Source organism: Talpa occidentalis, unplaced genomic scaffold, assembly GCF_014898055.3.
Source record: "Talpa occidentalis isolate TD23 unplaced genomic scaffold, MPIMG_talOcc4v2.1 talOcc4.12, whole genome shotgun sequence".
NCBI lineage: Eukaryota > Metazoa > Chordata > Mammalia > Eulipotyphla > Talpidae > Talpa > Talpa occidentalis.
Window position 1 is genome coordinate 98,093,248 of NW_023601212.1, and position 71,728 is coordinate 98,164,975.

General features: G+C 48.3%; 1 protein-coding gene across 1 annotated transcript; it reads right to left on the reverse strand.

The window, feature by feature from the left end:
• Window positions 1-31,266: 31,266 nt before the first annotated feature.
• On the reverse strand, window positions 31,267-58,440 carry HAPSTR1 (HUWE1 associated protein modifying stress responses). Its single transcript, XM_037507618.2, has 4 exons — window positions 57,833-58,440; window positions 57,173-57,253; window positions 47,481-47,756; window positions 31,267-35,921 (listed from the first exon to the last, which is right to left on the reverse strand). Exons 1-4 carry the CDS (start codon window positions 58,056-58,058, stop codon window positions 35,677-35,679), a joined length of 828 nt encoding a protein of 275 aa, XP_037363515.1. The 5' UTR covers window positions 58,059-58,440; the 3' UTR covers window positions 31,267-35,676.
• Between the last annotated feature and the right edge of the window lie 13,288 nt (window positions 58,441-71,728).

Here is a 71,728-nt window from a genome sequence, read left to right on the forward strand (position 1 = left end):
CTGTCAAGTGTCTCTAAGCCGGTGTGTTTACCCTGGCCTGGCATTGCTTGGGTGCTGCCTTTCCATTTGTTACAGCCTAACAGTTTCCTGTTCAGAATTCAATCAAGGTATTCGATTTAAGTAATTAATTCTTGTATTGTAAATTAATATCTTGATTTAATTTTAAAATAACTCGGCTTTATATTAAGTGAATAACAGAAGGGGGATCTGGAGCCGGTGAGAGCCGGTGGGATGTGCAAGACTCCACTCTGGGTAACGCGGGAAGCTCGGTTCTTTTTTTAACATTTGGCTCCCCGATTTTCAACTCTGGAAGAGGGGAGCCACGTCCCCCCCAGGACAGGGAGAATCCAGGAGCCGGAGCTGGGCTGGAAGGGCCAGGAGACCGAGGCTGCAGGGCGTGGGGCGTGACCTGCCAGACTCCAAAGAAGTTTCCAGCACCTGGGAGCCCAGCAGCCTGTGGGGTCCCCCCCTTGGTTAGCAAGCGGAACAGACATTGTGTGGATGGAGACGGCGTACTTCAAAGGAAGCCATTTAATGAACAGCGGCTTGAATGGAGCCCATTTTTAATGTCTTTTTTGTTTTCCACCAACCGTCATAGAAATTGCCACAAAGAATGTGTTAATTCTGTTCCCTAGCGGGTCTCCGATATGGCGAAAGATGAATTTTAAATTGTTTGATCAGAATTAGCAACATTAGTCACTGCAAATAGCCTTTTAATTTCCACAGAGTTGCCAAGGGGAGCAAAAATAGAATTGGCGAGGAAGGTTCCAGCAAGCAGATGTGCTGGGGGTAGAGGAGGCCACATGACTCGGCCTCTGGGAGGTCCTGGGGGTCCTCTCCAGGTGCCCGGCAGAATACGAACCCCGCTTCTGCCTTCCTGTGGATGGAAAGGTTCAAGCTCCCAGAAGCTGAAAGTCAAGTGCAATTTCCTGTTTCCTGCAATGAGCTTCCCTCCCCCTCCTGTTCCGGCCAAACCCCTCCTGGGTCCCCAAGATTCTGCCCCAAGCGCCCAACACCAGAGTGACCTTTTAGCTCCTAAAACAGCGACATTCCTCTGCTTAGGACCCTCCAAACACTTCTCTTGGCACTAAAAACTAAGGTCCTTGCCTTGGCCTGCAAGGATCCAACCACCCACCTTCCTCCTGGCTTTCGCCCATGGCCTTCTCCCTGCTTTTCTAGAACACTCCATGGTGGAGCGCCAAGGGCGCCTTGGTGGTGGTGCAGACCTCTGTCCCTAGTCACAGGCAGTGTTGTAGCCAATCAAAATAATACTTTAAAAAGGAAAAGAAGGTACCAGTGAGACCCCCCCAAGATGTAGAACAAAGGTCTGGAGACGGGCATTTCTTAATGGTGACAGGTGCATTTTGAAGACTGTATTATAAAATTATATTCTGTCTATACCAATCTGCTATGTGCGTTATAAATTTAATATACTTTAAAATATATTGTAAAATTAATACCAATCTGCTGTTGAAAAGAAAGGTGTCCGTGCAGTCGGCAAGTCCTACTGAGTGTTCCTCTAAAACCAGTGCCTCTTAACTGTAAATCTTCCTACCCATCTCCTCTACCTACAGCTCAGCGCCAGCCACCCTCCTCATATGCACCCCCCACCCCCTCCCCTGGACTGCAGGACATGTGCCCACTGACTCCTGCTCCCTCTGACCCATATCCAGTAGCCAGAGTGACCTTGTAATGGTAATTACAGGTATGACCCTCTGCCTACTTAAAACCCTATAGTGGGTCCAATTTTATCCTACTTAGCATAAAATCCAAAATCCAGGGGGCCAGGAGGGGGCAAGGAGTTAAGTCTCAGCACTATGAAGCTATCGCCAGCCACTGCAGCACGAGTTCAATCCCCGGCCAGGGAGCTACCTACATGGCGCAGCCGACCTCTCCTGTCTCCCCGCTGCTCCTCTCAGCAGTGGATTTCAGTCGATCTGCCTGCTCTGCTCCCCACTCTTGTCTCTGGTGAATCCTCTCAGTCCCCCACCTCTGACCTACACCCCAGCTCTTGTATGCATAAGTAAATAAATCTTTAAAAAAAATTCGAAATGCAAGCAGGCACTGCATGAATGTTCCCTGTGTCCTTCTTGTGTCCCATTTCCTTCACTTGATGATGGTTGATGGTGGCGGTGGTGGTAGTAGTGATACTGGTGGTGATGATGGTGGTGGTGATGATGGTGGTGATGGTGATGATGATAGTGACGATGATGGTGGTGATGATGGTGGTGATGATAGTAATGATGGTGATGATGGTGGTGATAATGATGGTGATGATGGTGATGATGATGATGATGATGGTGGTGATGGTGGTGATGGTGGTGATGATGATGGTGATGATGTGGTGGTGATGATAGTGATGATGGTGGTGATGATGATGGTGATGATGATGGTGGTGATGGTGGTGATGATGATGGTGATGATGTGGTGGTGATGATAGTTATGATGGTGGTGATAATGATGGTGATGATGGTGATGATGATGGTGGTGATGATGGTGGTGATGGTGATGATGATGGTGGTGATGATGGTGGTGATGGTGGTGATAATGATGGTGATGATGATGATGATGATGATGGTGGTGATGGTGGTGATGATGATGGTGATGATGTGGTGGTGATGATAGTTATGATGGTGGTGATAATGATGGTGATGATGATGGTGGTGATGATGGTGATGATGGTGATGATGATGGTGGTGATGATGGTGGTGATGGTGATGATGATAGTGATGATGATGGTGGTAATGATGATGGCGATGATGGTGGTGGTGATGATAGTGATGATGGTGGTGATAATGATGGTGATGATGGTGATGATGATGGTGATGATGGTGATGATGATGGTGGTGATAATGATGGTGATGATGGTGATGATGATGATGATGATGGTGGTGGTGCTGACGATGATGGTGATGATGATGGTAGTGATGATGATGGTAGTAATGATGGTGGTGATGAGGGTGATGATGGTTATGATGGTGATGATGGTGGTGATGATGATGATGATGGTGATGGTGGTGGTAGTGGTGGTGAAGGCACATAACAAGAGCTGCCTAAATGTAAGCTGTTATTCTCATTATTCAACCCAGCTCTCAGACACAGAGCAGGAGTGTGCTGACTCTCCCAGCTGCTTCTCATTTCAGATAGACCTTTCCCTGCCCTCTCCCTACTGCTCAGCCAAACCTGGGTGGGAAGGGAAAAGGAGCCACCACAGGCCAGACACTCCCTGGGACTTGCCTCCAGTGCCCGGCAAAGAAAACCCTCTGCTGTGAGGTCCACAGCCCTGCGATACCAGCCTGCAAGAGTTAACCCTTCTGTTCCAGCCTCAGCTGAGTCCTGCAAGAGAGAGATGCTGTGAAAATCCCAGGGTTTCACCTCCTTCTGTCTTCTCATTGCTGCCTCTCGCCAGAAATTTATGCTTTTTCACCAGAGACCTGACAGTTACCCAGGCTGGGCCCAGCAAAGAGTTATCGTGTTCAATGTCCTCTAGAAAGTGACTGCAAGACAAGAAAGATATATATAGAGAGAGAATGCACACAGTCTGGGAAAGGGAAGAAATGATTCACAGACCAAAAGAATTGGTGTTTTTTCTCCTCGGTCTCAAGGAAATATTCCCTGCTCTCTGACAGGAAGGGCGAGTGTAGTGAGAAGAACATGGTTTGGGGTTCTGCCTTAATCAGGGGACTTTTTACTCTATTTTTGTTGCTTTGACATCTTGGAGTCCTGCTGAGCTGGCAGGGTCTGCTCCCAGGGTTAGCTGACTCCTAGAGGTTGCACAGTGCTCCCTGGCTAAGCATGTGCAGACTAGCCAACCCAGAGCCCACAACCCAGGCACCCCCTTCATCAGGTTCTAACACTATCCCCTGGCCCAGAGCTCCCCCAGGCCAGAGCCCAGACAACTAAACGCAGCTCTAAGCCTCCAAGGTGCTGAAATTATTCAAACTCGCCAACGCTAGTCTGCCGACCCTGGCTGTGTCCAGCTTCCAGTCTGCTCCCAGACTGGCAGAAAGACCCCAGCCCCACAGTTAGGTCTATGAAGAGGGTGCCCTGGATTTGGTTCTTGGCTCGGGCACAAATGCCCCGTGTACCTGTGAAGAAGTCCTTGACGTCACCTCCCTGGTCTCACTTGTATCGGCCCTGAAGTGAATCATAAAATATGCAGCCGCTTACCTCACAAAGATGCTGCAGGCCTGGGGCAATGTGCAAGATCAATGTCTTTATCAACTGCAATGTGCTACACGAATGAGGGCACCCAGGGGGCCTTGCTAGGAGTCCTCTGCTTTCCTCAGATGCTCCTCAGGGGTGGCAGTTTCAGTCACCCCAAAACTCAACCACCTTTTGTGCACACCCCATCAGACCCACATGTGCTCCCGAAACCATGTGCCCACAGTTGGCATGCATTTCCCTCCAGGACTTATCTCATTCAATTTTATGAATCAGGTCTTTTTGACACCTGGAATATGTATCATCATCCAGTCACCGAAAACAGGCACAAAGCAACCAGCCACAGCTTAGTCACAGGCACCCGGCAGATGTCCAGGAAACAGTGGATTAACTGGACGGATGACACACCTCACAATCATTAGCTTCCTCAGCTTGGCCTGGCAAAATCCACAAAGAGAATTTCTTTTTTTTTTAAAGATTTATTTGTTTATGCATACAAGATTTGGGGTACAGGCCAGAGGTGCGGTGGGTGAGAGGATTTACCAGAGACAGAGTGGGGAACAGAACAGACAGACTGACTGAAATACACTGCTGAGGGGAGCAGCGGGCAAGTCAGGAGAGGTCTGCTGCGCCATATGGGTTGCTCCCTTGCCGGGGATCAAACTCATGCTGCAGTGGCTGAGGACAGCTTCATAGGCTGCGTCTTAACCCCTTGCGCCACCAGGGAGGCCCACAAAGAGAATTTCTTTTTAAAAGAAGAAAATCAGGGCCTCCCTAGTGGTGCTGGGGTTAAGTCTCAGCACTATCAAGCTATCTGCAGCCACTGAAGAACGAGTTCAATTCCCAGCCAGGGAGCTACCCACATGGCACAGCAGACCTTTCCTGTCTCCCCACTGTTCCCCTCAGCAGTATATTTCAGTAGATCTGCCTGTTCCGCTCCCCACTCTGTCTCTGGTGAAACCTCTCACCCCCCACACACACACACCTCTGATCTGCACCCCAGTTCTATGCATCAATAAATAAATCTTTTTTAAAAAGAATAAGAAAATCAGTGCGAGTTCATACTCTTGAAACTTACGAGGACAACACCTGTGTCCCTGTGTCCCTGAACCCCCAAACTAGAAGAGTGCCATCTAGAGCAGCGGCACAGGTTACACACTACACCCTCGCATGCACCTATCCCTGCACACCCAGGTGTGGATAGACAGGTCTGGGAAAAATGACCCTTCATTGGAGGATTGGGAAAAGGTAAGTCTGTTCGACCAATGGTGCTGGGAAAACGAATCAGCCGCACATAGAAAAATGAAAGCAGACCGCTCTCTCACACCCGGCACAAGAATTAACTCAAAATGGATTAGAGATTTGAATGCAAGACCTGAAACCATCAAGTGCCTGGGAGAAAACATAAGCAATTCACCCACATCACCGGCATCCGGATGTCTTCGGGGGCTCAACCACAACAGCAAAGGAAACAAAAGCAAAAATAAACAAACGGGACTACATCAAGCTACAAACTTCTCATTACAATGAACAGACATCCCACCAAGCGAGAGAAAATATTTGCACATCATGCATTCAACAAGGGGTAAATATCAAGATCTACAAAGAGCTCACACAGCTCAATAAAAAGAAACAAGACCCCAATCAAAAAACAGCAGAGGAGTTAAGCAGCCACTTCTCCTAAGAAGCCATGTAAATGCCCTGTGGGCACATGGAAAAAAGGTCCCACATCACTTATCCTCAGGGGAGTGTCAATCAAAGCCACAATAAGATTGTCCCTCGCTCCTGTGAGAATGGCCCACGTCAAAAAGAAAGTCTTCAGGCCTCCCCCGTGGCGCAGCGGTTGAGCGCTGGGTTGCAAAGTTGCCTGCAGCCTCTGCAGCGCCGGTTCGATCCCCGGCTGCTCCCCAGCCGCCAGAGGAGGGTCCCACATGGCGCACAGACCTCTCCTGTTGCCTGCTGCTCTCGGTCCTTCTGCCTGCTCTGCTCCCCGCTCTGGCTCTGGTGAATTCTCTCACCCTCCCGCGCTTCTGACTGTACCCAGTGCTTGTATAAATAAATAAATCTTTAAAAAAAAAAAAAAAGAAAGAAAGAAAGAAAGTCATCTACACCGAGCATGTATGTTGTGCCTCAAAGTTTTTAAAGAAAAAGGAGATGGGCGATACCTCTCAGGCAAGAGGTTCATCCAAAGCCTCGAAGACTCCAGCACATTCCCTGATCTAGAAATATCGATACTTTCACATGCCGAAAGGAGAGAGGCAAAGCCTGCCGATGTGAGTGGCTCAGCAGACCCATGTCCAAAGAAGCCTCATTGTTACAGCCCCAAAATTTGGATTTCTTCATAACTTTTTACAAAGTCCAAGAGGCAAGCTCCCCATCTGAGGGCTGCCGGCCAGAAAGAACATGGGGTACATCTCTTGGCAACACCCAGCCACCAAAGAAACAAGATTGGGGTGGGTGAATGGGGGCGGTGGACAGGGGTGCAGGAGACCCTCTTGTGAGGTGACCAAACAGAGGAGCACATCCTGGGGCAGAGGGAAGGGAGGAGGGGTCTGGCCCTGTGTGGGAAGGCAGCGGGAGCTTGGAGGGGAAGCGAACACGTACCTGTGCTCCTCCCACTACACAGGGGACCTTCTATAATCCAGCCAGCACCTCCTCAACAGTGACTCCTTCCGCTCAGCCTGGCTCCTCTTCCCAACCTGGAGTGTGGAGCAGCATTTTTAATTAACAAGCCGCGTCTCCCTCCCACTGCACATTTATTTAACTGCTTAGCACACCGACCAGGTGCCTTCGGGGAAGGAGGAGAATTTTAAGAAGGTGGGGAGGGGGCAGGGGAAGCTGTTAAAGGGTGTCAGAAGAACAGGTGCAGCCTGTTCGTCACGACGATGCATAAATCTTTGAAATTAACTTCACTGATGGTTCATTTTTCATTAATGTTTTCCTGGCCATAAAATAGTAATGCTCTATTCCCCATGTACCCCTGGGGACGAAGACACATTCTTAGAGAGAGGAGCAGGCCCAACTCTCCACCTTCAGAGAAGGATCCCAGATCGCTTCAGTGAGGGGCAGGCCCATGGGGGAGGAAGGGAGACCGTGGGCCAGGGTGGGGGCATGAGTCTCCTTCCAGCCACCTGCTGGGCCAGATGGCTGAGCGTGTCATCACTCCATCCAGCCCGCGGGTCCTCCCAGCTCAGAGAAAGACAGATCCTTCCCAAAACTGTCCTAATAGGAAATAAAACAAAGGTGAGGGGGGAGTGGCCGACCAGCGCAGTGTGGAGCTCACACGCAATGGTTCAGGTTTGGGTTTTCTGGTTTTTTTTTTTTTAAAGATTTTTTATTTATTTATACAAGAACTGGGGTACAGGTCAGAGGCATGGGAGGGTGAGAGGATTCACCAGAGACAGAGCAGGGAGCAGAACAGGCAGAATGACCGAAATACCCTGCTGAGGGGAGCAGCGGGTGAGGCAGGAGGGGTCTGCCATGCCATGTGGGTATCTCCCTGGCTGGCTGGGAATTGAATCCGCACTGCAGAGGCTGCGGACAGCCTCACAGCGCGGTGCTCAACCCACTCCACCACTGGGGAGGTCCTAGGTTTTCTTTATGTTTGTTTTGGGCAGATCTTAAAAACTGACTTTGCTAGGGCCTCCCCTGGTGTCGCAGCGGTTGAGCACTGGGCTGCGAAGCTGCCCACAGCCCCTGCAGCGCAGGTTCGAACCCCGGCTGCTGGTGAGGGTCCCACATGGCGAGCAGACCTCTCCTGCCACCCACTGCTCCCCTCAGCAGTGTATTTCATCAGTCTGCCTGTTCTGTTCCCCACTCTGGCTCTGGTGAATTCTCTCACCCTCCCACGCTTCTGACTGTATCCAGTGCTTGTATAAATAAATAAATAAATCTTAAAAACAAAACAAAAAACAATATTAAAAAATAAACTGACTTTGCTAGAGTAATTGTTCAGAAAGATTGAACGTAATTGGGAGGATCCAAAGGCAGTCAAGGAACTAGGGTGACAAAGTTCATTCTTTCATTCTTTTGTTTATTAATCTACCATCCAAAAAATACTATCCGAATGCTTGCCATAAGTCAGGTAGAATTTTAGGGGAAGTGAAAAAGGCCAATATAATTTCTGAACATATAGTCTGGCGAAGATTTTAGAGCTGTAAGGTCTTCACAACCTTTGTGAGTATGGGAATGGGGTGAAGAAAGACAGGCATTGATGAGAACGGCATTGGCTCTGTATCAATCAGCTAGTGCTGAGTAACACACTGTCCTCAGAGGCATCATTGTCATCACCCAGTTGGGCAGCTCTGCTTCCAGGGGACAGGACCACAGGACTGGGGGTCACTGTGCCCCACAAGTCTTTCAGGCCTCAGGGACCAGCAGTTGCCTGGCATGTGCTTTTCGTGTCTGGAACAGAGTATAAGGGAACAGCCTTCACTCAAGTCACATCAGCTACAAGCTGCGGCAGTCTTGACTCTTCCTTTCCATCAATGGTCAATAGCTCAACACAAGTCCCATGGCCAAGGCCAATGTCAGTGGGGTGGAGTAGTGTCTCCCACCCACAATGCAAGGGAGAGGGGAGTAAATCCTTGAAGAACAATACATCATGCCCCCCATTATGATGATTCTGTCAACAAACTACCACCGTGTCTGACAGTGGACCCTACATCCCAGGTGTGGAGCAGGTCACACCATCTAGGTTTGTGCAATTACATTCTATGATGTTCATGTGAAGACAAAGTCCCCTCCTAACCAAGTGTCGCTCAGAACATATCCCCTACATGACTGTAATCCAGACCATCACAGGCACCTTGCCCAGGGGTGGTGAGTCAGGGAAGACTCCCTAGATTTTGCTGTCCAGGACTCAAGATCAGAGCCTCAGACACCCGCTGCAGAGTTGCTGGATCAGAATCTGCATTTTAACAAGTTTCCACCATTAACTCATTACAGTCCGAGAAGCACCTTTCAGGAGGGATCGCACCTGGGCAGGGTCTTTAAGCATGAGTAATGGTTAAACAGGTGAGAAGATGCTAAGAGCATTCCAGGGGAAGGAACAGCAAATGCAGAACCTTGGGGGGCAAGATGATGGGAGTTGCTAGGCTGAGATAGTGGGGGAGAAGGTGGGACCAGGACCAGACAGTAAGTCTCACAGGTTGCACCACCTTTCCATTTTAATCCCTGATGCACTTAATTTAATCCATCTTTTTCCTTCTCATCACATTCTGGCAAGTTGTGGGTCATCAGGATCTTCTTTTTGGCTAAGGGATATCCACCTTGGCAGAATTCCCTCCTGCCCTTCAAAAGGAACAAAGAGATAATCTCAGAAACCATGTTCCCTGTTCAAGAACATGTCTGTCCAGCATTAAACATTTCCAAGTCTGGCCCTTTTCTAAAGAGCCCTAGACACCTAGTCTCGTTGCATGCATGTGTGGGCACATGTACACACGCACACACACACACAAACACACACATCCCTTAAGAGTACCAACGCGGTTATGTGAGCATAACTCAGATGTGGGTAAAAGTCCAGATACAACTAAATAGCCATGCCCTCACATCCAGGGAACCCCAGTTATAGTCATTTCCTCTCAATTAGAAAAAAATTAGGAAGAATTTAAATGAAGGAGGAAGATGGAGTTGTTCAACCTTTAAGTGTATGTTCATGTTGCATTTTCACAACTCCAGGCACAAATTTAAACAGTCCATCTTGGAGTGGCAGTGGGGGTTGGGGCTACAGGTAAAATGGAGTCAAAATCCCATTAACTCTGTCTTGTTGCTGAGTTACAACCACGACAGCCTGGGCCAACCTTCCATCAAAATCTCTGATCGTTGACATAGGGAAATTCACTCATTCCAAAATTTCCAAAGAAGAAAGGAAAGTCTTGTTTCTATCAGAGAAAATTTAAATTATAAAACATTCAAAAACATTTCTTTTCTCTTTCAAGTACGTGCCCTGAAGATAAATGACATAGCATCGCCGGGCGGGAGCCGGGTAGACCAGCTGGCTCCACCGTAACCTATTTATCCCTCACTGATCTGCCCACTTCACCATCTTCACGCTCAAAACGAGGTCACAGTCCTTTTTAATATTCAAATGAAATGACTTTGGGAGCACAAATTGGTTCAACCTTTTTGGAGGGCAATTTGATATACCTCCCAAGATTTGAAATATGTTCTACCTTTCAACCCGGGAATTCTATTTCTCAGAATGCATCCCCCAGAAATACTTAAGCGTCAAGAGCTAGGTGTTTGTTAAAATACTTGTGCTGGAAGTATGGAAAAGAAACAGGCATAATTAAAGAACGAATTGAAAGAGGTGAGTATTGATGAGCTTGTTTAAGAAAACCTCCGAGACAATTGTCTCGAGTTAACAAAGTCACCAAACCATACAGCCAGCACAACATTTAAATATTAAAATACACAATTTATATAGTCTATATAACAGCCTATACCTATATCTACGTCTATGTCTTTATCTAAATCCAGATCTATGTCCATGGAGCTATATTCATCTCTAATCTCTAGCTACAGCTGTCTACATCTGTCTACATTATTCCTATCTGTACCTAGTTCTCTGTCCGCATTTAAAAAATAGTCTAAGGAAAATCATCAAAAGACAAGGTAAAAGGGAATCTTCACCTCTGACTAAGCATTTCTGTGTTATTGGAATTTTTTCATATATTTGTGTATGATTGATGCAATTTTTAAAAATCAAATAACCTGAGCCCAGCCAAGCATGCAGGGGAGGAGATCTTTGCTCTGCCCCCAGGTTCTCCCAGCCACGAGGTCACCCAGGGCTGTCATCCTGGCCAATGTCACAGGAGAGCGCACAGGGGGCATGAGTTGGCTGTGGAGGACCCTGCAGGCACAGCGTGTGCACCTGGCACCTTCCTGGGGCACAGAACCTGGAGCGGGTTGGCTAGTGCTTCTGAAAGGAACCCAGCAGTGGGGGAGACATTCAGAGAGCCTGGGGCATTTCTCAGGCCTCTAGCTGGTGCAGAATAGCTGAGGAAGACCCTGCAGCAGCTGCTCAGAGCCTGACTAGAATGAGCCGAGATCCAAGGAGCAGAGAGAAACAAAGATGTGTCAGCCTGGAAGGGGCTGAAACCCAGCCACCACCCCCCAAGCCTTGCAACGCAGAAGTCCCTGTCGAGGCACATAGGGAACCACCCCACTCTCCTCTGGGGTCTTCTAGGCTGTCAAATAATAAATAAGCACCAGACCGGTAAGAGAAAAAGCCAAAGAGAAGTTCAATAACAACGTGGTACCTCCTGCAGACATGGAGAGACCCCAGGACTGAGTGACTCGCCCACGTGGCTTCAGACGCCACCTTAAATAACTTGGCTAAAACAGGACTTTGGGGGCAAAGGGAGGTCAGTTAGGGAGGTGGGGTGGGGAGGCACAGTGGACAAGGGTGTGCAGAGTAGTTCTGCCTTCTTCCTTGAGAAGAGACAGGAGGTGAGGTCTTCCTGGTGCACGCCCTACGGGAGCTTACACCAGCGGGTGCGCCAGGAAGACCTCCCCTCCTGTCTCCCCAGAGTAGTTCTCTCTGAGTCTCAAGGGCTCCCGGATACCTGTCGATGTCACAGGTGACATTGACAGAGACCTTGGGACCAGGGGCACGTGGGCGGTCACCACTGCACCTGCCGCAGCCTCTGACGCATTCTCCTGGCTGTACTTCCAAAGCCGAGCAAATGAGGGTAAAGCCGGAAAAGCCATCCAGCGCTCCAGCATGCCTAAAAGATTAAGAATCATGCCTTCAAACCAAGCCCAAGTGTTCGTTCGGACCCGGCTCCGGCTGGCACAGCTGCCAAGCGGCTGTCCTTGCAGATGAGCTGCCTAATAGCGGGAAGTGCCCGCTAATGGGCCTTCAAATCATTTCATTAAAAGTTCCAGTGATGGCTACAGCCGAATCCCAGCCGTGCTGGGAAGGCCATTAGGTTAATGAAAATACGAGGACAGCTCGCATCTACTCTTAATTAACAAATTAGGCCCCACTGCTGACTCAGCAAAACAGAGAGCTGGCCGATGACCCCAGGGTGGTCAACGCTCCGGAGCCTTTCATCAGGGACCGCCAATCAGAACTGAGCAGGCCCTCAGCGCCTGGCGGATCATCGGGCTGCAAGTGGATAGGGAGAGGCCAACCCGGCTCTTCCGCCACCAAAAAGCCTACGTATTCTAGGGTGGAGTGACCAGGGGCTATTGCTTGGGGGCTCCATAGTTCCTACTAACCAAAGCATCCTGTCTCTAAGCCTTATTCTTACCTCGCTGTCTGCTCACCCTCACAAGCGAGGTATTCCAGCTGATCTTGCTGAGCTGGCCATGACGTCTGCCGTCTGTTCTCAGCAGACACTGGTTTCCCAGCATGTTCCTCCTGCCAGGGCTTTTGCCCTGGTGAGAGGCCCCTGCCTGACCTGCACCTTCAGCTTGACCAGCAGGAACTCCGGGCACCAAGACAACAGCCCGGATGACAAGGAGGGCTGGGCATCCCACAATCGAGCCTCTTTTTCCTCAAAAGGAAAAAGGTGCCCGTGTGGCAGGCAGGAAGCAGCACCCCACTTTCCACTCACCGACACAGAGGGCACCTCTCAGACCCACACAGCAGATCCGCCTAGTTCTTTTTCCTGGTTTCCGGTGTTCCAAAATTCTGAATGTGCCCTAATTTACGCTATCATTCACCTAATGGAATAATTATGTTTCCAATTTTTTCCAGGGCAAACTGCAAAATATCTCTGCACACCTGACCTACAATGCTGGCAATTTTGTTTGTATCATGACAGATTCCTACAGGTCAAGGGAACTGTGTGTTTAAATTTAAAAAGATATGGGACCTCCCTGGTGGCACAAGGGGTTAAGACCTAGCACTGTGAAGCTATCTGCAGCCTGAGTTCGATCCCCAGCCAGGGAGCTACCCACATGGTGCATCAGACCCAGCAGACCTCTCCTGCTGCGCCCACTGCTCCCCTCAGCAGTGTATTTCGTCAGTCTGCCTGTTCTGTTCCCCCCTCTGTCTCTGGTGAATCCTCTCACCCTCTGCACCTCTGGCCTGTACCCCAGCTCTTGTATGCATAAATAAATAAATCTTTTAAAAAATAAAAATAAATTTAAAAACACCACGGCTGACCTTCATCAAGACCAAGCCAAGGAAGACCGCCTTGCCCAGCCCAGCCCAGCCAGACTGTCAGGTAAGAGATCTGTGGCTGAGATCTGTGGTGCTGCTGCCCCAGCCCTCGCCCAGGGGTGTGGGGTACATGAGGGAGTCATTCCCTGGGGAGGCAAAGGAAACATGCAGTGGTCCCCACTCTGGAAACCCCAGGGTTCAGCAGGGGAAAGCAGGGCAGGGGCACTGTTGTGTGCTGGGTGCCACATGTTGTTCCAGACGCTTCCATACATAGGATGCTACATGCTTCTTCCATCGCATCTTTAAACAATTCTGCAAAGGCGGAAAGGCGGTCTGGATTCCACAGACGAGGAACCGGGATAGAGAACGGAGGACACCCCCCCTCCAGGGTCATAACACCGTTCAGTGATGTGATAAAGCTGGGGTTTGCACTTGGGCCTGGGAGCCCCCCAACCCACTTCCCACCGCAGGCGGGTCTCCTGGCCGTACTGTAGTCACCCGTGGGAGCCTCGCTGAGGTCTGAGGGGCTAAAATAGTGTCTGTCACTCCCGGATCCCGGGTGCCCAAGCCCAGTCCAGCCGCCTGCTTCTTTCTGCCTGTCATGCGCTTACTGGGCCTGCTTTGAATTAAAGGACCCTGGGCCTCCCTGGTGGCGCCAGGGGTTAAGCACTGCGCTATGAAGCAGGCCACAGCCTCTGCAGCGCAAGTTCGATCCCCGGCCAGGGAGCAACCCACATGGTGCCGCAGACCTCTCCTGTCTCCCCTCAGCAGTGTGTTTCAGTCCGTCTGCCTGTTCTGCTCCCCACTCTGTCTCTGATGGATCCTCTCACTGCCTCCTCCTCTCACCTCTGCCCTGTACCCCGATTCTTGTGTGCATAATCTTTTTTAAAAAAATTAAAGAAGCCTGGCCTTTCCGCCTGCTCATTCCTCTAGACACACACACATACGAACCAAAAGAGCCGGGAAGGGAACAGGCCGGTCCTCGGGCTGACAGCCACCTGCTCCCGGGATGCTTCTGCTGTCTTATTCTCTCCATTTTATTCCCTCTCCCGGGAGAGCGGACTGATCCCAGCGAGCTCCCGGTGCTGCATCTGCTCGGGGCAGCTCATCCCTGCTCCTTCCTCTGCACAAAATGAGCCAAGGTGCGCCGGGTGGAAAAGACACCCCGAGGTCACCGAGGCATCGCCCCCCTGTCTTGCGGCTCCTGCAGGCGAAGCCACCGAGGAACGCGGTCCGCCAGCGCCCCCTGCTGTCCACCTTGGGGATGGCAGGGAGGCCCAGGCCCCCGGGATTGCAGGGGCTCCCCGGACCTGCCTCGCGGTGTCCGCATGCATCTGCCCGATTAAATGCACCTCTGAGGGCGTCCTTGGTGGCGCAAGGGTTAAGATGCAACCTATGAAGCCACTGCAGCACGAGTTCGAGCCCCGGCCAGGGAGCTACCCACATGGCACAGCAGACCTCTCCTGTCTCCCCGCTGCTCCCCTCAGCAGTGTATTTCATCAGTCTGCCTGTTCTGCTCCCCACTCTGTCTCTGGTGAGTCCTCTCACCCCCAGTACCTCTGTCTGCACCCTAGTTCTTGTATGCATAAATAAATCTTTAAAAAAACAATATATGCTTTATGAATTAACTCTTTAAAACATTAATTGAATTAAATTAAATAAATGCACCTCTGAGATAGAAGAGGTTCACTGTCAGTCATTCGCCAGATGCTCTCTGCAACTACAACAATACAAAGGACATTACACATACTTTGGGGACCCCACAGCTCAGCCAGGGGTTGGTCACCACAGCCTGAGGATTGGGGGTAGGTGGGGGCAGGGGGTGCAAATCTACCCCACTCTTTTGTGCAAACCAAGGCAAGATGTTTTTCACATCTTAAAAGTGTTTTTGCAGGTCAAAAAAAATCAAAACCCAAAGGATATTTTGTGACGTGTGAAAATTATAGGAAATTCTACTTTTAGCTCCAGAAAGCTTAAGGGGCTCAGCACATCTGCTCCGTCGCTACTGTCTGTGGAGCTTTCCTGCTTCCGGGGCAGAGCTGGGCGGGGTTGAGACCCAAAAACCCGCTGCAAAATCTATTCTCTCTGTCCCTTTCCAGAAGGTCTCCTAGGAAAAGAGTTTGAGAGAAAACTGACTTGGGCAGCGCCCACTGTGTCAATATCTGTGCCAGGTGATCTCCACCCTGATCTTGGCAGTCTGCCCAGGTCAGAGGGCGGATGAGGACGGGTCTGTGTGGTTCTGCCCTGGGTCCTGCTTTCTGCTCTACACCACGAGCTGTCAGACCCGCTGTCATTGTTGGGAGGGACCTGCCTTCTGAAAACCAGCATCTGGAGACCAAGGCCCTAGCGTCTGGGGATCCGTGGCTTCTGCAGTCTTGGCCTGTGACAGCCCTGGGCGTGCTCCGTGTATTCTTCCTGTGTCCAGATGTCCTTTCCTGTCCTCTTTGTTCACTGAAGTCCTGCTGGTTTATGACCTGCGGTTTCAGGAGTGCAGTGTTATAGACGGACGGCTGTGTAGACGACACTAGGGCTGCCTGGAAGTCTTGTTCCCACCCATTTCTTATTAGGATGCCAGGCCTATTAAATTAGGGCCCACGCTAATGGCCTCACCTGAGCTTAATTGTCTCTAATATCCCCATATCCAAATGCTGTGGGGGGTCGGGACTCCACATATGACCGGGCTGGGTGAGGAACACACGTCAGCCCCCAACAGTGTTGGGACAAGCCTGGCTCCCCTCCCCTGCAGGTCCCACAAGGAAGGGAGGAGACCGGGCCACTCGGAGGGACAGAGGCCAGGAGACACCTGTGTGTCCTCCCAGCCCGCGGCCACCCAGGCACCAATAAGCAGGATTCGCCACTGCCATCACCAGGCTACCTGAGGAGAGCGGCTGTCAGGGCAGCCCCTGGGACAGTATTTCAGCAGCCATCCCCAGCCCCTCTGCACTCCACGAGTGATCGCCTGGGCCCCAGCTCTTGCTAAAACAGCAGAAGTAGTTCTTTATGAAGGGCTTTTCAAGGCCACCTGTCTGAGCAGCCCGCCTGTGGCCACTCTGCAGGGGGCTGAGCTCCCTCCCACCCCCAGCAATGCTGATTTAATGGACCCCACGACTCTCACTCCAGAGCTGGGCAGAAAACTTCCCCTCTCAGAACACTCTGGCTTCAGATGCCGCCCAGTTGTCTTGCAGCTCTGTCTCTCATCACAGGCAGGAGCCATGTGAAAGTGTCTGCATCTCCCTGCAGGTTCCCGTCACATCCCCAGGCCCCCCAACTTGGTCTCCCCTTCTGTTCCCCCACCCCCAGGAATGGCCAACCCTCTGCCCTGGAGGCCATCCCCGGGCCCTGCGTCCTAATAGGTCACCAAGATACAGGCTTCGGGACTGGGAAGAGATGGGGCCATTGTGAGTTGAGCAGTACCCCCCAAAACTCACATGCACCTGGAAACTCAGAGTGTCAGCTTACGAGACAGCATCTTCCATATGTGCGTGGAATGTCAGGATGAGTCCTGCAGAACCCGGGAACCCTTCAGAGCGGAATTTCCTTTGAGGATTTTAATAAAAAGGGGACCACCCGTGAGCTCTGCCTGCTATCCCCACAGCAGAAGGCCCTGAGCCATGTGCCTTACTTTGTCCCCCCACAAATAACATAAAAAAACCACCCGAAGTTTCAGCTGTCAGAAATTCGATACACCTGTCCGCTGAGGGTTTCGGAGAGAAAGGGATGATGGACACTTGAACGAGGCACATACTGATTTGAAATGGAGAAATCGCTGCAGGCGGCCGGGGACGGGCCTGAGGAGGGCCAGACTGAGGGTTGGGGGGGGCGTGACCCTCATCCTGCACCACTGCAGGCAGGGCATCCTCTCAGGTGTGGGTCCCACCTGGACCTTGAGCTGCCCGAGAAGGCTCAAGCCGCCCCTGACCCTGCCCTGGAATAAACCACTTGGGAAATGAATGAATGTGAGCAAATGACTCTTTCCTATTACAAGTATTAGGTCGTCACTGAGAGTTCGGGGTGCCGTGTCTGTGGCCCAAAACCCGGCCCTGGAAGTTGGATCCTGTTTACATTGATTAGCCTCAGGCCAAACTGATTTCATTGTCTGCTCTGTCCTTTTGCTCACAGTCTTGCTGAGGACCTTACTTACAGTGTGTGAGCGTTTACTGTACGTCCACTTCAAATCCACGTGCTTAGCACTCACCCTTTTGGGAACATGGTCTTCCCCACAGAAGTTAATTCTGAGCACATCAAACACTGTTTTTGCAAACTTCCCAGGCCGGGTCGGTTCATTGTCCGTTGTTGAAGACGAAAAGATTAATTTTGGAGTCTTTGGTAGATGTTTACAGGCCTTTAATGCTGAATCGGGGGACAAACCAGCTTCTTCCTCAGCATTCCCCCGCTGTCTCCACCCCATTCCCATGACGACACCGTATGTCCACTCCCTTCTAGGCCCAGGTGTGCACAGTTACACACGCCCACGCCCCATGTTCTCTGGGCCCTGGTGTACACAATCACAGACGTGCAAGACCACAGGTGTTAGACATAGAAGCTAATGGAGGGAGGGTGTAAAAAGCCGGATTTTTTTAAACATTTATTTTTATTTATTTATGCATACAAGAACTGGGGTGTAGGCCAGAGGTGTGGGGGGTGAGAGGATTCACCAGAGACAGAGTGGGGAGCAGAACAGGCAGATCCACTGAAATATACTGCTGAGGGGAGCAGCGGGGAGGCAGGAGAGGTCTGCTGGGCCATGTGGGTAGCTCCTTGGCTGGGGATCGAACTAATGCTGCAGTGGCTCGTGATAGCTTCATAGTGCTGAGACCTAAGCCCTAAGACCTAAGCCCAGCGCCACCAGGGATGCCCCCCAAGCCTCACTCATGTACCCTACCCACACTCAGCCACCCGTGTTGGTTTCAAAAGTCAACCCTAGAAATCAGGCTTCCTTGGCACTCTCTCTGCGTCCAGACGGGGCCCCCTCCTTGCGGCTTGGCATCCCCGAGAGTCTCACACAAGGAGAGCCCCTTGAGGAAAAAGCAGCTGGAGTTAGTTCCATGCTGCCCTTGTGTCTGCAGAGAATGCTGTGGGATTTTCATTTGTGTCTACAACTCAGGCCGTGGAATTGGACCAGCCTGCTCTGCAGTTTCATCTGGTAGGAGTACATTTTAGTTCACACCTGCAACATGTTACTATGTTCGAAGAGTAATTTTAAAGTTGAAATCAGCTGTCCATTGTTCTGAAACAGATTGTACCAGCTCCCCACCCTTGCGGCCAGATCCTTTCCTTTTTTGAGCTTCCATTCTTGAATCCCATCTGGATTATTTCCCTCACTCTGTTCTCGGAACTTCTCTTGGTTTTTATTTCTTTTTTTTTTTTAAGATTTATTTATTTATGGGCCTCCCCAGTGGCGCAGCGGTTGAGCGCTGGGTTACGAAGCTGCCCGCAGCCTCTGCAGCGCCGGTTCAATCCCCGGCTGCTCCCCGGCCACTGGAGGAGGGTCCCACATGGCGCACAGACCTCTCCTGCCGCCCGCTGCTCCCCTCAGCAGTGTACTTCGGTCCTTCTGCCTGCTCTGCTCCCCGCTCTGGCTCTGGTGAATTCTCTCACCCTCCCGCGCTTCTGACTGTACCCAGTGCTTGCATAAATAAATAAATAAATAAATCTTTAAAAAAAAAAGATTTATTTATTTCTGCATACAAGAACTGGGGTACAGGCCAGAGGTGTGGGGGTGAAAAGATTCACCAGAGGCAGAGCGGGAACAGAACAGGCAGATCCACTGAAATCCACTGCTGAGGGGAGCAGCGGGCGAGTCAGGAGAGGTCTACTGCGCCCTGTGGGTCAGCTCCCTGGCCAGGGATCAAACTTGTGCTGCAGTGGCTGCGGACAGCTTCATAGATTACATCTTAACCCCTTGCGCCACCAGGGAGGCCCATTTTTATTTCTGGACCACCTTTCTCCTGCTGTCACCTCACCTCCATCAAGACACAGTGCAAAGTGGCCAACCACCTGTGCCCTGTGGGTTATAACTTCTTAGATTTATTCCTGCCCAGAGGCTGACATGCTTTAGTAACACCTGAAGAGCTTTCCATGGACAAGGCTGGGTGTCCATCCAGTCGATCAAAAGGATTCCTCTCCACCCCAGCAGGGAAGGGCAGCTGTGGATTAACGAAAAGAAAAGCGAGCAATCGTAAATCAAGAGGAAGAGGGGAGAACCTCCCTGGTGGCCTAAGGGTCAAGCCTCAGCGACATCACCACTGAGTTCAATTCCCCCCCAGGGAGCTACCCACATGGCTTAGCAGACCTCTCCTGTCTCCCCGCTGCTCCCCTCATCTGTGTATTTCAGTAGATCTGCCTGTTCTGCTCCCCACTCTGCCTCTGGAGAATCCTCTCACCCCTGCACCTCTGGCCTGTACCCCAGTTCTTGTATGCATAAATAAATAAAATAAATCTTTTTTTAAAATGAGCCATTCTGAAGGTTACTATTAAAAATAATAAAAAAAATATATGGCATAAATAAAAATAAAAAATATAGTACTTATTGCTTTTCAAAAACTCTATCAAAGTAAAGTAATAGCAGGCATTCCTTTCGCCCCAAATGCTGTATTTATGTTATTAAGTTTTTATGGGTTTTATTAAATGTTTAAATGTTGGTCTTTCACACATTAATAAAAAACCTAGGGGCCTCCCCGGTGGCGCAGCAGTTGAGCGCTGGGTTGCGAAGCTGCCCGCAGCCTCTGTAGCGCCGGTTCGATCCCCGGCTGCCAGGCGAGGGTCCCACATGGTGCGCAGACCTCTCCTGCCGCCCGCTGCTCCCCTCAGCAGTGTACTTCGTCAGTCTGCCTGCTCTGCTCCCTGCTCTGGCTCTGGTGAATTCTCTCACCCTCCTGCACTTCTGACTGTACCCAGTGCTTGCGTAAATAAATAAATAAATATTTTTTTAAAAAAAAAACCCTAGTTACAGTTCTTTTTCTTCCATTTTTCTATCCTTGTTCTTTCTCCCTTGGGATTCCTTGGGAATCAAGACTTGCAAGCTGAAGACTGGCGGGACTTTACAGAATCAGTGAACTTGAGAGCCGAAAGGAAACTTAGGACATAAACTTAGACATGAACTGGACACAAGGCACACTGGCAAATAGGCCACCCCAGATGACCAAGCCGGAGTGAGGCCGGCACCGCTGGCTCCCAGAAAATGTTCCAACAGGTTTTTAAAACTGGAGGCAGCCAGGGAGAAGAACATGACTAAGTTGTTTTGAAAGGCTCAATTCCAAATGTGGAACAATTGAGCTATGTGTTTGTAAACATAGTTATTCCAAAGAATGTGCGACTTATCTTCCAATTAAAATACCATGCAGACTTGTCAGGCTGAGCTTTATCATCCCCAGCTAGATGACAGGAGAACAGAAGAGTTCAAATGAAATCATCTCTAGCTGAATTGGTTGTCTAGGATGACACTGTTTTTCTCTTGTCCTGGTTTGGAACAAAACAAAGTCAGAACTTAACGTGGTGATCACGTGGTGGTTTATCCGTGATGCCGGAAACTTAGGTAATGTGATAATAGAATGTGACTTCAATTAAAAAATAAACCTAAGCACAATAAAAAAGAAAATGTTAACAACACAATCTTGATCACTGTTCTTTTCAGAAGATCTCTGTTCCTCTTCATTTTGCTGTGAACCTAAAAATAGAGTCAAGCAGGGCCTCCCTGGTGGCGTAAGGGGTTAAGTCTCAGCAATATCAAGCAATTACCAGCCACTGCAGCACGAGTTTGATGGCCGGCCAGGGAGCTGACCCACATGGCGCAGCAGACTTCTTCAGTCTCCCCACTGCTCCCCTCAGCAGTATATTTCCATAGATCCATCTGTTCTGCTCCCCATTCTGTCTCGGTGGATCCTCTCACCCCCCGCACCTCTGGCCTACACCCCAGTTCTTGTATGCATAAATAAAAATAAATCTTTAGAAAAAAATAGAGTCAAAGAACCACCTGAAATGTGTCAATGTAACTGGGGGATGGATGAATGAGTGAATGAACAAATGAATGATCATTTGAGGGTTGACAGTCAAAGATCCCTTGAAAGCTCCCACCCCATGGAGTTACGTGAAGAGTCACTGGTCTGGGACAGCAGCTCAGTCAGAATCCCCCGGGCACTGTGCTAAAACTCCGGTATCGGCTGAGCCTGTGTGGGCGCCTCTTTTTCCCCTTCTCTTTTTTCCTAGTAAACCTGCTCTACTAAAATGCAAAACAAATAAATAAAAAACAAAACTGGCATTCAGCACCCCGCTTCCCCATCCCCTCCAGGTCTGATCCAGGGCTGGGATGGGATGGGCCTTGGATCTTTATTATTCAGCCTCAATTACTGCTGCTGAAGCAACTTCTGGAAGGCACTTCAAGAAAGGCAGCCCCAAAGGTTTCCTTGATCCACATGTTGCCTGTGGCATCTAGAAAGTCTATCTGAGGTTGAAGCTCTTCCAGAAAACAGGCAGCCATCCCAGAGGGCAGTGCAGGGAGAAGAGGCCTTCTCAGAGCCGGCGTCAGGGTGAGGGGCTGCGAGCCCTGTCTTGTTAGCGGGGAGCCTCTAGATGGCAGTGCCCGGCCAGAGACAGAGCCAGCCAGCCCGGGAGCCGCAGGGGAGGCAGGGGAAGAGGGCTGATGCTAGCCCCAGGCTGCTGGCCAGAGCAGGCCCAAGCCCAGGGGCCTTCCCACCAGCTCACGCGCTGTCGGCAGCCTGGCAGGGCGGTCACGCAACGAATGAATGAATGAATGAATGAGTGAATACATGAATGAATGAATGAATGAGGATTTGAGGATTTGAAATGATCCGTAACAATGACAGCAGCTAGCGCTCGTTGGAAATATACTGCCCACCACTGTGCTAGTCAAATTAAGACCATACCGTATACAATCAGCCAATGCCCCTTCCCCCAGGATAGTCCCATGACCCCGGCATACGCCTGGAAACAGTAAGGAGACCTATAAAACCGTTTTCTCCCAGACATACATACCTATGGTACAGTTTAATTTCTAAATGAGGCACAGTAAGAGGTTAATAACACAGAGCAATCAAACAATGTACTATGAAAAGTTATGTGAGTGCTGGGGCTCTCTCGGCACCTTACTGTGCTAGCATTTTGGGACCGCAGCTGACCGCAGGTAACTGACACCACAGAAAGCAAAACCACGAGGGAGACTGTCTGCATATTTCTCACTGCATTACGAGCATTTCCCCATTTCTCGAAAGTCTTCAAGAGCATGCTTGACCCAGGTGGCCTAATTTTCCAGCCAACGAAACTGGTACGTTTAACTCAATCCCCTCACACCTCATTCTGCCCTAGAGGCTATTCTAGAATCTGTTTCCACACTCTGATTACTCTCTTCTTGGTATTACTGCTTGGAAAAGGAATAAAGATCATTTTTAAACATCTTGGTATGTTGAGCCAGCTGATATTTGGTTTTCAAAGATTTATTTTATTTATTTATGCATGAAAGAACTGGGGCATAGGCCAGAAGCGCAGGGGTGAGAGGATTCACCAGAGACAGTGAGGAGCAGAACAGGCAGACTGACTGAAATCCACTGCTGAGGGGAGCAGCGGGCAAGTCAGGAGCGGTCTGCTGCACCATGTGGGTAGCTCCCTGGTCAGAGATCTGACTCCTGCTGCAGAGACCTTCACAGTGTTGACACTTAACCCCTTGCGCCACCAGGGAGGCCCTGGCCAGCTGATTTTTGAAAGGCACTACTGATTAGTGTCTGGTTACTGTTTAAAAACTGTTCCTTTTTTTTTTTTTAAGATTTATTTATTTATGTATACAAGAGCTGGGGCACAGGCCAAAGGTATGGGACGTGAGAGGGTTCACCAGATACAGAGTGGGGAGCAGAACAGGCAGATTGACTGAAATCCACTGCTGAGGGGAGCAGCGGGCAAGTCAGGAGAGATCTGCTGCACCATGTGGGTAGCTCTCTGGCCAGGGATCAAACCTATGCCACAGAGGCTGCAGATAGCTTCATAGGTTGCATCTTAACTGGTTGCGCCACCCAGGAGGCCCTTAAACCTGTTCTTAAATCACAGTATCTCCAAAATTTAAATTTCAAAAAGTAAGGTTGAATTTTCATTCGTGTATTGATTTGGCAATTTGTCTTTCTGCTTCAGAAAGCTCCAGGTGGATGTCTTCTGTTTAGCTCCCCTTTTTGCCAAGTTTCTTTCTTATTGACATATGATTCTCCCCCCTCTACATCCCTGGCCCCTGGATCCCACTGTGTGTCCTCAACATCTTCATCCATTTTGTTAAGAAAAAGAAACCACCCCAGCTGTTGTGAATAAATAAATCTTTAAAAATAAATAAATCTTCATAATTTCCTGAGCGATTCTCAGATGCTAATTCTTTCAGCTGAACTTAAATACTTCTTACCTGTCTTCCCAAAATTCCTTTGCACTTTTATTAGAATTATAAATTCAATTTTAGTTTGGAAATGAGTCCTTGGTGGTGGCAATATAAATTGACCTTTTGGGAAGAGAACACCACAGCATCTATCAAATGTTTAAATGTACAACATATATATATTGTTGACCCAGAACTTCTACCTCTTGGTATCTACAAATCTCACACATATGCACAAAAGATGTTTTAAAAGTCCCTGCAGAACTTTGCAGTACCCTACACAGAAGTAAACTAAATGACATCACAGAGATGCAAGAATAAATTAAGGCTGAGCCAAGCTGAAAACACTAGAAGCTGGTCTGCTGTGCAAAGAAGGCAGGTCCCCGATGCAATGTTAGAAAAGCAAACCGCTGGCAAAAGGCAGCTCTGGTCCCTAGACTGCCCGCCTGTGCCTATGCAGGCATCTCTTTCAGCAAACGCATCCCTTTGGGGGGCAGCTCCTTCTACCCGCTTTTGTCTGTGCAAGCATCTTCTCTTCCTTTCCTTGTTTTTCTAAATAAACTTGCCCTTTTGGATATAAAAAGAAAGGAAAGCAAACTACTAAGCAACTGTCTATAGCAGAATTCCTTTTTTTTTTTTTTTTAATATATCGTGTGCCTGGTTTGGAGCAGGATGAACAAACTTTCTATAAAGCAGCAAGAGAGGGGCTCCCTGGTGGTGCAAGGGGTTAAAAGCACCACACTATGGAGCAATCAGCAGCCTCTGCAGCACGAGTTCAATCCCCGGCCGGCCAGGGAGCTACCCACATGGTGCGGCAGACCTCTCCTGTCTCCCCACTACTCCCCTCAGCAGTGCATTTCAGTCGATCTGCCTGTTCTGCTCCCCACTCTGTCTCTGGTGGATCCTCTCAGCCCCCGCATCTCTGGCCTGTACCCCAGCTATTGTATGCATAAATAAATACATCTTTTTATTAAAAAAAAAAAAATCAAGAGAGCCAGGACTTTGAACGCGTGGCCTCAGCTTTGCCATCTGTGGAGAAAGCGGCCCTAGCAACATATAAAACAAGACGGGATTCTGAAAATCAAACTTTTTCACGAAATCAGGCAGCGGGCTGAACGCGACCGCCGGCTCCGGGCCCCGAACTCACGACGCCGAAGGGAAGGGCGGGGACGCGTCTGCGAAGAGGCTGCGGCTTGGGGCACAATGGCGCATGCGCACTCCCTGACGGGCGCACGGACCTGGCACGGCGCTCAGGACGCGAGCGGGAAAATAAAAGAAACCTCCACGGCCGCAGGAGCCAGGAAGGCCTGCAGGGGGCGCTGCCACGCTCCGCCGCTCGTCACGAATCCCTCAGAACTGTCCATCACCCAAAACAGGAAGCAACGTCATGACGCCGTCACAGGAACAGCCGCCCCCACGCTCCCAAACAGGAAGTGCAACCACGGATGCATAGTTCCGTGTTGCCCAGCAACAAGCAGCCAATGGAAACACCGCAGGTCAGCCAATGAGCAGCCACGGTCATCTGAACTCTTACTTTCCTCCAATGAGCTTTCACTTTGCTCTTACTCGTGACTTCCTGGGCCCACCCCCCCCTATAAAAGCCTCTCATCCCGAGCAGCCCCTCTGCCTGCCCCGGGACGTGACGCCCGTGGGGTGGGTGTTTTGATAAAGTTAATCTTTTAATAGTCTTCAGATTTACTCAGTCACACGTTTTGCGTTTTAACAGCAACTGCTATTCAAAGGGCTTTTAAAATATTAAGTCACAAGATTCATTAAAGCGTCGTAATGACTCCAAGTGGAAACTCATTTTACGGATTTTACTCATTTTACTCATTTTACTGATGGGGAAGCGGAGCAGAGAAGTCGAGGGGTTTGGTCGAATTCACACATTCATCAGGATCCAAAGCTTGCAGCCTCTTCCCAGATACTGTAGGTCAGCATGATTTATTTTAGTCCTGCTGTGTTCTGTTTCTTTAAATAGTGTTATTTAATATTCCAAACCCGCAAGTATAATTTAAAAAAAAAAACTCTAATTCTATACTAAAGAAAAAAGGATTGAGTGGGAAGAGCAGCTCTTTTCTCTCTTTATGCTGAGACCATGAAACACCACCATTTAGCTGGAGTGCATAAAAAGCAAAGTTAAACAAACTGATCCCAAGCATCACACTCCCCAAGTTCCATGGAAACGAGGCATGATGGGGTGGGGCCAAAAAAGTCACACAAGTTCAATCCCCCACTGGCCAGGGAGCAACCCACATGTCGCGACAGACCTCTCCTGTCTCGCCTGCTGCTCCCCTCAGCGGTGTATTCAGTCTGCCTGTTCTGCTCCCAACTCTGTCTCTGGTGAATCCTCTCACCCCAGCTCTTGTATGCATAAAATAAATAAATCTTTAAAGAAAAAAAAAAAGAAAGAAAGAAAGTCACACGGTAGACAGCCTGGACTTTAGAGAGGGAAAATCCAAAGCTTGAGTCCCTGCTGGGCATCCAGACAAGTCACTCAACCTTTCTGAACCACAGCTTCTCCACGGGCAGATGGCACCTGCCTTCAGGGTTTCAGTCACTGTGCAACGGGATATGCATGTAAAGCACCCTAGAGGCAGCTGAGGAATGGGATGATCAGGATGCCTCCTGCAGTCCTCTCACAGCGGGCATGACATAAATTCTTGAGGACTGGCGGACTTCCTGTCCTTCTCATCCCCACCCTCTGGCATGTCGAGAAGTCAGAGCCTGCTTTGCCCACAGTCACGGGTTCATCTTTCGCCAAAAAAAGGATTGCAGCACACTGGGGTGCTCCTAAGGAACCACCAGCATCCCATGTAGTACAGTCTGGGATTGGGAATTAATAGGCCAGTCAGGGAGCAGGGTAACCCTGAGAATAAATATATGTGGGTTGTGGCTCACGGGTTCCCTACTCTCCCAACGCAGAACCTCAAATCCAAGACTGATAAGAGGGCCCATTTTTGAGGAGGGCAAAGTGAGGCCCAGGAAGCTGCTTCTAAAGGGCACCCACCAGTCTCTAGGGTCCGGACTCAGGAAAGGCCAAAGGCATCCCACCGACAGGAATTTGAGAGGGGATTCCAGTTTCACTCAAGCTTCTGACCCTGCCAGATCTGAGCAACACCCCAATAAACAGGATCCCATGGGGTTTTCATCATCAGCCCAAAACTTTGTTACCTAGTTTGATAGAAGAGGCATGTCAGGCCCAGACCAGGCATCCAGTTCAGTGAGGTGAGAGTAAGGTCCTGGCAGCCCAGGGTCCTTCCAAAATGGTCCAGCAACTGGCCTTGGCATCAGGGAAGTGGACAGCAGAGTTCCTTCAGCAAAGGGGACTTCCGGTCCCCCAGCAGACTCCCTGGGTTCAAATCCTGACTCTAGGACTTCTGGGCTAATTCATCAGCACCCCACTAGCCCAGGGACTCCAGCCCAAGGCAAGCCCGGCCTGATGGGACTGTCCCTTTAAGGCTCTGGTAGGCGGGACCAGCCGTTTGCAAGGAACTGACTCAGAGAGGTTTCTCCCTCTTCCAAATTCCAGGCCCAAGCAGGAAGTGAGTCACCACAGGAGAATGCAGGGCTCCCAGCCTTGAGGGGGAGGGGTGCCGGAGGCCCCCCTGAGGACCCCCAGAGGGCAGCAGGCCTGTGGGATTCAGGGCTCTGTGGGTGGGGGAACGAGATTTCAGCATCCGCTTGTGTCACTGACTAAAGGAAGGTCTCAACCTGGATCCAGGTTCATCCTGGGTCACAGGTCCCATGAGCAGGGCGGGGAGGGGGTGGGGGCAGGCAGGTAGTTGAGCTCACGCTAAGATACAATCGGATCATGATTTGTAGGTTCACAACACTGCGGGGTAGTTGTCTTTGTCATCCCTGCTTCACAGATGAGGAAACTGAGGCTCAGGTTAAGGCCTGCTGCCCACCCAGGGTCCAACTGTTATAGGGCAGCCCCGATACAAAACGGGGTGCCTGACTGTAGGTCCTAACCTGTGCGCTTAAAAGGACTTATCAATGCTCTACTGCAGGCACACGCGAAAGGTTAATAAAAGGTGTATTTACAAGGGAAGGGGAAATGAGGAAATGGACAGCTCAGGGAGAAAAATGGGAGACAAAGTTTTAAACGAGTCCTACCCGATCCGTCGATCAGGAACCCCAAAATGGCACTCTGAGAGCTGGCCGCCAGCCAGGAGCGGTGTAACCAGGAGGTGAGCGACAGCGAGCCCCCCAAGGCCCACGTGTTTGGTTTTTACATCCAACCTGGCTGCCCAACTCCACCCTCAGGCCCCAGCCACCCTCCCTTGGTGGTGACGGGATTTGTCTTTCCCAATGTCCTGATGGCTTTCGTCTGGAGTGGGGGTGGGGTCCACAAAGCCCAACACTACCACCCACTCCCCTGCTCCCCAGCTCAAAGAGGAAGGCTGGTAAGTAGCGTCCAGAGAGGGCCGCAGCCAGACCCCAGACCTCTGGGCCGCACCCCGGCTGGGCAGCCGCTCGCCTTTCAGTGCCTCAGTCTTCTCACCGTGAAACGGGTCCCCTCGTTCCTTCAGCAAGCGTGGCCGGTGTCCACTCAGCGACAGGCGCAGAGGGGTGAACACGCAGGTAGACCCGGACCTCCAGGAGAGGCAGAGCAGAGACCAAAACCGGTAAAATCATCACTGACACAATGAGAAACTGAGGCAGAGTCGAATCAGGCAGGGAGGCTCAGATGATTTGGGAGGAGAACCGAAAATAAAGGGATAGCCTTTTCCCAAAGCGGACACGTGGGGCAGACATAAAACCCAGACTGCAGAGTCCGTGTGAGAGGGGGCTGCGAGCTAAGGCCACCTCAGGAAGCGTCCACTGGGGCGGTCCCCGAGGCCCGCAGGGCCACACGCAGGGCCCAGCTGGGTGACAGCAGGCATGGCCCGGGTCTGGTAGGCCCAAGTCTCAGTAGCCACCGACACCCTGCCTTCCCCGGCCTCCCCGCCTCTGGCCAGCTCCCTGTGTTTAGGGGACATCAGGTGCCATCTGGCTCCGCAGCACTGTGAAGCACACAGTGGTCATTGGGATGCTAGTGCAGATCTGGGGGGGGAAGGCTTGTGAAGGGGGGCCAGGAGCCCACCTGCTGTACGTGGGTTGGTTAAGTGTGAGGTAGAGGCAGCACATCCCCAGGGCTGTCCTGGCCCTTGCACCCAGAGGCCCAAGCGCTGGGTCTCCACTCAAGTAAAGGGAGGGAAGCCCAAGGGGCGCGGCCTCAGGTGAGCACGCAGGCCCCGCAGATCTGTCCAGGATGGAAGGGAGAGCTCCAGCCTTCGCCTGGATAGTTAGGGGTGCAGGTGACCCCTTTTCTGTTATTTTCAGGAATATATGGGCACATGTATAGCGATCGTGTTGAAAGGACCCCAGTGACTCCGGAGGCCGGGAGACTCAGGGCCTGAGGGCCGCGTGGGCTGTGCCGCCCCGTTATGGCGGGAATGCAGCTGCGGGGCTGCGGGGCCGGGCTCCTGCCCACAGCGCTCGCCCACTGCTGCGCCTTGGTCCAGCCCCTCTCAGCCCGACTCCAGCTCCGCCGTCCACGAGGACGGGCAGGGGACTGCTGGGGAGACTTCACCTTGACCTCCTCTGCCCGCCCCACGCGCGTGTGTCATCAAGGAAGTGTTAAAATGCAAGAGGGGCGCCGGGGAGGAGGGCTTAGGAGCCATCATTTTGTTTTATGCAATTTACATGTTTTTAAACACCCTGTCCCCACGTGACCTGTGAGCTCAGCCTGTGGAGGTGGGGAGTCCAGGAATCTGTATGGTAAACCTCTCCCAAGGTGACACAGCAGCCAGGCGCGGGGCTCTTGGGTCACTGCTGGTGGAGCTGACTCACTGCACCCGAGGGCCTGCGGGTGCCAGCTTCCTCCAGCCGAGCCCAGCAAAACACCCTGCCCCCAGGAACGTCCAGTCCAGACTTCCTCAAAGCCCGAGGGACTGAAGGCCAAAGGGCGGGAAGCGCAGGGGAGGGAGGAGTCCTCCAGAGGCAGCTGCCCTTGGCCTCAGGGCTGGCCTGAGGTGCCCAGTCCAGTGCCAGTGGCCCCTGCTTAGTAAGCAGAGGATCTGGAAGGAGGCCCAGGCAACACGCCCTCGGGCACAGCTCTCCCTGGAGCTGAGTTCCTCCCCACCGCTGGGCCCGTCCAGTCTGCCTGGGGTACAGCCGGAGGAAGAGAGAAGGGGAAGCTGGGGCTGGAGCTAGTGTGAAACCCAGGAGCGAGCCCTCACTCAGAGGGCCGACTCCCTGCCCCGATGGCCCATGACCGCCTTGACTGCCCAGCAGCCGGGGCGACCGCACCGTCACCTCCACACGCACCCACCAACCCGCAGTCCCCCCCAACATACCCAGGTTCTTGACGATCGGTGAGTGCCCTGCCCCAGAGGAAGAAAATGGGGGTTCTTGGTGAAAACCTAGAAAATGTCACGCCGTCTTTCATCTACGACTCCTTCAAGGAGTGCCCAAGTACCTACCCGTGCGGGCGCTGACGGATCCGGGCTCCAGCTGGTGGGGAAGCAAAGCAGCAGGCCGTTGGGTGTTGAGCGCAGTAGCAGGAACCCCAGGAGCGGAATGCGCCGCGCCCCAAGGCAAGAAGAGCTCTCTACTCAGGGGTGTCTCCACTCTCGGGCTGGATGGAGAGCTGCTTCTTACTGTGGCTCACAGTCCACACGCTGGAGAAACACTGAGGCAAGCCGTGACCGCACAACTGAACCAGACGAGACAGTGAGCCGGTGAGCACGCAGTGGCCCAAGAAGCGCCACATGGGGACTTCCTGGTCGTGACAAACCTCGGGAGACACCTGAAGTCACGCTGCCATAGTGGTCGAGATGCACCTTGGAGGAAGAGGTGGCGGGAAGCGATCACCTCATCCAGGGAACTAGAGGACGGTTAGGCAGGTGCTTCCCTCGCCCAGGGAATCCTGACCCAGGCACCATCACCCCTCGGGAGCAGGTGTCCATAGTTTGAGAGTCTTTCCTCAAAGGCTAAGTGGCACAGACTTCGGTGGATTTGGAGGCTCCTGGATTGCCGGAGGCAACCAGTAGTGGCAGGTAGCCCCAGAGACACCCCCAAATCCTATCAGGCTGCAAACCTCTGTTGTCAGCCTGCCGAGACCTCCTCGTTGCAGAGGCTGAAGGAACCTTGCCAAGGCAGCCCCGCAATGGCGGGTCCCAAAAGACTCCCAGCAGTGCAGAGGCCGCACCCTCCAGACCCGAACCGAGTGCGGTGTGCTGAGCGGCTGCAAGCAGGCGGCCCCACACTCTCTCGGCTTGGGTTCCCAAGGTGTGGCTCCCCCACCTGAGGATTGGGTATTACCGAGTGAGGTCACCGGTACATGCTGGCCGGTGCCCCTCCCTGGCAGGCGTTCAACCCGGTCCACAGGCAGAGTCACGCCCGTGGGGACGAGCCCGGGCCCTGGGAGCCAAGCACCTTGGGCACAGGTGGCCCCATGTGGCTGGTGCCTACCCCTGGGGTTTCCAGCTGCCCCAGATGATGGTGAGAGGCTCCCACGCTGACGGCCATGACCAAGTGCCTCACCCGGCACCAACTCCCCAGCAGCCGCCCGACAGCCAGCACATTTTAATGGCTACATACATAACAAAAGTATATAGAAAACTTCAAAATCTTTCGTTCTGACCTTTGCGGAGGGTGGAGGACAAGTTAAAAGGGCCTTTATGTGGTCTGACATTTTAATCATCGTTGCAAAAATTAGAAGTATTGTTTTCAATGGCATGTTAAAAAATCAACCACATTCGAGTTCTCAAGGGCTGCACGGGTTGGGGGTGGTGCGGGGGGGATTATGATGCAGATGGTAAATGTCGCCAAGGAATTCAAGCCACTAAGTTTTGCATGGGCTTCTTTCTATTGTACCTGTGTCACCGATGATGAGACAGCCCAGAGAGGTGAACTGATCCAGACGCCCACACCCAGCAAATGGAGCAAGTGTTCAAATCCAGCAAAGATTCTTCCTTCGTAGGAGGGGGCAAAAATTAAAGGCAAACCTTCAGACCACTTTTGCCTGCAAGTAGCCCGGACACTGGCAATGGCGAAGACGCGGGAGCCAAGGCACTGGTGCCGGTGAAGCCCCAACACCACCTGGCAGGGTACCTTGCTAAGACCAGTCAGTATCCCAAAGTCCTGTGAACCGCCAATGGTACCAGCTGAAATTTATCCTCTAGAAACTTAGATAGTCCGAGCTACCGCTAATTAAAAAGGGGGGGGGTCCCTATAAAGGGCCACACACACAGTGGGAGGCCCATTAGGTCATAAAATAGCTCCCTATTCTGTAGGACGAGCTACCTACATTAGAAACTGCTATGCAGCTGGACTGTTACTGGCTTAAAACGTTTTCTTTAAAGCTGTTTAACTCAATACAAATAAAATGAGGGGCCATCAGGAACTTGGGGGAATCATCACGAGCCCCATTTATGCCGAGGGCTACAAAATTTGTATTGACTCTTAAAACCACCAGCACGAAACCTCACAGAGAACACGCAGGAGAACATCTGGAGCTCACACATCAAGTACAGACCCCGGGAAAGGAGGCCTGGACACACAGGTCTGCCCCGCTCCCCAAACGCTGTCCCCACTGGGCCACCACACCCTGCGCAGACACTCCAGTGTGGAACCTGGAAGCCAGCTGCTGGATAAGGTAATCAAGTTGATCAAAGCTGTAACAGCTTTCCAGGAGGCGGGAGCAGGTGCTAGAAACATCTGATCAAAATAAACTTCTGTAATTCAACAGTTGAATTTTGTTTGACTGTAAACAGGTTTCCTCTGGCAGAAGCCTCCATTCCAGTCACTTCATTCCAAGAGTCCAAAAGCTATCCCTGAAGAGTCCCAACCTCAAACTAAGTATCTATGTAACTGATCTAATGGATGAAGTGGCAGGTTGTGACACGCTGAGATAAAATGCAATGAGATAGATCTGTAGTCATTAGACCTCTTGAAAAATCCAGGTATTAATCATGTCAGAAGCTTAACGATTCACTCATTGTTTTTCTAAAATTAACAGGACTGCCAATGTCCCCAACAAGGCCCCGTTTCCAAAGCACCTCTTGGTCTCTTGGGCCTTCCCAGCGCGAAGGCTGGCCGAAGCCTCAAGGTCAGACCTCAACCGGCCTTCCTCTCCAGCCAGAGAGGAAGCCAGTTCAGCTTTCATTGCCATGGGGAAACCTTAAGGCCCAAAGCCACGCTGACTCAAGAAGCTTGGTGAGTTCCAACAGGCACCGGCCTGTGGAAGCCTAGTTCTCAGGAGCCTGAACTTCATTTGACTGCATCAAAAAGTGGTTCAGATGTGATGACCAAAATAAAACTGCAGACGAGCCCCATCTTTTTTTGTTTTGTTTTGCTTTAATGATTTATTCATTGAATGACTTAGGGTGTGTGCTACTCCAGTTGGGTAAACCACAGTGAAGAATCTGACTGCAGGTCTTTAGATTCAGCCAAATGCTTTCCATTACCTTTGCTCCATAAACACTACACCTAGGTTTTTAATGCTTCAGCCATACTCAGAATACTGCAGTGTGAAGATGACTCAAACCACGAGTGTCAACCCAGGGTGACAGGAACAGAACTAATGAGCAGTGAGGTCTGAAAGAATCAGAGACTCTAGCTTAGGATGAAGAGAGAGGTTCTGCCTCCCCCCAAAGTAAACTAAGTTTTCAAATTCAGCCTACACTGTTCTCAAGAGACCGGAAAAAGTTATTTTAAAAGTGCCACACAAATATGCAGTTTTCCACGATTGGCACAAAAAAAGGCTTCAACTATCTAGCAGTCAGAACTATGCGTTCCTCAGAGACCCGCTTCCCTGTCTCCTAGGTCACAGGGTCACTCTGTGCTCAGGTGGCAGATGAGAGCTCAATGGAGCAAAGAAGGGGGAAGAAGTTATGATTAAGTGACAAACAGCATTTAAGACTAAATGCAATGGAAAAAAGTAACAAATGCTAAAGTTTTTAAAAAGTTTAATGGAGCCAATAAGGCATATAAATCGTGTTCTGGCAGACATTAAGACCTGCTTTCTCTTACCAAAAAAATGGCACATTTTTTATCAAAATTTGACAATCAAGAGTAAAGGGTACTGAGATTAAGCTTCAGAGCACCAACTAAAACAAAAACAACCCAAAAATTGTTATTCAACCTGGGAAGAGGAACTGGAACCAAGGCATAAAGGGGAGATTAAATATGTGTTCCTCAATCTCAAAACCCTTTAGGAAGAGTCTGGCCACTCGTGAGCAAGGCATCACCCGCCAGATCCCAACTCCAGAATCTAAATTTACAACAAGAGAAAACAAAGCTAACCCAAATGCAGTTCTGGTATATTCCAAAAGGAAGCTTGAAAGTTTTCATAATACATAGGCTTGTCCGTTTCAGGTAAAATGACAGGTTGCTATAATTCTTCCTGCTATTATATTTCAAACAATAAAGAAAAAAGGTTCCACTTTTGCAAAAATTTAGAACTACCTCAGTTTGATTCCTAGTTTTAGTATGGTATTGAGACTTCTTAAATAAGAGCTATATCTATAATGAATACAGAACTTCGGTTCACACCACAGTTTCTAACATTCTGTTCACATCCACCCAGTCGATGAATATTATGGTTAACTTAGCAAAGTTTTAACAAAGTGCTGTAATTACTGGAAAAACCCTTACACTGGTTTGCAATGGTCTTTGAAGGATAAGAACAGGAAGTTAACTGATACTGGACTACAAGTTTGCAAGGAAACATTTTCACTGTCCTACTTGATATATAGGATATGGTAGAATAAATTACAGTACCTGGCAGGCTGACATCAGTTCATCTAAAAAAAACTATCATTCAGTTCAAGATATTAAAAATTAAGAAGAAACATGCTCTCAAACACTGTAGCTACAAGAGGCCTTCTATCTCACTCAAGAGAGGACCCTATTATTGAGAACCTTTATTTAGGTCTACCTAACATTTAGAGAACCTCCATGTGATCCCAGCTTTTCCAGAGTGAGATTCCAAACTGCACTTTTTAGAAGAGGGACTGGAGAGCTGGGATTTGCTATTTAAATTGTGATCACACCATCAGCAAATAAAAGACCCTTTTATCTCCCACCCACTCCAAAGGGGTCTTTCAGGAATAATGTAAACTGTAAGAAAGACTAGAATCCCTCTCCCTCCCTCTAACACTGAGCCAAAAAGGAAGCCCATGCTCATGGTGCAGACCTCTCGGGGAGGCAGCTAGCAGTCTACGTGTTTACGTTTACCACAAGGACAGTGTCCTGCATGGGAAGTAGTACTTGCCTTAAAACTGAGTATTCGAAGCCTACAGGGTTCATCTGGGGGCAATTTAATAATATTGCTACTTTTAGAGCACTAACACACACAAAGTGACTCTGATTAAGTTTTGTGTATTGATTCAGTATTAAGTATTAATTGCATGACCATCATAGCACCTCTTTACATTACACAATCACCAGAATTAGAAACTGCTTTGAAAACTAAAAACCGGGCAGTCCAATAATCAGATGTTGCACGCTGCTACCGTATAGAACCAGGTGCATGGTACAGTGCTGCTGGAAAATGGAAGCCTGCAGATTGGATGAGGAAGCCAAATCGTGTGTTTTAGAGAATTTTAGGAACCTGGCAATACTGTTGAAGCAAAATACTCAACACAGCAGGAAATGGACCCCAAAAATAAAAAAAGGTGGGGGGAGGGGGCATTCTATAACCAAATAAACATCTGATATTTCCTTTCCCTTTGAGAATAAATACAGTTAAGGTCACTTTTAGCCTTGGAACGGATATGTTTGCCTATGATGATCCTGCTAACGCCTACACGGTTTCTGATGTCCTCTGCTAGGGTTATAGTTTGAAGAAAGCCATAGTTACAAGAGGCATCTACTGTAAATACCTAGAACTTCCTTTTATGGCAACCACTATAGAATTATTCACTTGTGTTAAACAGTGAACAAGGGAAGATGGCCTCATGTTTCCTTTGCAATAATAGTATATGTTGAGGATCAAGTGGCTTTCAAGCAGCATGGTGGGTGTGAAAATGTTTGCGGTTTAGATCATTCTGTTGCGTTTATGGGTTGGTGAGTCTGTAATGACATCGCCACACTGGGCTGAGGTACGCTTTCTAGTTCCACCATTGTCCAAGTGGAGTGCCATTTCTTCTGATATGAAAGTGTTCAAATCGACATCATGGAGTCCATTTCTCCTTCGACTAGCATTCGATCCACTGCTTACATGTGTAGGAGAGCCTGGGGTACTCGAACGCACGCTTATACTAGCCATTGCACCACTAAGACCTAGGAAGAAGAAAAAAGGTTTTAGAGTTGCTCGATTATTTAACCCTCTTGAAAGCAACCCACTTTATTTCCAATGTTGTCACAGTGTCCAAGGATGTCTGCCTATTTTCTTGGTCGGGGTCACCAGGGAACAGTTAAGTTTTATTTGAAGAAACCAATCTCTTGGCTTTGATACAAGATGTGATACTGGTCATTACCAGTTATTGGGAACTTGTTATGTGGCACACACTGTCTACCCAGGCCACAAATCCATCAAGGAATCCTCCCAGCTACTCTCCCGGGTGGGTACTGGACACCGTTTACAGCTGTGCAGGAAGGAGTGCTTGCTTTACACACAACGCTTTGGTTATCCAAAAATCACCGTTCCAGAAGATCCCTCTAGTGTATGACTATGCATGCAGGAGAGCAAGCAATCGTTTCCAGGCCTGAGAGGCCTTGTTCCACTGTGGTGACTTTAAAATTTATCCTCAAAAACTGCACACTGTGCTAAAAAACTACGCTGAGGCAATCAATGTGAAGTGGGTCTGCCCTGGACAAATCAGACTCTGCGGTCACCCAAGGTCTGACCTCTACTTGGTGGACACCCCTCAGGAGAATGATCTGCCATCCTTTGGAGAAGGAGAGGGAGCAGTGGTATGAAGCTCCTGCTACTTTGCTTCCAAAGTCGCCAATCCAGACTATCTTTAGCACTCCTCAGTGCAGACACTCACTACTTGAACAGTTAGGAGGTGGGAGACATGTCCCAAGCCTAAGTGTTCAGGATGAACCTATGGAAGGCATGAGTGGGGCCAGAACACAAACCACTGAGTTTAATTTGAAAAACTAACACCACTGACTACTGTTTTTCTTTCTCAGACTCTCTCCTCACACAGGGTCTGAGTCATCACTAGACTAAGTTTACATAACATGATCTAGTGTGATCAATGTCTCCAAAGAACAGGGCTTAGTTCTTATAACAAGCTTAGAGGTTGGTTTGGTAGGAAGGAGTCCCTTCTAATTTTATATTCTGTAAATGAGATTTAAATTTGAACATTAAGTTGAAAAAGAAGTCTGCTTCCTACCACATCAAATCCAGTAATTCCCTCTGACACTGTTCTCTACAAACATTCTGAACATGTTTAAACCCAAGGCCTCAACCACCTCCCATCTGTGATGATGGTTTGCAGCCCACACTTCACTTCCAAACTGCTCTAAGACACCATCAGCCCCCCTTGCTGCTCTCCCTGGAGATGCATCCTCCCTCTCCCCAAAGGTGGCCAGAGGAAATCTGATCGAGTCTCCCCAGTCCCCCTTAGCTCTAAACCTTTCCAATGCTAGTGGCCTATAAAAAAATAAAACTAATAGCGGAGTACTTTCTGTATCAGATACTATCTTATAAGAACTTTTTAATTTAATCATCAAAATAACCCTACGACATCTATATTATTTCCATCTTACAGATAAAAACCACAGGTATAAGGTTAGGGAAGCCACGGGATGTCACATACTCAGTAAGCCAGAGCTGGGACTCAGACTCAAGCGGACACTATATTCCTATTCCATTCCTCAGCTCTCCTTAAAGTCTACACAATTTTACCAAAAAGTGGTTGGTACCTCGAATGTGCTGCCTGCCCTCTTCACTCCCACCCTAGGACTGACTCATGTACCAGCTAACATCCAATGGTTTGCAGTTCCCTAAGATGGCCAGGCCTGTGCTTCCCTCCCTTCTAGGATCTGCCCTGGCTGGCTTCCTCCAGCACCTTCTTCCCTCTGGGGGGCTGCTTTCCAGGTCCTCCCACCTCTCTCCTTTTCAGTCTCTGCTGGCTCCTCTTCCCTCCTGCTTGCATCTCTCCACTCCTTCCTGTTCCCAGCCTGCCAGCTCCTTCCTCAGGCACCTCTGGGGGTTTGCTCTTCTGCCCCCGACAGGTGGATGTCACCCAGGGATAGCCTTGACCCTTTAGCTGAAGCCTGGGCACCAGTTTCCAAACCAGTGCCACAGGAGCAAATGTTTCTCCTGAGCTCAAGGACCAAGCCACGTTTCTACCTGCCTGTTGGACATCTCAAACTGACCACTACACCAAGGAGCTGCCCTGCTCTTCCCCAGCTCACATGGGCACATTAAGGGTACATGAGCAAAAGGCAAAGGAATGTCTTGGGCTAATTCTACATAGCACAATAATCCTCCCTCTTCCTATACAGTCTCTCTTCATCTCTAAGGAACATGACACCATACCTGGCATATCCATAACACTCACTGAACTCTTAAACAAAAAGGCTTCAAAGTCCTACCCCTCATTGTGAAACCCAGTGAAATTCAGAGCTGTTGGTATTCTGCCATCCCGCCAACACCAAGAAATAGACCTCAGTGGTTCTCTTCACTTCTTTGCCATCAAGGTTAAAGTCAGTTGTCCCCAAACTGTTATTAGCTTTTTTTTCAAGTTCTCCACCAAGACTGTAAATCCTTGAGGGGAGAACTGTGCCTTTCTTCCTAATCTCGGGGATCCGATCTGTACTGTTAACACATATTGAACAATGGGTGTTAAGGGTCATTAAACAATGACCCTTTCATAACGGTTTCAGAGCAGCAAAATTTGGACCTTCAGCAATAAACTGGGCAGCTTGAACAATTAAACTCAGGATCCCCTTTGTCATTTGACACTACCTTGAGAACTCCACAAAGCCCACCTCAGTGCCCCTCTTGTTAAGGTAGATGTCAGGTACTCAACACCTGAGGACAAATACCCAAGGCTACGAAGTTCTCCATCACAAGTGAAGAGCAACTGAAGCAAATGTTTCTCTCCATGAGAGAGTGAAGTTATCAATTTGGTCAATTTGAATTCAACAGTAACTTCTAGGAAATCACAATCTTTTCTCTATTGGGTGTATGGCTTGGAGATAGCTTGACAGGCAAAAATCACAATGTGCAACATTATCTATTTATTATCTACTCTCAAGCAGTGAAAATCCTTTCCCAAGTTTAATCTAATCATTCCCCTGAAAGACGTCCACAGGTGTCAAAGAAAATTAGGATTAACCACCCAAAAAATGTATGTATTTTAAACAGCCCAACTTTTATTTTATAAACCAATGACAGCTACTGGAAGATGCTTTAGGAAACCTTAGCTAGGCCACATGAACAATCAAGTTACAGAGAATCTAAACATGCTTCAGAACTAAAATAACAAAGTTGTATGGCCCACGGGCATACAACTTAGTGTCTACCAAAAACACACTTTTTTCAAAGGGGCCGTGGGAAAAGCAATTAACAAGATCAGGGTAAGACTTAGGATTAGACAGGAAAGTCTCAGTTGCTTGATACAAGATAAACTCATCCGTGTTCAAGTTTCTGCATCCATTTTACATGATTAGTGCACCAGTGGGGGTGGGGAAATTAGAATGATTTAATTACAATTTGGAAAGACAGCTCATGCTGGAGCCAAACAAGGTTACAGTCCAGGTTGTAAGAATCCAGGTGACATGGCAGTTGTTAAAGGTAGCACATAACTATATTTGCATACCAAGTTCACGCTTCAGGTAAGAACTCCTGTTTTCAGAATTAATGACAGGTAATCCCAGTGGCCGGCACAGAGGCAGGTCACAGAGGCACAGAAAGAGCAAGTGCGGAGCCCAGTTCCTCCCCCTTTCAGGGCCAGCAGTCTGGGGCTGGAGGTGGCAGCTAAACTCCCTACTGTTCCCCCAAAAACAAGACCTGTGAAAGCAGGGGGCTAGCACAGAAGTGTGGAGGCAGACTGCCACTACAGGTGACCCACTCAGCATGGTGCAGATCTGCTCGGGGTTCTCACGCCAGCAGAAAAGAGGGGACTTGAAATCCCACAACTGAACAAAGTGATTGCCATCCTGACTAGGAAATCTAAGAAACTGGCATGCTTGCATCTGAAATGAACTGCTCCATCTGGAAGGAAAGCACTCCCTTTTTGCAAGTGGTGTCCTGAAGTTCCAAGCCAAGCAAGTTCATGTGTACAATGTTGTGTTTTAAATGTAGCAGAAAAGGAACTAAACCATTGAAAAGGGAAATCTACTAGGAAGATTTTGGTAATTTGAAGTAGATACCACTCCCCACCCCAATCTGTAAATTGTAATACTGAGTTTTTATTGAAGTAAAGCACACTAAATCAAACCAATTACAGATACATGTGTCACACCAAGGAAACATTTTCAAGTTATGCTGACAACCCAAAATGCTTTCAATTGTTCAAAGACAGTTTTAATGCCATGGGAAAAATGCTCACGACGTTAAAATGAAAAAAGCAAGATACAGTACCATATATGCAGTATGATCTCAACTAGGAAATAATTTTAATATTATACATTGAAAAAAAGACGGGAAGAAAATGCACCAAACATGTAACTGCAGTTATCTCTGTATAGTGGGATAACAAAAGGTTCAATGTTTTGCTTTGAGGAAATTTTCAAATTTTCCCAGAAATTAGTATGTATAAGTCAGAAAACGAGTGAAAAAAAATTAAAGGCCAAATGTTAAAACTGCTTCTTGACTACCAACTGATTATGAGGCCTGGATACATAGCCTCCTCTTACACCTCAATGAAAAAAATGTCCATCAAAATTTTATTGCAAATTCAAGACAATTTTGTATCTTGAGTTCAGTCTTACCCCAGAAGCTAACATCTAGTCTTAATATACAGAAAATGCCAACTTTTCATCAAAAAATTTAATGCTATCTTAATTGCCTTAATTGTTCTGTTCTCAGAGGCTGGTTGGGACAAAGGGCATTAATTATAAAATTCCAGCCGGTCAGAGGAACTTTAAGTAAAGAAGATTCTTTGAAACAATGAATTTTAAGCAATTAAGAAATAAGATTGCTTTGGTGCATTAATCTCTTACATCTTAATATCCAAGTAAGTTTTTAAACATTGCTGTCAACAGTTCTGGTGGTTTTTCAGAAAGATGCAGACTGCCACATTCAACAAGCAGGGTAGATCCAATGTGCTAAGACTGTGGGCAGGAGGAGAAAATGGATCTTGAAAGTGGATAGATCTGAATGCCCCACAGGTCAATTCCAATGAGTCCTCTGCAACAGAAAATCTTAAGGAGTTCCTTTTATTTTACACCATCAACTTAAAAATTCACAACCTAAATATGTGTTAGCTGTCAAAAATCTGTTTCTAAGTATTGCGCTATTGTTGAGCAAGGGGGGAAGAGAGTGACAGGAAAGGGGGAGAGACACAGAACCAAACACAAATATTTTAATTTCTTCTTAAATGTACTGTATTTCAATTCTCTAGGAAATTTTACCAGGAAGATTAGTTCTCACCAAAATAATTTCTCTTTTTTTCCTCTATGCCCTCTAGCACATACAGGCCAAAAAATGTTTTAACAAAAGACACAAAACTGTGCTTAAAGGAGAAAGAAAATTCTCTTGGTTTAGACTATTTTCATAAAATCTAGAAGATACCTGGTTTCACGCAGCTGATTGTGACAAACTAAGAATTTGCCTTACATTTTTTTCTATATATTTCTGAATAGCATTTTCAAACAACTGTGTTATTCTTATAAGGACTTACACCCAGTTTCTCCAGATCCAAGGATCCTATCAAGCAATAATAATTTAAGAGAATACAAACCTCCACATAGCCCAAAGAGTTTGTAAAAAAAATAAAAATAAACCAAAAGTGAAGCCTATGAACTGCCAAGGCAAAGAAACTACCTCAGTCTGACTGCTTGGGGTACAGATTTCAAACTGTCAAAAGCACTTAATTCTAGTAGGGTAGAAACTCTTGGGGAGTATCTTATTCATCTTTTTTATCACCTGTCCCTAGCACCAGCCTCTAATAAATGGTGTGCATCATACTTACTACGTTCAATAAACGTGGGAAATAGGAAAGGCTATAGAATGACCCCTTATACTTTTGTTTTAACCTGCAAATCTGAGCATTTACCATACCACCTTCACAAAAACAGAAGGGTCTTAAACCAAGACTTCAGATTTCAACTTACTAAGCAGCTCCTTTTTTTAAACTCACAAAGCACTTCTTTAATGAAAAAATTGTTTCTTCCGGGACTCCCTGGTGGCACAGGAGTTAAAATCTCAGTGCTATCAACTATCCGCAGCCACTGCGACTTGAGTTCGATCCCAGCCAGGGAGCTGACCCACATGGTGCAGCAGACCTGTCTCCCCCCGCCGCTCCCCTCAGCAGTGTATCTCAGTAGATCCACCTGTTCTGCTCTCCACTCTGTCTCTGATGAATTCTCTCACCCCCAGCACCTCTGCATAATTTTAAAAAAATTATTTCTTCCCTTTGTTTTTGAAATTCTCCAGTGACAGTAAAGTTTAGACTGCCTGAGTTGCCCATGTCCCTTTTAGCACTTAGCTAAGCAAATGCTGAAACACACTCTTTTAAGCACACCTTAATCAAAGTAACAAAATTGGCCATGGCACGTCACACTATCTTAAAATTAAATGCCAATGGCAGCAATGATTCCCACCTAGCCTACCAATAGCAGGCCAAGACCATCACCAGAATCACTTTTCAACTAATGACAAGTGTCTCTGACTTTTACGCAACAGTCGGAACCAGAGCCAGAAATCTGCAAAGACCATGCATGAGACAACCTGAGTGAGACTTGAAATAATTAGGAAATGAGTGAAATTCACTGGTTTCCTCTGTCATGTGGGTTGTTTCCATCCATGAATGCTTACCCCATTCTTACTCTGGACACTTTTGTCCCTGATCTCCATGATGACAAAGATAACTCAGAACGAAACCAGATTTCAATCCAAGTTTCTCCAGGTACATCATTAACTTGGGCAAGCCAAAGGGGAATTCTTCATTCAGTACAAGAAAACTGACTTCACTAGTCGACATCAACATGACACAAGCTCAAGATCTAAGTGAGAAACAGAAGGAATGATGAGCTCTAAATGAGCCCTCCCTCTGCAGCGACACCTGTGATGTAAAAGGCCACCCTCACTGACAGAGACCAAGGGCCACAGAGCAGCAGACCACCAGGCGCATGTGCCTTAACGCAATCCGGAGACTAACAGGACTTGCAGGACCTACAACCAAGCAGAAGTCATCCTCCTCTCTAGGCACACACACGTCCAGAGTTATTGTGGTAGCGTTAAGAACTCTGCTTAGCTTCTCATTTAATGTTCTCACCTTACAAGCACCCTAAATCACTTTCACAAAGGTCATACACAGAGAATGCTACTACCTATGTATAAAGCCTGAACACTCTTCTGCTGCAAGTGAGCCAGAAATATAGCAGGTCACAACCCCTTCATTTTCAAGTCTAATTACCCAGCTCCATAGGGGGAGGGAGAGGCAGAGCCCCAGAAAGAGACACAACTCCTTCTTCCTGGTGTCTTTAGATACTAGAGATCTTTCCCATCCCACCTGCAACTGGGGTAGGCCTGGATATGGCTAAATACACAAATACAGAGGGCACAATAGTTAGGATAAATTCTGAAGCCTGACAGATCTGGAATATTTATTCCACTTCTTACCAACCTATTGCTGCTCAGTCAAGTAAGCCTGTCTTTGTCAATGAAAAGGCAACGCCAAGGATAAGTTAAGATTAAATGAGAAGTCCTCAGGCAGGGTGCTGGCACAGTTAACACCAAAAGGACAGCAGGAATGGTGTCTGGTCTAAGAGCTAACTCCTAATGGGAGTCAGTTTTGAAGCACACCTACATCCTACCCTCCCTAGTCATTGGGGACCTGTAGTCCTTAGCTCCTTCCCAAGGTTCTCTGGCCCCACTTAGCAGACCTCTCACCCCTTGTTAAGCACAGAACACATCTTTGCGAGGTTTGTTAAATAAAGAAGCTGTTAAGGCAAGACTCCTGCTCTAATGTAGCCCAGGTCTACTGCAAGGAAGAGCTATGGAAACAAACGGAGCTGGGAGAACAGATGTTCTCTTCAGAGAAAGCTTTTGAGAGCAGTGCAGCGGTTTCATCACAGAAGAGAGATTTGTTTCATCTTAAAGGATGAATAGGCAGAGGGGAAAGCTTGTGTAAGGGCACAGATGTACTCAGATTAAAGGTATAGTTAAGCTCCCAACCCAGGGTGGAGACCCGATCCTAGGAATCTTGCATTGCCATGCTGAGTTCTTACTTCCCCTTACAGGCTACAGGGAAGCAAACATGTTTCATATGTTGGTGAAGTGATAAGATCAAAAAGATCTTGTCAGTGATCAAAAGATCTCCAGTGGTTTCAGGAATGAGAATGGTGAATGGGTCAATCAGGACTGAGAAGCAAGAGCAGGAAAATTATTATTCCACAAGCCAAGGACTCGCCTCCTCTTCCAAATCATTCTCTGCACTGTGAAATGTTCCTTTCTACCCCCAGAACAGGGTATACATGCCACATTCATGACATTAAAACAAGCCACCCAAGTATGTGCTGGCTCAACAAAAAAGGGAGGGAGCACCATACACACGTTCACACAGACTACCCAGGACCTGTGGTACAGATGTCTGCCGAGCGGGTAGGAGACAAAGACACACATTTGCTGCTAACAGGACTGGAAGGATGAGTCCACCTTGGCACTCTGTATGAGACAAACGCCAATGGAACACCCAGGTGACCACATACTCCCTCCGGGGACAACAGGGGACACACGTCTGGCAGTCAGGAAAGGTTCTAAACTAGAAGCAGAGATTCTGGAAAGTGGTGGTAGCTAAGGCTAGAACCCTGGAAAACATAAAGTCAGTTAAAGAACCTGGAGAAAAATCAGAGATGCCAATGAAGCATAGGGGGAGAAACAAGAAAACGAAAACACTCTGGAAAAGAAAGGATGCCTAACACAAGGATAAGCAAAGCCCAGAATGCTCCAGACCATCTGAAATAGTCTGTTTATATAAAATCAAGAATCGTGATTAATTCGACTCAAGTAAATTTTCAAAAATGTTCTTATTTTAAGACAAAGATAAAAGAACAAAAACCAATTCTGCACATCCTTACATATTTGATCCAGGTGACCAGATACAATGGCACACAGCAAATGAGCAACATTATGTTGCATACAAAAGCCAAGTAAAAGCACTGGATCATATACTTTAAGCCTCAATAACCATTAGTTGATAGTTTTGACTAAAACTGAGTTCTTAATCCAAGGCTGATGAAGGCACTGACAATGGGTCTCATTCCTTGTCACAATCTCACTATAAGAAATAGTCTACCAGTATCTGCCATTTTCCTTCAAATAAAGGGTACAATGGGAGCATCTGGTACAAGTGAGTATTTAGGGGTAGGTAAAGAAAAAAACTATGGGGAATTATTGTCCTTATAAAGGAATAAGACATGGGAGATAATGCGAAATATGACCTCCTACACACTTTTTGCTTAAAAAAACCTAATATACCAAGTCTTTTCCTATCTCCATACCCCTGAATTTTATAAATTTAGACTCTCCAATGTAGAATAATTCAACTTCACTTTTTTTAGTAGATTGTGTATCTGGCTAAGCAAGTTATATGCAAAATTCAAGACTGACAATTATCTACCCTAATTAAGATGTTTCCAAATATATTTTCCATCTGAACAATTTTCACTTCAATTACAGACTCTTCAGTAAGGCAGATCGCAAGGACACCTGTTATACTGTCAGTCACTGAACTGCATCATGACTTAGATAACAATGAGCTATCACTAGAAATCATTCCAATTACTTTAAATGCTCAAATCAGACTAGCATCTTCCCCTCAAAACACTGATAATCTCTATTAAAAAAAACCACTAGAGTACAAAACTCAGCATAATTTATGTTGCTGTATGTTCTTTCAAGGGGTCCTAGTACTTCACCACACTTAGTACACATCTGGTGTAAGAACCCTAGAATAAAAGTACATCGAGTCTCTATATATTCCGGGATCAGCACTACTATAAGTTTATTGAAGGGAAAGATGACTTTTCTAAGACGGCTTTACAATTAAAGTTTTTAAAACAATAAAATCAAAATTATAAATAGCCCCTTCCTAAAACTACTGAAATTTAAATCACAGGCAAAACAAATTTTTTAGAAAAATTGGAATTGGAAAATAATAGTATGGGGGGGACAGGGGAAGGACCAGCAGGCAGACCTAGCTTGCCCTTTTTGTATTATATACAACTGCATTAAGATTCTCTAACAAGAGTGGCTTTTATGTTTCTTAGAACTATCTTCTAAAGTACGATATAGCATAAATAATACAGAAAGACAACACTAGCGAGAAGCATGGAGTGACTCATAAATCCACCTGATCAAGAAAATCGTAATGATGAAAGGAGACAGCTACATTAAACACTACCATGCACTAAAATTAATCTGACAAACTATGTACACTTCTAGCAATTGTTTTCCCAAACTTAATGGTAAAAGATGTGAAACTCTGTAATTCGACAGGAACTGTTCAACCTCTTCTCTTCCTTTGTCTGAGTTTCAAAGGTTCTGATGGAATAACTACTCCACTGTATTGAACAGCAAGCAGTCTTCAGAACTGCATCCATACCATCATGGACTTTCTTGCAGTAAATATGTTTTTAACTTGTCATAAACTCACAATCAGGAGGAAGGAAAACTTTTCCCAACCTCATGCTCTGATAAATAACAAGTTTTGCTAAAGAGATCAAGAATCTCCGTAAGCATTAACGCTTCAATGATACAGAAGTCTTTTAACACAGACCATTATTTTTAGAGTACCAGGTACTCTGTTTTAGATGACCTACACTATGGCCCAGAAATGTTAACTTTTAACAGGACCCATGACCTAACTCACTAATGACTTCTGTCTGCTCAGCCACTTGCACAACCCATGTTTTTTTCTCTTGATTTCAGCCAAGTCTTATCATTTTGTCATTGATTTCTACAGTAGTATTGTTATAAATTAGAGTACCTCTCCCAGGAATACTTTGAAGTCAGTATTGAGAGCAACAGCAGTATTATTGACTATATACCCGAGGCTTTTCCAGTAATACTTAAACCCCTTAGCCAAGAATGCCCTTTTACAGCAGGTCTGGCCAGAGGAGATGGTGATGGACCTGTCCTCTCTTTTGACTATCAAAGCAAAGACCTATGGGAAAACAGACATAAGGAAAGCCAATTACTCTTATATCTGTCCACTCCCACTTGGGTCACCAACTCCAGCCCTCTACAGGCACACTCAGTAACTTCAGAGTGTCAAAGGGAGTTTCCATGAAAGTAGTCCAACCATCTATACTTGCCTGTCGCTGACTATGTCTTCCAGGCAAATATAATCGTAACAGAATTCATAAGACGTCCTCTTTGACTCAGAAAAGAAAACATGTACAATTTAAGTTTAAAGCAATTAAATTCTACAACGCTGCAAAAGATTCCGTTATTTTATAACACCAATGGACTCTTAACCTTCTAAAAACATTTTTTTAGAATGGACTAGCTAACATTCAAAAATTGCCCTAAAGAGCTAAGCTTACATTCTATTTAAACATTTCTAGGAGCAAGTGGTTACTATAATAGACAAAAACAAAACAAAACAAAACAAAATCAGACAGTATTATCTGGACCTAAACCTAAATGTGCAAATGGGTCCACAGGCACACTCTTAACCATTTTTCCAAAGAAATATGTTTAAACGGCTTTACCATGCAGAGCTATGGCTTCCCGGAAGGGTTGCAAATCAGTCTCTACAGATGAGCTAGTTTCCGTTGAAGTAGCTCGGTTAGGGGACACTACAGTCAGTCTTGGGGGAGCTCTAGAGTTTCGTGGTGGAGGAACTTTCCCACACAGGAAGCTGATCAAATCTTCTCTACGAATAGTTCTTCTGCGCTTTTTAACCCAAGCCAACACATCCTTATTGCGCCGCTGGTAGCCAATCTGAATTCCAATATCAAAACTTCGTTGATGGGTATCCACGCTTTCTGTTAGAAAAAGAAAGAAAAACATACATGATCAGCAGAGCCATGTTGCATTAGCTTCTAGAAAAAGCGATTTACAGTTAGCCAAAATGAGCATCATGAAGTTCTCTATGTCCATCTACCGGTAATCTACTAAAATGAATTGTAGTTGATGCACGATTGGGATGTGCTACATGACATTTATTCTTAATGAACTGAAAGTTAACACATCACAGAGTCCTACAGTTTCTGCCTTGTTCTTTAAAAAAAAAAAAAATCACCTGATTTGTTTACATTTTTTGGGCACAGAAGAACTGGGGTGTAGGCCTGAGATGGGGGGTTCAGGGGGTGAGAGAATTCACCAGAGACAGAGTGGGGAGCAGAACAGGCAAATTCAATGAAATACAGTGCTAAGGGAGCAGTAGACAGAGGTCTGCTATGCCGTATATGGGTTGGTGGGGGGAGGGACTGAACTCAGGCCACATCAGTGACATGCTGAGACTTAACCCCTAGGCCACCAGGGAGGCCCCTTTGAAAAATAATTAAACACATAGCAGGACTACTTGTTAGCCAAAATACCATTTTTAAATGTTATTCCCTCAAAATTCTTGCTTAATTCTGAATTAGCTTGTTTAGTAACACCAACAATGGATAAATTATTACATGCTTATTAGTACTATACTAAGCCTCACCTGCGGAAAAAGGTAACATGACTTCCTCCAGAGAAGTACTATTGTACCCTTACTACAAATGGAGAAAACAGGTTTTGAGCTCGGAGTAAATCTACCACCGTCACAGGATATACACAGAACTGGAATTTTGCTCCAGTCTCTAGTTCTTTACCATTAAGCTATACTGCTCTTGCGATACACAAGTTACTCAGAGCGAATTCCTATGAACTGTAAGCAGGAGCATCACACCATCCAACAGATGACTGAATTAGGCATGTAACTCAGGCCATGCTCAGCTACATTTTACCAGGTCATTTTGGAGATGCATTCCTACTGACAAGTTCACACCAAGAATCTGGAACATGCTGAAGGCAGTAGCAAACACTTTAGAAACAAGGGAAAATTAATTAATTACTGAGAACACTAAAACCAAACAGCACAGTAGAAGCCAGAAGAGTTTCATTCATTTCCCTGGGTATATGTTCATTCTGCTTTTATTTCCCAATAGCTTTCATAACCCGTTAACCATTCCCCAAAGACCCTGGCTTAACAATCTCTCAGAACCTGCAAATACTACCTGCTATATTTACTGAAATGATTCCTGTTCTTTCATAGTTATATCTAGTTGAAGAAAGTATTTTGGTGTCTTAAATCACAGCAATTTATTTTTAGGTGAGCTGCCATGCTAGTGGAAAAATCACCAGTAAGTCTCTAATGACATAAAAGATGGTTTCTTTGTCCCTGGACCTTCTGCTAAGCAGTAACTCTTGTGTATCACAAAGAATCACTCCTCTATTACTTTTCTTGGTCCCAATTTTAATTGTCTGCTACAACTAAAGTACACTGTAAAAGAACAATAATCAAACAATGAAGTGTTGTGTCCCAGAAAGAAAAACAATAATCAAGACATCACAGAAGCTCCAGAGTTGAATGACTCTGCATTATTTAAAAAAAAAGACGGCAAGAGGGTAGCACATGCAGAACTTTCTAAGGGGCCCACTCCTTAGCAGGTGATCAATCTTTATTGCTAAAAAAGAAAAAAAAATTAAAGAAATCCATGGGCACATCCTTAAAAATGCTTTAAAATAAAAGACCAGGACTAGTCAATATTTCTGTGAAAACCCATGATACACCATACACTGTTAGGTGCATCCATCACAACTTTGAGGAAACAGATTAATCTAATTTTAAAAAACAGCTCAGGAATGAATTTCTCCAGTGTCCTACTACTAGAATGAAAATGAATCTGTGTCTTCAGATTTCTCATTTCATCATAAAGCCAAGCAGGAACTCTATCTTAAAGGTAAACAGCATATAAGAAAATCTATAACCTCCCCATCCCCATCCCTTAGTCTTGCTAAGAGATGGCACCTGGACAAATGGTGAAGCTAAATAAGACACAAAGCTTGAGAGCCAAAGGAAGGGGCCACATGAGTAGTTTAAAAAAAACAAACACAGGGGCCTCCCTCATGGCGCAAGGGGTTAAGACGCAGCACTATGAAGCTATTCGCAGTCACTTCAGCATGAGGCCAAGGGGAGGTGACCCACATGGCACAGCAGACCTCTCCTGACTTGCCCGCTGCTCCCCTCAGCAGTGTATTTCAGTCAGTCTGCCTGTTCTGTTCCCCACTCTGTCTCTGGAGAATCCTCTCACCCCCCACCCACCTCTGGCCTATACCCCAGTTCTTGTATGCATAATTAAATAAATCTTTAAAAAACTAAAAAATACAAACACAAAACTTAACAATCCTGTGAAAAAAAGAGCTTGATAAAATTTTGGTTTGCTTTGATTGAGGACACAAAGTCCCAAAAGTCAGATCTGCAAGGGGCTAATACTGCAGTGTCTCAGATTTGAAGAAGCTGAAAACTCAAGAGTCACTGGTTTAAATGGAAGATAATTAAGTGATAAAGTGTGAATCGTTTAAAATTTATGCCCACTAGCCAATCACTCCACCTCAAAAATTCTAAGTCTCAACATCAGAAGCAACCTATAGCACACTAAAAATAAAGCATTGTGAAACACCAACTTTTTTTTCTATTTTTTTTTAAGATTTATTTATATATGCATACAAGAACTAGGGTACAGGCCAGAGGTGTGGGGGGTGTGAGGATTCACCAGAGACAGAGTGGGGAACAAACCAGACAGACGGACCGAAGTACACTGCTGAGGGGAGCAGTGGGTGAGCCAGGAGAGGTCTGCTGCGCCATGTGGGTTGCTCCCTGGCCAGCTGGGGATCGAACTTGTGCTGCAGCGGCTGCGGATAGCTTCATAAGTTGTGTCTCAACCCCTTGCGCCACCAGGGAAGCCCTGAAACACCAACTTTTACAGACTAGAAGAGTAGTAAATCTGATCCAATAATTCAGGTACATGCTTCTGCCCTACCTGGGCATAATCTGGTTTTATAACCGTTAATAACATATTCTGAAAACCTAATCCAGATACTTTACTATCCTCTTAATCCAATCTCAGTTATTTCCTAAACAGAAAATTTCATGTTGATGCATTTAAAATACAGTCCTTATAGTTAGCTCTTCAAATAGCTACTCGATTGAAAATAAAACCCCAATACCATACCTTAAACTAAGCAGGATACCTGAATGTTTACTGGAAAGTATTAGGCATCCCTACACTACATTTTAATGCAACCCCAGATTAGTCTCCTGTAAGATAATCAATTATACACACAAGGATGGCCTCCTGAAGGCTCTAAACCAAAGACTGCTCTGAAAATACCTGAACCCTGACCACTAGACGTACAGAGCACAGAAACTGTAGGACCAGTCTTATGTCCAATGCTATTCTACAGAAGCCAAAGGCACCATGAAAAAGGGTCCTCAGTTTGAAGGTGAAGCCAACCCCAAGGACATCAAAATGGCAATCTAACATTGCATCACAAATACATTCATTTTCTTATTCAAGAAACAAATGGATTCACACAAAGTTCATGCAAAGTCACAGTAGACAGCCCGTATTTCATCTTTTTAAAAATGTTTTTTTATATAAACAGCTTAAGTTGTAGAGATTGAAAATGATATTCGAGGTTTCAGTTATCTGTCTAATCCTCCCACCACTGGCAGGGGCAGCTGGCAGAGAACCACACTGATTTCTGAGATGAAAATCAAACAGAACCTTCATACATAAGACAGATTACATTAATCAGACTTTGCTCTTTATACTTTTTTGATGCTCATGAACCTTTCATACCTTAGCTAGATAGAACAGAGCCAAATTTTATAAACAAGGAACTGGAACTAAGTCTCAGAGGGCCTTGCCCAAAGTTGGCTAAGTGGCAGAGTTCCTTCCACAATGCAATTATTCCTCAACAAAGAGAAGCCAACTCTCACTCTTCTTAGAGAGCTACAAACCTTAAGGGCACTGATAGATCAAACCAACACTTCCAAGAAAAAGCAATTACTATAAAATATTTGAACTTCAGAATTAAATCTGCACTACCCAATCAGTGGGGGGGAGGATTATAAATGCTTCATAGAAACAAAGATCTGAGTCACTGCCAAAAGAAAACTATTTTCCAATTGTTGTGAGGAAATAACTCTCATGTATTCACTAATGAAGCAATATCCAACATCACCATTAACTCCTAGCTATTTACTATTTACCCAATCTTCATCTAACACAAAACAAAAGCCAGGAACCAGAGAAGAATCAGAGAGCACAGCTGCCTGTCCTTGTCCTAGCCAATGCTTGTCCTCCCTTTCCTAAAAGAACTCAGAAGTTTTGTTTGGACAGATCTGGGGGAAAGCGGCCTCCACATCTGCCCCAGGGGACGATGAGGTGGTTTAATCCTAAATGAATCTGCATAACCCCAAACCCGGCTGTGATACTGACTGAGTAAGCATGTGACCCAATTCTGGCTGAGATCCTGGAGAAGTCATTTGCTGGTAGCTCCTAAGAAAGAAGTTTTTGGGTTCTTAAGACGCTTCAGTGAGTAACCCTAAAATACAAGCTGCCAACAGAAAGAAACCCGCCGAGAAGGAAAGCATATACACGCGTTGAGTACAGAGGGGAGAGTGACAGGGCAGCTGGGCCACTGTCAAGTCAATACCATCCCCTCTGCCTTCAAGCTACAGGAGTCAATCCACGTCCTTACCACTGAAGCCAGACTTGTGCCATAAGATATGTACAGTCGCAGCATCACTTTACAGAGACATGATCGGTAAGAATTACCTTCCTTGAGGGCCTCCCCGGTGGCGCAGCGGTTGAGCGCTGGGTTGCGAAGCTGCCCGCAGCCTCTGCGACGCCGGTTCGATCCCCGGCTGCTCCCCGGCCAACAGAGGAGGGTCCCACATGGCGCGCAGACCTCTCCTGCCGCCCGCTGCTCCCCTCAGCAGTGTACTTCGGTCCTTCTGCCTGCTCTGCTCCCTGCTCTGGCTCTGGTGAATTCTCTCACCCTCCCGCGCTTCTGACTATACCCAGTGCATGTATGAACAAAACAAACAAACAAACAAACAAATAAATAAATAAACATGCCTCTATAAAAAAAAAAAAAAAAAAAAAAAAAAAAAGAATTACCTTCCTTGAGAATTTAAATAGAATCTGCAAGTGGTATTAGGGATGAGAGATTCCTGCTCCTATTTATAGCAAGTTTAGGAATAAAATTTAAGATGCAGAGTTTCTAACCATAATCCATCATAAACAAAGTCTCAAAACTCAGTAATAGTGTTCAGCAGCAAGGAAACCAACTGCAGAAATTCAAATTCTAAGGAACTGAAATTCCAATACCTATCTCCAGACTATGCTTTCTCTGACCATGTTTTTCATCAATCACTCTCCATTTGACCCACAAATATTTAGTATGTTCATTTTCAGTTCAGAGGTCCATGACCACACTGAAGGCAACATATTATACAGGGAGGCATCAAGATGTTTCAAAAAGAGACTTAGAAGATACAATAGTATTTTCTTACCAGTCAATTCTATTTATATTTACCCTTTACACTAACAAAGCTTGCTCCAACAAAAGAAAAAGGTAAGACAAAAATAATCTCAAACTTCATCATAATCAACACTGCCCATGAACAAAAACATCCAAAAAACAAGCTGATCACCAGTGCACAGTCACTACACGTCCAGCTAGACCAAGAGCCTGCACCCTAAATGGTAGGCACCAAGTCCCTTTCTTTTTGATAAAACAAAGCAGTGACAGAATATTGTTCAGTCCTGAGACAGGTATAGGAGCACAACTAAGTAGTAAGAGTCTAAAATGTGAACTAAACAATCTAGCAGTAAACAACCCTGACCTCTGCAAGTACAATTAGTGTACAGAATCACCTTGGAGCAAACACTGCTCAAGGAGAGAACCAAAAACATCTTAGTAAAGAGCAAGAAAAAAGTTCTCAACATGGTAGAACTCAAGACACAACGAAAGTTTCAGATGCAGTTTCAAAATGTGGAGGGCAAAGAAATGGAGCTTAGCATAAAACAGGCAGCAAAGGAGAAAAACCCTATAAAGCAGCTAAGAAAGAATTGCAGAAGTGATGAGAAATGACTCTACCAGGTGTTACCAAGTACTGGCTTATGAAGAACAAGGTGAGTTTTGAGCACACCCCCCGCCTCAAGCTCACCAAGGGGTCCCCAGAACTAGAGAACAACCACAGTAGCTCCAAGTAGAAGAAATGTACAGTTAGGTAAGAAAATTTTCTTAATGTTTCCTAATGAGGAGCCAAGGGTCAGTTTTAAACAGGTCGGGGGGAGGAGGTGCTTTAAGCAGCAAACAGATAAGGGCTTGGCTAAGTATTCCCCAGGTAAACATCAACCTGAGCTAGAGTAGTACAACCTAAATTAACTTTTCACTCCCTTCTTTAGCTGCAGGTATCAAAAATGTACTGAGCAAGGAACACAACCAACACTACCCTCTTTGGATTTACCAAATCAAGGTAAAAACAATCAGCAAGCAAAATTTTTCTTTCCCTTTCCAAAAGTGGATGCCAGTCTGGTCCCACCACATGGGCCAGAAGAACACTGCACTCAATTTCATCAGATTCTCCCGAGAACCATCCCAACGCTCCTCCACACCCTTCCAGACACATTCCAACCACACCAACTAAGTTCATGTTTTCCAATGCCGACTATCCATCAAAAATGGGCCTCTGCTACATTTTTACCACATTTCCCACTCACTGTGTGCTCAATTTTTCAGTTATGAAGGAGCTGCCCCGTGTCCCCAGGCTGCAGAATCAATCACTTACTTTGCCAGATAAGTGCTTAATCATGTAAAATATAAGAGCACCACCCATTTAAAAGGATTCCCACCCAGAACTTCCCCCCTGTACTGTATTCAAATACTTAGTCAGTACTGTGAACACTTACTCTGATATAAATGTACCACTACTTAATGCTGCTTGCACTTGGTGACACTACCTAGCTAATTTTACTGGTTCTATTTAAGGTACCCGATTATTCCTCCATCTGCATTTGTGTTCTCTGAAGACCACACCCTGAAGAGGAAGAAAGCCAGGATCAGCAGAGCTTTAAAAGCTGCCCTTTCCTTGAATAAGGTAACAGTGTGTCTACTAAATGCCACAAACCACAATTTAGAATTCCCAACAGGAAAAAAGGAATGTATTTTCATTTTACAGAAACAGGATACAAAATAAAACTTAACCAGTCCGACAATTCAGCATTTCCAATAATGCAAGAACCTCATGATGCTCACTTAAAAAGTAATGTCATTAAGTTTCTCTCATTAAGAAAACTAGTAAAAAAAAATTCAGAAGCCATTTTAAATAGTCAAGTTAGGGACTGTTTCAGATTTTAGTTTCTGCATTTATCTTCTTACAGGAAGAGCTAGCACTAAAGAAAACCACCAATTTTAGTCCCAAAAGGGTTCATTTTAGGAGTCTACAACAGCACCAAAAAAATAAAAAGTCAGGAGACATTCATATTTGTCTATGGCCTGGACAAAGAGCCACAGATATACATACATGTTATTAAAAATATGCCACCTTCCCCTTTAAGCAAAAAGTAACCGCAAGGAGGAATAGTGAAAACTGTGGTACTCCCAACACAACAGGATCTATTCAGCATAAAAAGGGACACTGAGCTATTTATTACTGCAATGCGAATTCAATGGATTGTCTCAGAAACATTATGCTAAGCAGGAGCCACACAGGTAAGATTACCTACTGTAAGGTTGAAGACATTATGAGAAGTGGAAATCAGACACAAAGCTGCATACTTCAAGGTACTATTTACGATGTTACTGGAAGGGAAAAACCATGTATGCATTACAGCAAGCAGTTTAGAGCAGTGGCTGCCAGGCTCTGAGATGGGGACGAGGCAGAGACATACGCTATTTCACAACGTTACTTGTGGTTCAAACTCTATACATCTTAAAAAGGGTGATTTTACTGCATGTAAAGTATAATCCAAAAATCTGAACTTTTTAAAAAATGAAGATAACTTCAAAATGCCCTTTCTGAATGAAACCAAGAACCATTCCAGAGAAAGCTCAAGACTCTCGATTAGTAAAAGATGGTAAAGTAATTTACTCAGCAGACAAAATAGAAAGAACTCAAAAACTACTAAAAAAAAAACCAAAGTTAACCACTGGGGCACCACTTAATTAAGTTTCCCTTTGCTCAGTAAGCCTGGACTATTAGTTCCTCATTCCCTAAAATAAACATTCTATTCATCAGTTTCGGTTTATGGTCTCAAATTACTGTCTAAAAAAATGTACCGTCTACCCAAGAAACCTCACAATGAGGGGTATTTTTCTATAGAAACCTGCCACCTTTGCACATTCTTCAACAAAAGCAGGAATCTGAGAATCAAGCCTCTCCACAGCCTGTTTGTCAACCTATTTCAATAGTTTCCAAATGCACAAAATTCCTTTACTGTTATCAATGTTTAGAAGCTTGAAAGCATTTAATTACATTTTTAAATGAGTTTTTTGCGGTCAAATTCAAATCCTTTTTCCATAAAACCTCACCAAAATCAAACCAAACTTCCAAATCTTCAAAGTCAGTATGATATAAAACCTACTAAACGCACTGTTACTACGAAAGCACAACGGGCAAGGTTTACTTACACACATTCATGTCATCAGGAGAAAAACATCACCTTCAAACACAAATCAACTCAAACCCTCCTGCCAGGCTGCCTGTCAACAATTTACAATCAGATACAGAGTATTTTTGAAGAGAAACAGTTGATAATGTTTCCAGGACAGAGTAGCATGTTAATAGGTGCAGATAATTCCCATTAGTTGTCAGTGCACTTAAAATGTGAAGTCATCAGGCTCGGAATCGCCTAACTGGATCTTTTCCACGAGGCGATTATAAGTGTCTTCCCACCTCTCCGTGCCACAAAGTCATCAGCTCTTTTTTTCCCTAGGAGACTTTTTCCAGGGAGCAGTCCCTCTCACCCATGTTCCAGCTCAGAGCTTCTAAACCTGGCACCACAGGCATGGGGGTGGGGGGGTTATACTGGGAGGGGGGCGCTGTCTGTGCAGGCAGGATACCCAACAAGCAGCCCCCTCTCAGTGATGACATCCAAAAACGCCCCAAACACAGTCAAATGTACCGAGGGGTGAGGGGCTCCAAATCGCCCCGGCTGACAAGTCATCTCGCTAGAACCCCTCCGGAATTCTCCAGTGGCGAGGCACTCGGGGTCAGTGGCCGGATTTCCAGGCAGCCAACAGCCGGGCAGTCTGGGTCCAGGCGCGGGTGGTCCAGACACTCGGGCCGCGGGCCTCCCCCGCCGCAGGCCGCCCGTCCCCGCAAGCGGCAATGCAGCAAGGTTATCTTTACCTTTGTAGAGGTTGGTGACGGCGGTGGCTGCGTTTTGGAAGGGAACCCAGAGAGAGAGTCCTGGCTGCTGACACACTCGGTCTGAAAGGGGAGGGAGGGGGGAGAGAGAAGCCGACACAAAGAGAGCGAGAGAGACACAGAGAGAGAGAGAAAGAGAGAGAGCAACGTTATTTGGGCGTCAATCACTCCAGAACGGCCATATTAGGTTTCGCCATTTTGTTCAAGGGTTTCGGGAGCCCACACTTGAGTGGGCGGGAGGCAGGAAGGGGGTCCCGCAGGGGTGGAAGGGGGCGCCCCCCGGCTCCAGGGCCCGGCCGCGGCGTGGGGAGGCGCCCCCGCTCTGTCCCCGCCCCGGGCCGGCCCCGGGCACAATAGGGCCGCCCCGCCGTCTCCCTTCGCCATTTTGTGACGGGGGCCCCTCCCCGGCCCGCCCCGGCCCGGCCCGGCGGGGGCCCGGGAAGCAGGGGCGCCGGGCCGAGCCGCGGCCGAGCCCCCCTGCGCGGCCCCCGGGGGGCCCCCCGCGCCGGGCCCGCACCGGGCCCCGGGCGCCCTCCCGCGCCGCCATCTTGTGGGGAGGGGGCGGCGGGGCGGCGCCGGGGCCCCGGGGCTGGAAGCCGAGCGCCCGGCCCGGCGGCGGCGCAAGATGGCGGCGGCGCTCACCTTTGTAGAGCTGGGCCACGGCGGTGGCCGAGTTCTGGAAGAGGTGCCACAGCTTCTGCTGCTTGTGCTCGGGCTGCGCGGCGGCCGCCGCCTCCTCCTGCAGCTCGGGGGGCAGCTGCTCGTCCTGCTCGGCCTCGGCCAGGCACTGCCGCTCCCACTTGGAGAACCAGTGCTCCGGCCCGTGCTCCTGGATCTCGGCCTCGCCCTCCTCCTTCCGCTCCTCCATGCCCCGCGGCCTCCCGCGGCCTCGCCGCCGCCGCCGCCGCGTCCTCCTCAGGCGGGGCCCCCGCGGGAGCGTCGTCGTCGAGCGGCCCGGCGGCGGGGCCCAGCGGCCGGCGGCGGCTCCTCGCGGCGGCCCGGGCCTCCGACACCCCGACGGCCGGCGGGCCCCGCCCCGCTCCCCCGCGCCGCCCGGGCCGACCCCCGCCCCGGGCCTGCCCGCCCCGGGCCTCGCCGACGCTCGCCGCCGCCGCCGCCCCTCGCCTCGCCGGCCCGCGCCCGTCTACCGCCCCGCCATGGCGCGGCGGCCGCCCCCGGGCCGCTGCCGCTGGTCGCCGAGCCCCGCGCTCCGCCCGGCCTGCGCCGCCGAGCCCACCCCGAAGACTGAGGAACGTCGTCGTCGCCGCCGCCGTCGACGCCTCTGCGGCTGCTGGTCCCCGCCCTCCCCCGCCCACATGCTGACTGGAAGCACCGCCCCCCGCCCCGCTCCCCGGCCCGGTTGGGGCGCGCCCGTTCCGGGGGCGCCCATTGGTCCGACCTGACCGGTTCCGCGTGCCGGCCTCCGAACGCCGCGAGGTGATTGGCTCCGCGGCCTGTCGGGCTGACGTAACCAATGGGCGGGGGGAAGGGAACGACTGTCAGGCCCGACGGGGACCGAGAAGGGGAGGAGCTGGCTGGGGTAGCGTCCGAGCCGACGGGGGGGGGGGCGCAGAAGGGGGGAGGAAACGTCAAGAGGCGCACATGCGCACTGCGGGCCGGTCCCGAGCCGCGGGGCGGGGCCTGGCGTCACGTGACCCGGACCGAGGCCCGCACCCCGCGGGGGCTTTTCCGGCGTTCCCAGCCCCCTGGGGGTGCGAACTCCAGGCTGTGGGCGCGCGGCGGGGCTGAGGGGGGCAGGGGGGCGGCGGGGCGCGTGTCCAGGGCCGCTCGCCACGGGTCGGCGCGCGCCCCGGCGGGGCCCCGGCGCGGACGCTCCAGGCCGGCAGCGCGGGGCGTCCGCGGCCCCCGGAGGGCAGCGAGGGGAGCGCCGGCCCGTCCGCCCTCGCGCCGCGGCCTCCCCGGGACGCCCCCCGCCCCGGCCCCGCCCGCCCGCCCGGCCCCCCGCCCGGCCCCCGCGGCTCCGGAGCCGGCGGCGCGGTCGCGGGCCTCCCGGCGGGGGCTGCGCGCGCGGGGGGCGTCCCCGGGGCTCGGCCTCCGGGAGGGGCGGCCGCGTCGACGGCGAGGACCGCGCAGCGCGAAGCCGCCGCCGGGCTTCCTCGCTGGCGGCCGCCTCGGGCCCGGGGGCGGCGGGGGCGCGGCTCCGGCTCCTGCCTGCGGGCGGCGGGGTCCCAGCGCCGCCTCTGCCCGGACCGGCCTCCCCGGCCCTGCTCCGTCTGCAGCTCGCGCCGCGCCCAGCCCCGCCGCGCCGCCCAGGCCCCCGGCCTTGCGCTCCCGGGACCCCAGGGTCCCCCAGCCTCGGGCCCTCGCCAGCAGGGCGTCCCGCGCTGGAAAGCCGCCCTCCCCGAGGGGCCTGTGCAGACGCCCCGCACCCCCAGAACCTCTGGCAGGCCGAACCTCGCTCAAGGGGCGCCCCCCTCACGCTGGTCGCCTGGGGGTTTTGGCCACAGCCGTCACCCAGCCGAAATGATCTCCTGTTCATCGCCTCTCGCCAAAACTAAGTTCTGCAGGACAGACAGGATCTTGGCAGTGCGGTTCCCAGTTGACTCTTATAAGGGGGTTTCGGGAGAAAGGGGGCGGGAGCCGAGGCTGGAAGGACACTCTCCGCAAAAGAAGAGCGAACACAAGCAGAGAGGGGACCCGCGGGGACCCCCGCTCTTCAGTCAACCAGAGTGGCGGGAGCCTCTGTCCCTTCAGTCTCAGAAGCACACCGCCTATTATGTGCAAATCCTGCAAAACACAATTTCTTTTTTTTTTTTAAAGTAATTTTTATTTTTTTTAAGATTTGTTTATTTATTTATTTATACAAGCACTGGGTACAGACAGAAGTGCGGGAGGGTGAGAGAATTCACCAGAGCCAGAGCGGGGAGCAGAGCAGGCAGAAGGACCGAAGGACACTGCTGAGGGGAGCAGCGGGCGGCAGGAGAGGTCTGCTCGCCATGCGGGACCCTCCTCCGGTGGCCGGGGAGCAGCTGGGGATCGAACCGGCGCTGCAGAGGCTGCGGGCAGCTTCGCAACCCAGTGCTCAACCGCTGCGCCACGGGGGAGGCCCCAAAACACAATTTCTTAATTCTATAAAATAAAAAATTCCAGTCATGACTGTGATAGAAAAGTATCTGAAAATCTTCAGTTATCTACAAAAAAAAAAAGTTCAATGGGTGCATTTGAACGTGTTTTCTGTAATAGATCTCTCCACGACGTACCTACCAAGGTCTGGAGTCTTAATGGCTCAAGCTGTCTCTGGGAGATGACTCTGGAGACCTGTCCAGTGGCAGATTTTTTTTTTTTTTTAATTCTAAACCGTCCTTTATAAAGCCTAAGATACACATTACACTTCACCAGAAGCAGCAAGTGCCAAATACCTCTAAGACAGAAAAGGTGCTTCCCTGAGGTGGGGATCAGGGTGGGCTTCCTGGGAAAGGAAGGATTTTAGCACAGACAAGACAACTTATTGGAAAGAAGCAGCCCCTGAGTAGGAAGGAACACATGCATTCAAAGGCATTGAGGCGGAAATGGTTAAAGGGCCCAGAATGATCTGCTTTGACTTGGACCGAATTTTCTTTCTTGTGATGAGACAGTGCCATGTAATTTGGCTTTCAAAATAGTTGTACACCACCATGGTTCCCAGCTGAGTGATCCTGGGCAAATTACACAGTCTCTCTGAGCAGTATAAATGGAGATGTGACAGAAACTCACAGGGTTTGCTCTCAAGATCAAATGAGAGTTATATAAGAACTCAGTAGCCAACCAGCACACAAAATCACTCAAGGGTTTAGATTAGCCTCTAACCTTGGAACTGGAAGCCTATATGAGCCACACTACGCTATCTCTCAGCTGAAATCTAGAAACTTCTCATCCATTTCAGCAGAGCTCAATGGTGCAAGAAAATGTGGTTTAATGTCTACGTTCATTTTTAACCTTCTTGCAGGCTTTCAAACACATGTAAGCACTTTTTAACATCAAAGATATACTATGCAGTTTCCATTTTATAAGTTTAGGACCGGTGATGCTCCATCAAGTGCACCCTCAGTCAACTCCTGCCTTTCACTTCGGTTGCAGTGACTTCTGTAAGTCGGGTGTTGCACATACAGGTTTTGGCAGAAGAAAAAAACACAAACTGCTCATTTTCTTGCCTTTAGGAAAGCACAAAAGTCACACCTTTGACAGCCCACATCTTTTCATGTGCTTATCGGTGGTTTATTTGCAGAAACGTCCTATACCTTTTTTTAATTATGTTGTCTTTATTACTGAGTTGTCAGATTTCTTTATATATTCCACATATCAGTTCCTTTTTTGAAAAGATTTATTTATGCATACAAGAACTGGGGTACAGGCCAGAGGTGCAGGGGGGTGAGAGGATTCACCAGAGATAGAACAGGGAACAGAACAGGCAGATTGACTGCTGAGGGGAGCAGCAGGAGAGTCAGGAAAGGTCTGCTGAGTCAGGAGAGGTCTGCTGTGCCATGTGGGTAGCTCCCTGGCCCTCTCGGGATCGAATTTGTGCTGCAGTGGCTGCAGACAGCTTCATAGTTTGCATCTTAACCCCTTGCGCCACCAGGAAGCCTTACATATCAGTTCCTTATCACATTTGTCACTGGCAAATATTTTTCCCATTCTGAGAGTTATCTTTTCATTTTATTGATGGTGTCAATAGAAGCACAGTTTTTCATCTCGTACAGCAATTGACCTATTCGTTATTTATATTCACATGTTTTAAGTGAGCTAAAATTCAAAAACACCTGTAATATAACATTTTGCCTGCATTTAAATTTTTTTTGTCACAAAAATACTCGTAGCATCACCCCCACAAAATAACAACAGGAGAACACCTATGGAAAAGCACTGCTGAAATCTAATATTGTTGCAATCTGCAGAGTGATTAGGATGTATTGAGTGCTAGTTAAGGACCAAGTACAGAGCTAAGTGAAGTAAATCAGTGGTTTTCAATTAAGGGTGATTCTAAACAGCACTCCCCCCCGCCCCCAACATTTGGTGGTCATAACTCAGGGGAGGGGCTTGCTACTGCTTGCAGTGGTAGAGACCAGGATGCTGTTAACACTCTACATTGTATGGGACAACAAAGGGGTATGTGGCCCAAACTTCAGCAGTGCTGAGTTCGAGAAACCCTGATCTATATCCATCAGTTATCCCCAGACAAGGAGACTGCGACATTCAGAAGTTCAACAACTCGTGTAAAACCACACAACTTGTAGGTGGGAGAACCAGGGCTGAAGCTGAGGTCGTCTGTCTCCAGAATCCCCACCCATTTTGGAAACAAGAACAGGAAGGGAGGTGAGTCGGTGAGGTCTCTTGGAGAAGGACAAATGCAAGTCTTGTTGCCAAGAAGCCTCAGGTGCCCATTCCACAGTCTAATCTTTCAACATGGATGGTGAAAAGAACAATGGGGCTTAGCCAATGTGAAGCTGAGCAGGATGTTTCTTCTGGAAACTCTCCAAAAACAAGGCACCATAATAACCTAGAAGTGGCTCCAGAATGTGAAAATTGTCACTCCTCAGAATTACATGGGGATTCTTAGAAATGCAGGTCCCTGTGCCGGAATCAAGTTGTGAAATATAATCTCAGATATGAGGTCTGGAATCTGTATTTTCAAAACTCTTCTGATTTACCACGGACAGTATTCATGTAATTACTGCCTTAGGAGGACTCAGACTGCTTACAGGCATATTGGAATCAAGGATGACATTTTCCCCTTGCACGGACCATCCTCTTGATTATTTTAATCAGAAATGAGAAGCTTCTGGATCTACAGACAACCAAGAATAGCTCTCTCCATTTCTTTCCTCTCTCCATTTATTTCCTCTCCCATTTATTTCCTCTCCGATACTATTTAGCAATATCCAGTGAATTTGTTACCTCTGCCCATGTAACAAATAATCCAAACTTAGGGGTATAAACAACAAAGATTTCAAAACAATTAAGTGTGTTTCTGACATGGGGGTCTTTCATGAGGTAGCCACCGAGGTGGTATCTAGGGCTGCCCTTATCCGAAGGTTTGAGTGGGGCTGGATGCACAACTTCCAAGGTGGTACCTCAGGTCTGGCAAGTTGATGCTGGTGGTTAGTGAGAAGCCCTAAACTCTTCCAAACTGCATGAGTGTCCTCAAGATATCCAGCTGCCTTCCCCAGAGTGAGCTGAGCATGAACACCAGACAGAAGTTAACCTTTTAAAAAAAAAAAAAAGATTTATTTATTTATGCATACAAGAGCTGGGGCACAGGCCAGAGGTGCGGGATGGGTGAGAAGATCCACCAGACAGAGTGGGGAACAGAACAGGCAGACTGACTGAAGTACACTGCTGAGGGGAGCAGCAGGCGAGACAGCAGAGGTCTGCCTCACCATGTGGGTTGCTCCCTGGCTGGCCGGGGATCGAACTTGTGCTGCAGAGGCTGCAGATAGCTTCATAGTGCGGTGCTTAACCCCTTGCACCACCAGGGAGGCCCAAAAGTTATCCTTTTTATGACCTAGCCCTAGAAGTCATATAGCACCATCCTGCCACATTCTATTCCTTAGAAACAAAATACTGAGTCTGACCTGCATTCAAGGGAGAGGAATTAGGCTCCAGCTTTTGCAGAGAAGAGTGCCATAGAATTGGAGGACAGGGCCTCCAACTGGAGGACAGTGCTGTGGTTGAGCGCAGCACTGTGAAGCTGTCCTCAGCCTCTGCAGTGCTGGTTCAATCCCCACAGGCCTCAGAGCAGCCCACATGGCAAGCAGAACTCTCCTGTCTCGCCCGCTGCTCCCCTCAGCAATGTATTTCGGTCAGTCTGCCTGTTCTGTTCCCCGCTCTGTCTCTGGTGAGTCCTCTCACCCTCCCGCGCATCTAGCCTTTACCCCAGCTCTTGCATAAATAAAATAAATCTTAAAAAAAAAAAAAAAGAATTGGAGGACATATTTTGAAACCACCGCCTTGCTCTTACCCACACTGCATCCAGCTCTCTAATAAGGGTGAAATTCTTTAATTGTTGGTAAAGTTCTAGACTCTAGAGGTGGCGTGACTTACCTGGAGATGAGGGTTTCCTGTCACATTCCATAGCCATCTGATTCAGGAACAACTGAATGAGTGTTCTGGCAAATAGAAGAGGGTGAGGGGAAGAGCTATGTCCACCCCTGTCCTCGGGCAGAAATGGTGGGCTCATAATTGAATCTGATCACAGTCTTCTTGCCTCATCTGATAAGCTGAGGTCAGCTTTCTCTCTGAACTCTTGTCTTAAATAGAAACACAGGGCCTCCCTGGTGGTGCAGGGGTTAAAGTCTCAGCACTAGCAAGGTATCGCCAGCCACTGCAGCATGAGTTTGAGATCCTGGGCCAGGGAGCTGACCCACATGGCGCAGCAGACCTCTCCTGTTTCACCTTGGCAGTGTATTTCAGTAAATCTACCTTTTCTGCTCCCCACTGTCTCTGGTGAATCCTCTTTACCCCCCCCCCACACCTCTGCCTATACCCAAGTTCTTGTATGCATAAATAAATAAAAATAAATCTTTAAAAAATAAATAAATAGAAACACAGATAGCAAATAAAATGTTAAAGAGACTTTTAACAATTGGAAGGCTGGTATGTTCTCCTCCACTTGTTATGAAATGCAGCTTATTTAAGGCAACTAAATTTTACCTGCCTTTAAAAAACAATAGAAGGGCCTCCCTGGTGGCGCAAGGGGTTAAGCACTGCACTATGAAGCAATCCACAGCCTCTGCAGCACAAGTTGTATCCCCAGGCGGCCGGGGAGTAGCCCACATGGCGCAGCAGACCTCTCCTGTCTCACCCGCTGCTCCCCTCAGCAGTGATTTCAGTCAGTCTGCCTGTTCTGCTCCCCACTCTCTCTCTGTTGACTCCTGTCACCCCCCACACCTCTGGCCTGTACCCCAGCTCTTGTATGCATAAATAAATAAATCCTTAAAAAAAATTTAAAAATTAAAAATTTTTTAAAAATAGAAAGTACCGATATTCTGTTATCTATGAGAAAGATATCTACACGTGTCAAAAAAGCTCATACCTCTTGGAGAGAAATGGTAGATTTTCCTAAGAGTTTTTCAAAACTAAGCATGCAATAGGATAATATAAACATAACAGACTCTGTTGGCTCCCATCCCGATATCCACTCCACAATTATTCTTTGCTAATAGGGCCTAATTTTAGTCAGAGGGCAAGGTGCCCAGCTTAAGGACTACATCTCCCAGGGCCCCTTGCAGCTAAATGAGCATGATGAAACACCAAGAGGCAGTCACTGGGTGGGGCTTCCAGGAAAGCTATTTAAGGGGAACTGATTTAGCTTGCCCTCTGGTTCTTGCTGCTTCCTCCTTCCTGCTGGCTGGAGCACAAACAAGATAGCCTGGGCTGCAGCAGCCCTCTTTGTCCATGAGGTAACCTTGAGGAAGGAAGCCAGATGCTAAGGATGAAGCAGAAGGGAGGAAGTAGCTGATGAATTTGTGGACGGGCCTGGACAACCTCTGGACTTTTTAAGTAGAAAAAAAGCCCTCAATGTAAATAAGCAGCTGTGTTTCGGGCCAGTGTACCAACAGCTAAAGACGATTCATTCCTCTGAAGTTCCTGGTAGTTTGCACAGCGCTAAACAGATGTAATATTACGTCGTTTTGTTATAGGGCAGCCCCAATACAAAACGGGTTGCCTGACTGTGGGTCCTCACCTATGCGCTTAAAAGGACTTATCAATACTTTATTGCAGGCACACACGAAAGGTTAATAAAAGGTTTATTTACAAGGGAAGGGCAAATGAGGAAATGTACAGCTCAGGGAGGCTGCTTAACTCCACCCTCAGGTCCCAGCCACCTTCCCTTTGGTGGTGACGTGATTTGTCTTTCCTGATATCTTGATGGCTTTGGTCTGGAGTGGGGGTGGAGTCCACAAAGCCTGCATGGAATTAGCTCAGGACATCCTTTCCCCCTAACAGTTTGGGGCCATCTGGAGTTGTTTTGTCCGTTTGCTGGACGCCCACCCACTTGTGGGCGCTTGTGCAACCCTGCCCCGTTGCAACACCACGTGCCTGCAGGCGGCTTCGCCTGGAGCTGCGCTGGGGCCTGTTATCAGAGAGCACCCGGTTTAGGAATGTGGTGTCTCGTCCCCACTGCTCGCTCAGCGCCGAGTCACAGGCGACTAAGTGCACGTTCAGGAGCCTGTCTGTGGGCGCCCCACTCACCGCCGCTTCCCAGGGGACCCCAGAACCTGGGTGGGGGCTGCCCCGGAGCCCGCGGCTTTGGGCGCCTCACTGTTAGGGGGAAAGGATGCCCTGAGTTAATCCCATACAGGCTTTGTGGACCCCACCCCCACTCCAGACGAAAGCCATCAAGACACTGGGAAAGACAAATCCCATCACCACCAAAGGGAGGATGGCTGGGACCTGAGGGTGGAGTTGGGCAGCCAGGTTGGATATAAAAACAAAACACGTGGGCCTTGGGGGGCTCGCTGTCGCTTGCCTCCTGGCTTCACGACTCCTGGCTGGCGGCCAGCTCTCAGAGCGCCATTTTGGGGTTCCTGATCGGCGGATCAGGTAGGACGCATTTAAAACTTTGTCTCCCACTTTTCTCCCTGAGCTGTTCATTTCCTCATTTCCCTTCCCTTGTAAATAAACCTTTTATGAACCTTTCGCGTGTGCCTGCGGTAGAGCATTGATAAGCCCTTTTAAGCGCGCGGATGAGTACCCACAGCCAGGCACCCCGTTTTGTATCGGGGTTGCTCTACAACATCACGACTCCCAGAATCTGTTTCTGAGGGGTGGACGCGTCCTTCACTTTCCCAAAGACCGAATTCCAAGTGGCACAGCTCTAAGAACAAAGGTTCCATTTGCCAACGCAGGGATCCCAAGAGGGCAGAGAAGTGCACATAATGGAGCCCCCACTGCCTGATCACCGTTTATTTTTTGATAAGGAAGGAAATTGCTGTATCTAGTATGGAAAAAAACCTGTAAAAATATGAAGAGAAATTCTCCAGGTTGGCTTCTCCCAGAACCTGAGACAAGGGTGAGCGAGCAAGGACAGTAACCCCACTTAAAGCCATGGGTAGGTTCCTGAAAACTGCCTGGGAAACAAATTTGATCAGCGGCTAGTTGATAGGAACAAGTGGTTCCTGTAGCATTTTTCTCATCACAAAAACATCATCAAGGGCCTCCCTGGTGGCGCAAGGGGTTAAGCACCGCACTTTGAAGCAATCCGTAGCCTCTGCAGCATGAGTTCGATCCCCGGCCAGGGAGCATCCCACATGGCGCAGCAGACCTCTCCTGCCTGGCCCGCTGCTCCCCTCAGCAGTGTATTTCAGTAGATCTGCCTCTTCTGCTCCCCGCTCTGTCTCTGGTGGATCCTCTTGCAACAGGGTGGTCCCCAGGAAAGGGGGAGGTTCCCTGCCCCACCCAAGGGAGGGTGGAGCTGAGCAGGAAGAGGAGAAGCTGCAGAAGAGACTGAGGAAGGAAGCAGGATGGAGCCAGGAGACCTGGAGGAGGCGCATGGAGCCTAGAGACACGTGAAGAAACTGTGCTTGTCTTTTGGTCGTGGACTGGGTGACACAGATGTTGGTGAGACCCGTGGGGAGGTGACAAGGGCAGCTTTTATCTTGATGTTGATTTTGCTCTTTTCCTTCTGGGCTTGTCCGGTTGTTTGTGACCCTTTGCTGTGGGTCCCCACTGGAAGATGCTTTAGACTTGTGGCAGGCTTTGGGGCCTTGCTCTGGGCCAATCCCATTTGGATGGACTTTTACCCACGAGGGGACGGGTAACTCTGGATGCTTCATTTAGAAACTAGACTCTTTGCCTTACCTGTATTGTTTCCTAGTTTTATTAAAGTTCCTTCCCATTAAAGTCTCCTATGTTTTGTGTTGATGCGGCGGATGGCAGAACACATGTAGAATAGGCAGGTTTGTGGGGTTTGGGTTGCCCCTCTCCCTGTCCTATAACACTCTCACCCCCTGCATCTCTGGCCTGTGCCGCAGCTCTTGTATGCATAAATAAATAAATCTTTTTTAAAAAAACAAACATCATCAAGCTTCTAAATAAAAAGCCCAGACAATCCTAAGGTTAAACAGCTAATAGTAGTCATGCATGCGTGCATCTTCCAACCCTGTTATTCTGGTTCATGGTCACGGGTGGACAGGTTGAGGGCCACTGCCATAGTCGAACTTTAAGTTGACAAAGGCTTCCAGAGGGAAGTGGACCAGCAGCATTAACAACACCTGGGAACTTGCCAGAAATGGAAATTCTCAGGCACCTCTCCAGACAGTGGAAACAGAGTTTCTAGGGTGGGGAGCAAGTCCCCTGGGGCATCGGGACACCGAGCCACTTGGGCATGGGCTGTGGGGAGGTCTTGGAGGCCAGCTTCGATAGTGGGAGGGTGACCCTGCAACGTGGGGCTGCAGTTGCATCAGGGATGTTCCCCAGGGGCGGAGCCAGGGCTGATGAGATGATTAGAGCAAATTAGGTGAGTTCAGGTGTACTTTTGCCTTAAGTACCACCTTTCAGCTCAGGATTACCAAACACCACTTATTTTCACCCCAGGGAGGCTCCCGGAGGCTCCAGGGCCAGAGACAAAGTTAAGAATAGAAAGCAAATGGGTCATCGCCTGGAGGCTCTAACCACCTCGAGCTCCACCAGTGCTCCAGACCTGCATGCTGCCTAAAAGAAAGAGCATCTTCTGGATGTGTTTTGTTTTCCAAAACTGAAGCACCACAAAGGCCAGACCAAGCTAAGGTGTGCTGCTAGCTGCCCCCTCCTGTTCATCTTGTGTTTGGGGCTGGCATGAATGCAGCTCAGAAGTGTGGGTTCCAGGGAGTCCTTCCATGGTTCCTAAAGGGGACATGCCTAGAGCTGGAACAAAAGAGCTTCTGGCCTCATGGTTCTCACCCTGGCACCTTTGTCCCATGGCTGGGGCCCTTTGCAAAGAGAGGGGGCAGTTGAGTGATCACGAGGATTGGCACCTCCTTTCCGGGATATTAGGGGTATACCTTGGAAAATAATCTGAGTTTCTTTAAAAATAAACACAGAGGACCTCCCTGGTGGCCCAAGGGGTCAGGTCTGGGCACTGTGAGGCTATTGCCAGCCACTGCAGCGCGAGTTCTTCCCTGGCTAGGGAGCTACCCACATGGCGCAGCAGACCTCTCCTGTCTTCCCCTCTGCAGTGTATTTCAGTAGATCTGCCTGTTCTGCTCCACACTCATCTCTGGTGAATCCTCTCACCTCCTGCACCTCTGGCCTGCACCCCAGCTCTTGTATGCATAAATAAATCTTAAAAAAAAAATAGCGCCGATAAAAGAAGCCAGACAAGGGGACTCCCCCAGTGGCATAGCGGTTGAGTGCTGGGTTGTGAAGCTGCCCACAGCCTCTGCAGCACCGGATCGATCCCCAGCTGCTGGACGAGGGTCCCACATGGCGCAGACCTCTCCTGCCACCCGCTGCTCCCCTCAGCAGTGTATTTCGTCAGTCTGCCTGTTCTGTTCCCCGCTCTGGCTCTGGTGAATCCTCTCACCCTCCCGTGCTACTGACTGTACCCAGTGCTTATATAAATAAATAAATAAATAAACAAACAAATCTTAAAAAAAGAAGCCAGACAAAAGAATGTGTGCTTTATAATTCATTCCCGTGATTTAATATCATAGAAATGCAAACTCATCTAGGGTCACAAAAACCAGATCAAAGGTTGCCTAGGGGATGTGAGAGAGAAAGAGATTACAAAGGGGATTCCATTGTGATTCCCTTTGGGAAGATGACAGACTGGAAGGTATTTATGTTAATTAACTCTCCCAGGGGGTGTTTTGCCACCCAGCCGCTGGCTTCTTTCAGCAGAGGGAGAAATGGCAAGAGGGTGCCTTAGCAGGGAGCTACAGGGCTTTATGACCTACCCTTGCAAGTAACATCCATCACCTCTATTCCCTCCAGGTAAGTCACTAACCCAGCCCTCACTAAAGGGAAGGGAATCAAGCAAGGGCAAGATGCCAAGACACACTCCTCTTGAGGCAACCCTCTTAGAGGTGACCCACCACAAGTGGGAGATACAAACTGGGGTGCAAGATACAAACATGCAGGTTCTCCAGATCTCCACAAACAAACTTGGCCCCAAATGACTGTAAGAGCTGATGGTGCCCAGGATGTGCGTGTGTGTGGCTTCTCCTGGCAGAGGAAGTAGCAGCTCATCAACAGAGACAGGGGTGCCCTAGAGGGTGGTGTCCTGGATCCTACGACCCATCTGGGTTCCTTTCTGGCAACATCCATTGACATGTTCAGGATAGGCCGTGCCGCAGTGAATGAGAAACAACTAAATATTGAATTGGCTAATGCAACAAAAGTTTATTTCCCGCTCAGGCAAAGCCTGCTGTGGGTCCAGGCAGCTCTCCAGGACTGGTCCGCACACGGTGATGTACAGTGACTCAGGGATCCTGGCAGCTTCCCGTCATGTGACTCCACCGTCTCAGCTCCAGGCCTCCCTTGGTGGGGAGGATGATGCCAGGAGAATCTTGCCAGGGCTATTCGCTGCCTCAGAAAAGTGACACATCACTTCTGAGCAGATGCTAGTGGCCAGAACATGTCCTGTGTATGACCCTGTCTAACTCAGAGCGATCCACAGGCATCTCCGTGTAGCAAGAAGGAAAGCAGAATTAGACATTGCAGGAGGCATGAGGATCAGTTGCATATGGCGAGAAGGGGATGCACTGGACACCCAGCATGGGCCTGAGCTGCTTCTCTACACATGAAAGGGTGGAGCCAATGCTTCCAAATTTATAATAACATTTGAAGAGCCCATCACCTTGCCATGCACAGGACTCCACATGTGTCTTGTTTATGTTAACTTCCCAATGAAAGTGATACTTCTTTTTTATTAAAGATTTATTTATGTATGCATACAAGAACTGGGGTACGGGCCAGAGGTGGGGGGTGGGTTGGGAGGATTTGCCAGAAACAGAGTGAGGAGCAGAACAGGCAGATCTACTGAAATACACTGCTGAGGGGAGCAGCGAGGAGACAGGAGAGGTCTGCTGTGCCATGTGGTTCAGCTCCCTGGCCGGGGATCAAACTCATGCTGCAGTGACTGTGAACAGCTCAGTAGTGCTGACTTCAACCCCTGCACCACCAGGGAGACCCTGAAAGTGAAAGCCTCTCTAGATCGGTTTCCACCCCTGAATGCTGCTGGCGCCAAGTCAAATAGAGGGTTTCCCACACCAATCTTTGAACATCAACGGTGTCCAGCGACTCAATTCTGACACAAACTATCTGGAGTGGTCATCAGACCCCAAAGATGACAGACCAGACTCACAACATGGTCCAACTTCAAATGCCAACTGCAAGTCCAACCACCAAGTAGAAATCAGAGGCTCCTGTCACCTCCTCAAGTTCCACAGGTTTAGCCAAGGGGATGCCCAAGAAAGAGTTGAGAGGAAGAGGGAGGAAAAGGCCTGCGTCAGGGTGTTTACCCCTCCCAGCTCCTTACCTGTGGGGTGGCAGTGGGTGGGTCTGGACCCACACTCTCTCCGTAGGGCTACCCATTCTGAAACCTGGTGGCCACTCCCTCTG

Bases quoted from the DNA above. Each gene is read 5' to 3' on its own strand.
- HAPSTR1 (XM_037507618.2), bottom strand. From the start codon at position 58,058: ATGGAGGAGCGGAAGGAGGAGGGCGAGGCCGAGATCCAGGAGCACGGG. The intron at 47,757-57,172 runs GTAAAGATAACC...TTTTTCTAACAG, and splicing joins CGTCACCAACCTCTACAAAG to AAAGCGTGGATACCCATCAA. The intron at 35,922-47,480 runs GTAAAGCCGTTT...TCTTCTTCCTAG, and splicing joins GGAAGCCATAGCTCTGCATG to GTCTTAGTGGTGCAATGGCT.